The sequence below is a fragment of the Mytilus edulis genome, chromosome 14 (assembly GCF_963676685.1).
Source record: "Mytilus edulis chromosome 14, xbMytEdul2.2, whole genome shotgun sequence".
Classification (NCBI taxonomy): Eukaryota; Metazoa; Mollusca; class Bivalvia; order Mytilida; family Mytilidae; genus Mytilus; species Mytilus edulis.
The window spans coordinates 2,783,135-2,855,223 of record NC_092357.1 but is presented as its reverse complement, the minus strand read 5'-3'; the positions used below and the strand labels follow the sequence as shown (position 1 = coordinate 2,855,223).

Genomic DNA, 72,089 nt, shown 5'->3' with positions numbered 1-72,089 from the left:
TTGACGACAGAAATATAAAAAACGATTTATTTTCCTCCAGCTTGTTTATTTACTTTTTTTTCGAGTTTCTCGGACTTATCCCGATCAGACAATACTCGGAATTCACCTTAACCTCATTAAGATTTGGACAGATAATCAGCTGATTGCATGTTATACCTATCGACAACAAAGGACTAATTAATAAAGGTGTTGATTGAATTGTTTGACAAAATGATATGGTTAAATAGCTAAATGTCACATACATAATTTACCACTTTACGACGCACGTATTTGAAGCAAACTTTTGACGTCTCCTCTCCTTTCAAAGATATTTCAGAAAAGAAAGCTGTTGTTCTGACGAAAATTGTTTAAAAGCAAGAAAAATATCTGATTTAAAACATAAATTATCCTTTGACTTTAATATAGGTTATTGTTATGTCGTCTAATCTTTTACCAAACGTGACTTATTCCTGATTGTGACTGTTTTTGCTGAGTGTGAATTCGCATTACTATTAGACGTGTTACGGTCTATCCCAAATTCATGTATTTAGTTTAAATGTTTAATGTTATATTTGTAATTATTATCGGATTTTGTCTAATGTGTTGACGTCTTTTCTATTATATTTATGTGTTGTAGAAAGAAAAATTAACCACCGCCGTCTTTTATTAGATTTAATTTTGGTCAACGTTATCTGTACGATAATTAACGTTTGAAGTTGGATTCATACTAAACTGGACATATTTATATTATAGTTAATTGCTATTAAAAAGTATTGCAATATGCATTGTGTTTAAATGCAATATCAGTATTTATTTCTATTATAATCTTTAATCAATCCTAATTCTATCTTACTTTTGAGATATAGTTTTTCATATGTGACGTAATTTTTCTGCTGTTTCAGAAATTTCATATATTCAAATGTGACGTAATTTTTAATGCCTTTTCACCATCGTATTTGACGTCATTTTCATAATTTACTGCGTTGAGGCCTGGACTGAGTCGGGTTTGTCTATTCTGTGCTGGTCTTTTTGCATTATGTATTCGTGTTTGTTTTATGTAATGAGTTAATACTTCAGTTTCATTATGTATATCTGTTATATTCAGTTGATAAAATTTACTGTTTGCAATAGCATTAATTATTCTAAATAATAAGGATGTTCTTAACCCAAGCATAAAAACTAGGGATGTCAAAAGATCTGAACTTTAATACTCGGATACTCGGTCATGATACTCGAGTACTTGCGAGTACTCGGATGAATCTTAAACGTCTATCGAAAAGTTTAGATTATAGGTAGGATGCAGGGTGTTTGTTATAACCTTACATAAACATATTAACGAAAGACAAACGTACTACAAAAATAGCTTGATTCTCTGGTGTTTTTTTTTGTCAATTAAACAATGAAGTACCGAACGCCGTTTCTACAAATTAAAATAGAAATTATTATTTGTATACGTGTTCATGGACCATTTCCTAATAAATCATAAATATTTGCATATTTAGTCCGACAAAGTAGATAATATATGTATCGTCTGTTCATGAGGAGTCGGTATTTTTCATAATACGACTTGATTAATTTACTTGTGTTTTTTTTTTCAGTCTTACTTTTTCTGTGTTTTGTTTTTTTGCACTATCGTTTGTCTGATTTTATTTAGCCATGACGTTGCCTGTTTGCCTACGACTTTTGAGTTGGAATATCGCTTTCGTATTTTTGCCTATCTTTAAATTGTAAATTAAACAATTATAATTAAGTTTCAAATACAGAGTAATAAAATTAAAATGTACATAGACGTTTGATTAACAAACAAAGGTAAGTTTTGACGGCTTGTGATCAGTTAATTATTAATCCATGAAAGTGTTGATCCGTGTGCAAACACCGTTAAAAATGTCTCTAATCAGTTGCGTAGGGTTCACCGCAGGTCACTTTGATTTTGTTCTTGTTTAGGAATATGATCTGGTTAATAATATCAGACGTAAGACTGCTGGACTTTTTATTTTTTGTTACAAGTTGTGCACATGAAAACATTCCTTTAGGAGGAAAGAACGTTGCTGGTACTACTATAACACATAATATAATCAGGACAAACATAGTTATGTTGTTAATTGATTCTATTTAGTATTACAAAGGAGATATTTCATATTTTAAAGTGAGCGGAAATGTGGAGATGTATAACAGGCAATCGAGTATCCGAGTACTAAAATTTTACTCGAGTACTCGACATTCTGAGCGAGTACCCGAGTACTCGAGTACTCGTTGCCATCCCTAATAAAAATATATTCGTATTTGACAGAACCTTTTTCAATTTTTGATCTTCAGTGCTGTACAACTTTGTACTTTTTTTCAATTTCGATCTTTTATATCTGGGCGTCACTGGTGAGTCTTGTGTGGACGAGGCGCATTTTTGGCGTATTGAATTTTAAACTAAATGCTTTTTCTTATTCATTAATCATGTGTTTTTTTGTCTAATACGTTCTCCTATTTATTTGTATTGTAGTCCTGTAATATTATGTTGTCATTTCAATGTTATATTTAACATTGCCATTAAAGTGCGAGGTTTGGGTGCCACAAAACCAGGTTCAACCCACCATTTTTTCCTTTAAAAATGTCCTGTACCAAGTCAGGAATATGGCCATTGTTATATTATAGTTTGTTTCTGTGTGTGTTACAATTTAACGTTAATTAAATGTAAATTGACATTGCGATAAAACGTGTCACGGTACTTGTCTATCCAAATTCTTGTACTTGGTTTTGATGTTATATTTGTTATTCTCGTGAGATTTTGTCTGATGCTTGGTCCGTTTCTGTGTGTGTTACATTGTAGTGTTATGTCGTTGTTCTCCTCTTATATTTATGCGTTTCCCTCAGTTTTAGTTTGATACCCCGATTTTGTTTTTTGTCCATGGATTTATGAGTTTGAACAGCGGTATACTACTGTTGCCTTTATTTATTGATTATGGAGACTACTTTAAAGTCGTTTTAGTGACACACGTGTTTCAAGCATAGTTTTACGTCTCAACTTTTTCATTTTCGATGGTCAGGAAAAGAAAACTGTCGTAATGGAGAAATCTATCCAAAAGGTTAAGAACAACCCCTCGAATGAGAGTAACCCTTCAATGTAATGACTACACATGAATTGAGGGATCAATTTCATGTGATGCAAGCTTTTGTTTTGTTGTAAAAACCACTTCTTAGTACAAAACTTGAAAAGGGCACATCAGTATTTTTCTTTTAAAGAAACTTTCCCTACTACGAACTATACTGGTATTATATGATCAAAATATGTCCATTAAATGTGTTATATTCCAGGACTTACATCTTCTTTATAATCAAAAGTATATTGGCCCCCTCATTTAGAAAAGTTGTTTAAAATACAATGAATATTTTTTCCCTTTTACTAAGTTAAAAAAAAATTCTGTTGTTTTAAAGTAAATGTTTAGTGTTTTCATTAAAATGTAGACTCTAAAATAAGTTTGAGACAATAATCATAGACACAATGGGGCAAAATCATCTTATTCAAGCTAAAAGGGGGGGGGGTCGAAAAAAAGATAAATTTTAAACGAAAAATATATGTATGTTACTTGGCGAAAAAAAAATAATAAAGTGGCGAAATATATATTGTTTTGTCGAAAGAGGTGGCGACACCTGTCTTGCTCAATTTGGAGTCCATGCGATTTCCTGATGTTTTTTGTTTTATCTTCATATGTCTTTGATATTGGTTTATGTTACCAGACAAAGAGTTAAAAAATCCCGTTGCCGTTATTTACATATATTACATTTGTAATGTGATACGCAAGACGTGCGTTTCGTCAACATGAGACTTATCGGTGACGCTCAGATCAAAATAGTTATAAAGGCAAACTAGAACAAAGTTGAAGAACATCGATGACCCAAAATAACGCTAGGACAATCGATGCCTGGGATAACAAATCCTTAGTTTTCGAAAACTCATAGCTTTATCAACTGGACATTAAAAAAAAATGACCATACCATTGATACTCATGTTAACACCGAACTGACTATTGGGCTGGTGATACCCTCGCAGAGTAAACATCCACTTGCAGTGGCATCGAAACCAGTGGGATAAATGATTATCAAAGGTACCACGATTATAATCGTATACGCCAGACGCGCGTCTACATTAGACTCATCAGTGAACCTCAGATCATAATCGTTATAAGGATACACACGTACATAGATGAAGAGCATTGAGGACCAAAATTAAAAAAAAATGTGCCAAAAATGGCTCAGGTAATCTATGCCTGGGATAAGAAATTCCTTAGTTTTCGAAAACCTCATAGTTGTATAAACAGAAAACTAAAAACAAAATGACCATACAATTGATATTCATGTCAATACCGAAGTGTTGACTTCTTGGCTGGTGATACCACCGAGAATGAAACATCCACCATCGGTAGCACCGACCCAGTGGTGTAAATAATTTTCGAAGGTACCAGGATTATAATTTGATACGCCAGTCATTTAACATGAATAAGATAGATATGAATGTAACCAATAGAAGATGCCGACTAAACAGCAATAACAGAACTACACACCAACGGTACAGCACTAATTATATTGATGGCATCAAACATTGCTTGATTTAATGTCAAATATCAGTAATGTTATTTTTTGATGTTCCGTTAGTCAACAGATATACCAATTGAAATAAAAACAGCAGATACAACACAAGGTCGAAAAATACCCAATTCCTAAAAGTATATCATAAGACCATAGAGCAGACAGAAGCCGAAAACCACCAATGGGTCTTCAATGCAGCGAGAAACTCCCGCACCCGGAGGAGTACTTCAGCATGCATAAGTGTACAAATTTAATGTTTTTTTACTTTTAAAAGAAACATTGTTTAGTTTTTCATACTTATATTTATCTTTTTTTTTGACAACTTTTAAATCTAGGATGGAAAATACTAACTAAAATTTGAATTATAGCGGTTATGGTAACGACTTCAAAGTTTTTTTTTAAACTATAAAGAACAGTATGATACTGTAAAAAAAAAATCACAAAAATGCTGAACTCAGAGGAAAATCAAATCAGAATGTCCCAAATCATGGCAACATTCAAATGACACATTAAAAACGAATAGACAACAACAGTCATATTACTGACTTGGTACAGGCATTTGCAAAGGTAGAAACAGGTGGATTAAACATGGTTTTACAGGAAAGGAATGATATTCGCGACGATTTATAATTTTGCGTTTTCTTTTCTTCTAACGAAAGTTGCGAAAATCAATCGCTCGCGAATATAAGTTGGTTTACAGTATTTGCATCTAGTCATATTATTATATGTTTCTGTAGAAGTGATGATCACTAAAAAATTCTAGCAAATCTTGCAACTTGCAAAATAGGAGCAAAATATACCATAGAGACAGTCAAACTCGTAGATCGAAAATAAACTGACAACGCTATGACAGCATGTAACCGCTATACGATGCGAGAAGAGAAACATTCGCATCCAAAAACTTATTCGTTTTGGCAACGTCTTGTTTTCGATAGTCCAGTAGTCATAACTTCGGTGTTGACATGTATATCAATTATATGGTAATTTTCTTAAGTTTACTTTTTGCAAAAATTATTCGACAAACTAAGGTTTTCTTATTGCAGGCATACATAACGTTATCCGTATTTGGCACGTCTTTAGTCTGACGTATTAAATTATAAGGCTGGTACCTATGATAACTATTTACATTACTTATTCGATACCACTGCTGGTGTACGTATCGTTCCAGAGAGTATGTCCAGCCCACTAGTCACCACTTGGATGTTTGCCCTAGTTATTTTTAATTTTTCAATTGTTATCAACACAGCTTCTTATTAATTAGCCTATTAAGTATAGCTCTTTAAAATGGTGTTTTACTTACTGTATTCAACATTGATAATAAACACTGCATTGTCATCTGTACGTACGCCGTCGACATGGTCAAGGAATGTTTTCTTAATGTTGAGAATGGCAATTATATGCTGGTTATCATTTCTTTTTTACCTCACTAAAGATTTTTCATGAAAAACAAACAATTTATTATGATTTTCTTAATAAAGTGTTGTTGCTCACAAGGAAGATATTAAGCCAAATGGTGAACTTGAAATCATACCTTCGTAAATTGAACGGACGCCATCACAAGTTTGTAAACTGTTATGATGATATCGGATATGTTCCTTACGTCGTTACTACAATCTCCTTCCCTTTCATGATTGTGACCTACCAAATTAGACTATTTACCGGATTTGCTATTACATTAGCAACTCGGGTGCAACATGCAGAGTAGGATATTCTTACTCTTCCGGAGCATTTGATCTCACTCCTAGTTTTTGTTCGCATTCGTGTTGCTTAATCTTAAGTTTCTATGCTGTGTCATGTGCATTATTGTTTTTCTTCGTTTTTTTCATGTTTAGTCATGGCGTTGTTAGTTTTTTTTTCGATTTATGAGTTTGACTGTCCCTTTGGTATCTTTCGTCCCTCTTTCAAGGATATGTTGTTATTCCGTTTTGCAAGGAAGCTGCTTTCATCAGACAACTATCATTTGGTTAGTGAAGATCAGTTATACACCACAGTGCAGAATTTTAGCATGATTAGGTAAACTATCTATTATCTTAGATAAAGACAAAACAGGTATACATATTTTATTCATAATGCATTTAATCAACTTATGAAAAATCAATAAAAATTCTGGTGTATTGATTTATCTATTGATGATGTATCGGTTGTGTAATTTAACAACATAATGAAATAATTTCTTCCAAACAACTACAAATTCAAGTTTTTTAATTTATCAAATGATATTATTTCAACGACATCATTGCAAAGTTGTGCCCATAAAATCGAAATAAAAACCCGACTCTCCCTTTGATGTTGTGTAGTTTTGTTTGTCCATATATATATATATTATATATACAACTCGTCTAAACATCAACCCAACAATGTTAGACCATAGAAAAAAACAACAGCAGAAGGTCACCAACAGGTCTTCAATGTAGCGAGAAATTCCCGCACCCGGAAGCATCCTTCAACTGGCCCCTAAACAAATATATACTAGTTCAGTGATAATGAACGCCATACTAATATCCAAATTGTACACAAGAAACTAAAATTAAAATAATACAAGACTAACAAAGGCCAGAGGCTCCTGACTTAGGACAGACGCAAAAATGCGGCGGGGTTAAACATGTTTGTGAGATCTCAACCCTCCCCCTATACCTCTAGCTAATGTAGAAAAGTGAAAAACGCATAACAATATATATATTATGACTTAAAATTCAAGAGTCTATCTAAAAATGAGGGTACTTTTTATATGGCCTTCCAAATACCGTTTCGATCCCTAACATCACTGAAGAGACATTTATTTTCGAAATCCGGATCTGGTGTACTAAAATAATATTGACACCGTATGTTTGTGGCGTAACATCGTGGCCACAAGTTAAACCAAATTTCTGTTTAGTATTAAATTTATATTAAGATCCATTTTGTAACATCTTGAGATCAATTTAATTTGGCAATCGCCAATGGCAGTCAGCAGGGTTAAAGAACATCAGTTGTTCGACCTGTAGTCAAATGCGTTTTGTTAAATTATACTTTTCGACTCTTTTGGTCTTTTGGAAAATGTTGTTTATGCTGTTTTAAGACCCTTCTACATCGAAATTTGTTTTACATGCACACGTATACAAATTGCGGTTTTTATCCGACACAATCATAGATTTTAACGTAGTTTTCAATTTAGACTCGTTTATATTTTTTCGTTTGGGCTTGTATTATATTTACCTTCCGGTTTATATGATCCAGTCATCCTATTATGACTTAAAATTCAAGAGTCTATTTAAAAATGAGGGTACTTTTTGTATGGCCTTCCAAACACCGTTTCAATCCCTAACATCACTGAAGAGACATGTATTGTTGAAATCCGGATCTGGTGTACTAAAAACATATTGACACCGTATGTTTGTGTCATAACATCGTGGCCACAAGTTAAAAAAAATTCTGTTTAGTATTAAATTTATATTAAGATCCATTTTGTTACATCTTGGATGTTCGCCACTTGAGTGTGTGTATAAACTGTTCTGAATTTATTTTTAGTTTTTTTTTACATACAGATTTAATTCTCACGATTAGTTGTGCAACTGACACAAAAAGAAAAATTGTTTCGTTTATATATTCAATCAAATGTATAATCATAATATTTCACATATTCAAGGATTTTTATCCCTTCTTCCGTTTTATTTTCGTAAAATTATTGATGGTTGTTTATTTGTTTCGATATACAACGGATGATTTAGTAAACAGGGAAATACATATAGCTTACTGAATCATGAATCAATACATTTATGAAAAAAATACAGTGTACTGTCTTTACCGGGAAAAGTATGTCTAGCAAGTATAGTTGACCATATTTGGTATAATTTAATCCATGGGTAATCTTTTCTAGGATTTTCAGTGATTATTAGAATTAAATGTAATAAAACTATGGGATAAACTTTTGGTGAAAATATGTAAATTATGTATATACCGGTGTATGTCATGCATCACATAGTAATGTCATTGTATCTTACTATTAAGATAATAATGTAAAAGTGATAAACAGGAAAGATGTATCAACATATACAGGATTTCATGGATATTACGATACTCTAAATTAAGTGTGTGTTCTGCACTAGTTATTGTAATACATTAGCGTAGTATATACTTTACACTACTGGACGAAATAACAACTGTCCATACCAGTAACAGTCGTTCTAAGACTGTAATTGTTTGTTAAAGTTGTAACAGTTGAAAAATTTTACTGTTTCAGTTATTTTATGACTGTCCCAACTTTTAAAGTGTTTGTCTCCAACATAAATCGACTGCAACAACGCTAGAAATAGCTGTCACAAACATTAAAGGACTGATACAACTAATTTCAAGTTGTAACAGTTGGTTTACAACTGTCCCAACTCGAAAAACGTTGTAACAGTCATAAATACACTGTTAAAACGCCGAAAATGTTGTTACGGTTATAATACGACTGTTGCAACCTTTTGAAAGTTGTTACAGTTATTTAATAACTGTTCCAACACGCAAAACGTTGAAACAGTCGTAAATAAACTGTTTAAACGTCGAAAAGGTTGTTACAGTTAAAATATGATTGCTACAGCCATTATACAGCAACAGTTTAATAATCCATAAGTGTCGCAACTTTCAAATATTGGTAGTCATTTTATAGACTTAAAAGTTACGGATACCAAATTTCTATCTGACAGTCCGGGATAGGTTAAATTATTTTAAATACAATTACATGTGTGCAATTTTTTAAAAGGTTGTTATAAAAGAAAGACACAACTGCCATACCCATTTAAAACATTAGTATAAATAGAAACTGATTGTAAAAACAAAAACATATTGAAATATCTGCCGCTGAAAATTTTGGGATTCCCCGCTTATCTGGAAAATAATGTAAATTAATAACTCAATTGACACTCCCTTGTCTCGCATCTCTTCGAAAAAAATCAGACCACCGTAAGAGATACCTGCAATTTCACATGGGACTGGTTTATGCCCATTTAATGCTTAAACACAGTTACATGCACCTGTTAGATAAATTGAACAAGGTGTCTCAATTTATTTGTAAAAAAATGTATCTTATAATATCATATAAGACACTTTTCGAAATTATCATAATGGCAACGTTTTAATTTTTATAACCTTGTTGTGAAATCATTCATGCATGTAAGGTTTTACCTCCAATACCCGTAGATTTACGAATCACATAACTTCATAATAACGGTCAATATACTATAAACCCAGCGGGAATATACACACTTGTCAAACTTATCCCCGTAGAAAACTGCCGAGGGCTTAGTTCATACGACATGGACACTTTTAGAATTAATTTGTTTGTTTTTAAGTTCTTGTGACTATTTGAAAAGTATACAAGTTACTGTACTCGGTTCTAACAATTTTGATTTATAAATACAAATAAAATCTCAGTTATGCTGAACTTTCAACGCATCTTTTGTAGCTATGGAAAACACTGAAATATTCGTTAATGTCTTGTATCTAAATTCAATTTATATTATTTACCGGGTATTTTAATAGTCTAGTCAGATTTACTCAACTTTGAACTGTTATTGTACCGAGTGGTGTCTTATTCATGCGCGTAGCTACGTTTACGTCAAAACGCCCGGGCGTACACTTGAATTTTAATCTCAATAAAATACAAATAACTTATAAATAGTACATCAGCCCTGTAAATTTTTTTTCAATTTCGAATTAAAGTGACGAATTTTACTTTTCAAACAAAAGGTATCATATTATATAGATTTGTTTCTCAAAGTCTGAATCTACTAGTTGTGAATCTTCAGAGAATTCTACCAACTTTTCTGCTATTTAAATGAATTCATTATATTCTGTGATTCGATATGTGGTTTCCATTTTTGTCGAGCCTGTGACATTTCTATATGTCCCAATAGCAAGACATATGCGATTCGAAATTTCGTCGGTGGTGTCACTCTTGACCCCCTCTTTAGGATAAGTGTGGGGTTAAAAGGTGTTTATTTTAAATATAAATACCTCAAGCAAACCTTTGTATGGAAGTTGGACAGAAACTGTGCATGACAAAAAGAGTATCAAGAGCATAATGATGAAATTATCTGTTTAATTTTGCCATATTTAGAATTAAAAAGAAACTTGTTGCGCAAGTAGATACAGTCTGGGATAAAAGTTTGTTATAGATCAATTACTTTGTCAAACCTTTTTTGGATTTTATGATGGAAGAAGCTTTTTTCTGATTAATGTCTGAATCAAAATTTTGAAAGCTTTTTTTTTCTTCCATTGTGGCAGTATTAATTTGACAGAAGGACTTATCTTTATTCAATTTAACGATATGGGACTTTTTCAAAAGATTTTATAAACCTTAATAGATTTTCGTTAAAATTGGGTCGAGTCGGATATTCCAAAAAAAGTAAAAATATCTAAAAAAAAAATATTTTTTTTTAACTCCTGTAAAAGATAGATAAATGCATTCACTTTACGCGGAAGGCAATTCCAGCCGAGAACCAGGATTCAACAGAAACCTTCCGAACATTAATCATTTCATGTTCATTAACGACAATTACCCCATATGGCTCCTTTTGAACATATTTTAAAGAAACTGTTTTAGACTTTTCTCTATATCTATACCATTAGATTCCATATCAACATGATGAATAAACCAAGGAATTGTATATTTAATTGTATGTTTTTTATTACTAACTTTGCATGTGGTTGTATTGTTATATTTTTTTTTTCTTGGATTAATTTATTTTTTGTTTCATGATTTATCACTTAGCTACTTTACCACGTTCGTACTACACAATGTAAGTACCGTTACTCTACAATAGAATGTGTATTTCGAATTATCTTCAAAAATAACAATAATATGATTTATTTTACGCCAAGCAAATTGAAACAGAATGCCCCTTAGAATGATGTTTTAGTCATTATTTTTTATGCCTAAGAAGAAAAAAATATCATTGTCAAGTTAGATAACTAGTGTCAGATTAAATGACCACGTTCGATAACTTCTACCAGATAAGTAATGAGCCAGTTAGAGCGATGGGGTGTAATTAACACCCGGTCAAAGCAAGAGATGCATCATAATATTTTCTTTGAAGTCGGCCGCGTTTCCATTCCTTTTAAATATACAATTCCTTGAATAAACTAAACATTAAAAATAAACCATTTAAATTCTTTAAGTATGTTGCTATTGATGAGAATTTTCAACAACGGGAACGGTATCTCATTCTTGATAACCTGTTAGCTTACGGGAGCTTCGTCACGTTGAACCAACTACCAACAGGTGCTATGACTTAGGCCCTCAGACCCCTCGCCGAGGTTCGGGCGTACACGTAACAACCACCTAGCTACGCCACTGTTATTTGAGGTTCAAATGTCTTTATTACATGTAATAACTCTCCACATGGACGCAAAAATATTAACCATCGAGTTCATATTTCGCCGGGTTTTATCACATATACAAACCTACATGTATAAGTGAGGTAAATCAGAGACATATATACATATGTGTATATATGTCTCTGGGTAAATGTACCATGTGAACAGACATGACAGAGACATATTTTTTTTCTGAGACAAGTTCGTCGATGGACGATGAATAAATTAGATGACAGGGAATTACGTCACCGTAATAACTATTTTACATTGTAGTGATACAAATCAGTATATATATACTCTGGTTTGTTGTTATATACATATTTGTATATTTGTTTATACAGTTACATGCATGCTAAATGTATATGATTTTCATCCATTTGAATATATCATTCTATATACATGATATATATACATATGATATGTTCATGTCGATATATTCTGCTATCATACTATTCTAATATAAATGAAGGACTGCTGAACCGACGCCTCTAAAGTTTCGTGAAGGTAGAGAATCCTTAAATGGATAAGGATGTATGCAGGGTTGTCAAAAGAAATTCTAGTATAAAGTGCAGTGCAAGTGCATGGTAGACACTCTTCTGTAATAACTGATTTGTCTAATAGATTGGATTCGAGTAGGCATTCGTAAAGCCCTTCAAAACATTCTTCAGATATTCTTCTGCATGTGTTAACATATTTTAACACTGATCTATTAAATATTAATTATTATGTTGGTAGTCATATATACATCTATTGTATTTCGGTTCCATATGATTTATTTTTTTTTGGATACACTGTATCATGTGTATATCAGTTTTTTTTTAATATTTTTTTTTATGCTAGAATTGTACATGAAAGTTGCACCACCCTGACAAAGGTTTATTTTTCAATGTATGTAGTGTTTTGTTGCTTGCTGTTTATCATATTTGTTTGTATGTAGCTTTTGTATATAAATCAAACTATCATCACTGTAGGGCTTCTCGTCTGTTTTTTTTTTTACATTGACGGTGTTGTGTGCAAGGCAGAACCCTTTATATAGGGTGCTCATTATGAAGTATTAGTTTTGATCATTATTGAAGGGTGTGGAGTATTATATAGCTATTATATAGCTAACAAGCACATCACTTGGTCTACATGGTCTATGGTTGATGGTTGTCTCATCAAAATTCATACCACATCTCCTTATTCAAATTAATGAAAACCATGAAAATGTGCTCATTGTTAGATAAAGCCGGCCAATCAAACATGTACACCTAACATTCATGTCATATGCCAAAAAAAATAGTGATCCTATACATGTACAATGTACATGATGTAGCTTATCACTTTTTTATAGTTCGTTCTTATGTTATACTGTTATACCACTGTCCCAGGTTAGGGGAAGGGTTGGGATCCCGCTAACATGTTTGACCCCGCCACATTATTCATGTATGTGCCTGTCCCAAGTCAGGAACCTGTATATTCAGTGGTTGTCGTTTGTTTATGTGTTACATATTTGTTTTTCGTTCATTTTTTTCCCCCATAAATAAGGCCGTTAGTTTTCTCGTTTGAATTGTTTTACATTGTCTTATCAGGGCCTTGTATAGCTGACTATGCGGTATGGGCTTTGCTCATTGTTGAAGGCCGTACGGTGACCTATAGTTGTTAATGTCTATGTCATTTTGGTCTTTTGTGGATAGTTGTCTCATTGGTACAATGTAATCATACCACGTCTTCTTTTTTATATCACATCTGAGAAACATTGAAAAATAGACAAAACCACAAAAATTCAACATTGACCAATGAACCCATGACATTTAGCTCAATGTCTGATGAACCCTGCCAGTCAGACATACATGACATAGACTCAATTGTTCCATTCTGTCTATACATGTACATTAAATATACATGAAGTTGATCTACTGGAGTACTGTATAATATTAAGGCCAAAATAAATTTATTGCATGTTTCTGGTTTCTCGACCATACATGTACCTCCGTTTCTAGCCTACCCAAAACAATGTATTCATCATACATGAATATGTCATATTCATCATTTGATGTCTTTCCACATCAGATAACTTGTGTGAATGATAATTACAAATAATACTCATCAGTAAAACATATCAGAAACCAAACTTTGAAACGACTAAGACTGCACAGTGTATTATCTGTCAAATATGGGAAATGTTATCACAGTACACATGTACATTTATAACAGAAAAAAGTTTAGAACTTTAAAAACAACATTTTTTAATAGAATAAAATGTTCTTAATTTTTTGGAGAGTAAAATAGGAGACACACAATTATTTATTTTGGCCTTAACTGAAATTATCCTTAATCACTTATCCATGAAATGTCAGGGTCAGGTCAGCTCAACCTGATAGACCAGTAGACCTTGCAAGATACTCATATTTCTCGTATGAATTGTTTTACATTGTCATTTCGGGGCCTTTTATAGCCGACTATGCAGTATGGGCTTTGTTCATTGTTGAAGGCTGTACACAGTACAGTGACCTACATGTATAGTTTTTAATTTGTGTGTTATTTTGGTCTCTTGTGGAGAGTCGTCTCATCATGCTCATTGGCAATCATACCAGTGTAACCGCATCTTCTTTTTTTATATCATACATGTATATACAAAAAATTTATCCAATTACAAAATGTACATGTACTTGTATAAGAGAACATCTCACTGTTATAAAAACAGTATTTTTTTACAAGTAGTCACTAAACAATGAAATGAGGTCAGGTGCAATGGACATATAATGACAGGCTGAAACTTCATAACATATTAGCTATCTGAATACCGACAAGATAAGAAGCATCCAGCTCTTTTAGCTGTTAAAATGTAAAGCTTTATAAAAAAGTTTACGTCATCAGCCCAAGATTGTAATACCTATGTCCTGCATACAATCAACTTTAAATGACTTTTGTGGAAGGCAAGACAATAAAATGATACTTTGAAGTACATGTATTGTTTAATATTTTTGACTAGTATAAAATGCCAGTTTCAGAATGAACATTAATTTAGATGATAGATTATATTTATATACTGTATGTACATTCAGATCGCGACTCTTATATAAGTACAGCAAGCAGTCATTTGACATCAACCAACGTCCATGCAAGGGCTGTAAATGCAGTCAAGGTCATTAAAAACTTCCGTCATCATGACACTTACCAATAGTGACCGACCACGACAGACCCTCATGGGTAATCAAGGTTGTGTAACACCCCCTGGTGGTACATATAGCTAACAATAGGATTGCAAGCATTAACTTCTATAAATTTCACACAAACCAGATATTCTCAATATCCAAATTCATATAAATTTATTATCCAAGGTATTCATGAATTCAGATATGATGCACTATTGATATTCACTAAAACTGATTTTTTTATTAATCCAATTTGCTATTTTTGAATAACTATTCAAGGTATTTCATAGAATTCAAATATGATGCACTATGATATTAATATTCCCAGAAAACTTTGAATTCTCTCAATTCTAAATTATTATTTCAATTTCAAATAAATTAATTATCGAAGGTATTCACTGTCATCAAATAATGTAGTCTTTCTTTCAAATTGTAAGTTTGCTATTTGTACAATGCACACTTTTCTTCTTGTCCAATTTGATATGAAATCCCAACAACATCATGGCATATTGCTGTAAGCCCTATTTGTTATTTCCAACAACAATATTAATAAGTCCATTAATCCACTGTTTCACAATTTACAGTTACAGGTATGCGAGATACTTTAGTGTCACCTATACATGCTATATGTATTTCCTTTTTTTGCCGGCTTCATAATTTGGCTGGGAATCATGCTCAAACCAATGTGAATTCTACAAACGAAAAAACATAAATTAAGAATAAAGTATTGAAACTTATCTAATATTGTATAATTACATGTATCATGATTATTATTACTTAATAATTCTTTAAATTTATATAGAAGATAATACTCATGAATAAATACTAGAGATCATAATTGTCTTGACAACAAAGTTCTATGATGTGCACAAATGAATTTATGAGACTTATACAATTGAATTTATATGTCTTGTATGAGAAGAAGAATAAAACCCTTTTTTGGGGGTTCTATTTCAAAAAAATATGTTCTCTCTTTCTACATTAATGTTTTCTTAAGTGTGTCACTTCATTGAAGGGTTACTGTTTAATTGAGGCTAACACTAATAGTCTATACAAGATTGTTTTAATCAATTATTTAAAGCCAGACAAAGTTATTTCACTGTAAAACATAACAGGTGATTTCTTTGGATCATTTTAATAGGAAATAAATACTACAAAGATGACCAAAAAAAAAATGCACTGTTGACTGTTATTTTGTGTCATGAATGAATAAACCTTTTTTTTTATGATGTAAATCATGAAATGTAGAATCTTTGTTCAAAGGTTAACCCTTTCTTTAATTTAAACATTTTTAGCAATCTAAAAAAGCTAGTATTTCCTTCTTATGATTAATAGCAGTAAACTTTGAGTTTGATTTGACATCTTAAATGTTACCCAGTATACTTTTTACTAATTACAGCTTGTATTAAATAATGCTTTGTAGTTTATTTAACCAGACAACATATTTTCTTTACTTTATATCAGTTATTTACCCATTTTTATGTTGATATATCAATACTTGGCTGCATGACTTAGACATGTTAGATAAACTTTTAAAACTTTTAATATAATATCCAAAATAAAAGATTATATCCTGTTGTTTCATATTTTTCATAATTTTAAATTACTTTCAATTATAAATTTATCCACAATTTGAAAAGGACATTTAAAATTTATTAATATCATTATATAAAATTATCTTCAATACCTATGACATTTTAATTTTCATCCCTCAAGGCAATACACTCATGAAACTGTTGTGTCTTAATTTGTTTATTACATATAACATGTATATAAGAAGTCCTGATAATTAACTTTTCAGTGTTAACATCCTGATTATTACCTTTTCTAATATCACATTTACATGGTCATGAATTCAGGCTCAGTAAATATATTTTTAAAATTATTTATTTTGAAGATAAATTAAACATGTAAAACATGTTTAGTATGTTTTAAACCAAATTGATCTGAGCATGGAAGTAATATTCAAATATAACTTCCATGTGAGACATACAGTACGGGTAGGGACTTATTTTTATGGATGCCTTAATCCGTCTAGATGTCAGACTGGTCGGACAGTTGTCCCAGTGTAATAAACACCTGCTGTGCAATATCCAAGTGGAAGGTCGTAAATCAATCTGTACCAGCTTGATTAGAATTAAATTTTACCTGTACAGATATATTAGTATTTATGGAGGATAGATAAATGTAAAATATTGTTTTGTATTCAAAGAGAAAGAATTAAAATTAAAATTAAATATAAGAAATTAAATTAAAATTAAATATAAGAATAAAAATTAAAATTAAATATAATTTTATTTTTTTTATAATTTGAAAATAAAATAAAGACGATTTTTAACAATATATTGTGTTGCCAATTATTTCAATAGTTTTGTGCCAATAAACTATTTTGTATTTGTATTTGTAAACCGTACATATTTCATCTAATTCAAAATAATAAGCCTAATAACAACCAAGACTGTTTTCAATAGAAGTTTAAATCAAATTGTTGAGACTTCAATCCCGTAAATTATACGAGTTTTCGTTGATGGTTATATTATTTCCCGCTTTTAACGTCCTGTTCCTTTATATGTTATTATAAGAAACTCATTTTAAGTATAAGGCCAACATATCGTATTTATGAAATATGTATAGGCATTGTGAATTAAGTTGTTTTCCTTTTGATACAACTTTCCCCGTCGGAGCCTCTACATCTATTCACACCTGTCAATCATTTCTCGCAAGTGAAACATTTTGGTCAGACAGATCACTCGTGCTTTCTATTTTGACATATTTCCCGTTAATCTCTTTAAAAGTCAAGCAAATGGTTTCCTTTAATACAATATTTATAACGCCGAGATCATATTTCGATTCCTATTTTTTTTTATTTTATTTAAAATTGACAATTGTTGACACTCGAGATAAGATGCCTTTCTATTTTCATGTCTGAAATTTTTTATGAAGATCGCCGGTGTTATAAATATATTTTACAAATTGTATCAAATCGATACACGAAAATCAAAGTTTAACCTTATATAGTTTATTGACTAAATGCACATTTATATCCCAGAGTCATCCCAATGGGGTTGAAGGCTAGTCGTACTAGTCGTGATCAGCTGTCTTTACTTTTTCGTCGTACTTCTAGTCATTCTAAAGCTCGCGCAGTCAGTATGATTTTTTAAATCGATGTTGTATTATTTCCGAAGTTTAAAGGAGGTCTCAAAATAGATTATTTAAATGGGAATCCGGGAAATGACTGATAAAAATAAAACAAAAAATAGTTAAAGAAGACTAAATCGTGTTTTGATTATACATGTATGTAAATCGATTAAATTTCTATTCTGGTAAATCGATCAAGAGCCTCAAAACTAAAGCACAATACTGTCAATCATTCCACATCAAATTTAATCATGAATGAATTTTCCCACGGTCGGTCAGTAAGATCACCTGTGTTTACTGTTACGACATTTCCCGCCATATAAAAATCTCGTGCAGTGGACAAAATCGATCTTTAATATCTTTTATTAGCATTCAATATTATTGTGAGTGGAGTCAAGTTAAAGTTCAACCACGTGCACACGCTGTTGATCACTGATATGTGTATCATGGAATTGTCTTTTCACGGCATTTTTTTTTTTAGATTGCTATAAAAAATATAACAAATAAATTTCCTTTTTTACATGGATTGTGCGTAAATTAATATTATGCAATTAAGTTGGGGATTTCGGGGTTAACCCTTTCGGGATCTGGGAATTCTTTTTTTCGCGATGTCGGGATTTAAATTTATTTAAGTTCGGGACCTTGGAACTTCGTGTTTTTAAGCCCGGGATTTCGAGATCCGGACCCCTTTTACCCCCTACCCTCAAATGCAGATCAATTACATTAATTTAGCATAATGAATAAACACGGAAATCTTAAAATAAACTTATGCCCGGGAAGAATCAATATTTTCTTCTAGTGTTATTATAATTTGCGTTCTATTTTAGTTATACATCTCCAACTTTCGGACAATATTTGTTTACAGTAAAAAGCAAAAACTACAAAGAATCATCAAGCTACTAATAATATTCAAGTATTGCTCACTGTAATTATTTTTATCTCGGAACTGACACAACACAAAATGAATATTAAATACAAATTATAGAAATATTTTGCATGTGACCGCGTCAAACTAAAACGTATGCAGCAGCACTTGAGACAGCATTCTGCTAATCAATGGATTTACGTGGAAAATAAATCAGTAAAATAAAAATATCCGTAAACTTCAAGAAATAGAATACATGTAAAAATATATATATTTTAAAAAATTTATGCAAACAAATAAAAGATACAAAAAAAAAAAAAAAAAAACGAAAAGGAAAAAATAATTTTTAGGAACAAAGAAAATAAATAACAGTTGAAATATCAAAACCATAATTAACAAAAATAGGCTATTTTTATTAAACAAAGTTTTCTCCAGTACTTCACCTGTAAAAATATTTTATGTCAAATACGATGTAGAACTAATATAATCAATAGAGTGACTGAGAGGTAAAAATTACAGGTAATCTGATTCTGAAATCAGTGAACCGTAATTCTAGCAACACGGATTAAGATGAAAGGACCATTCACACCTGGATCTGTTGATTAATGACCATACTACCTACCATAAAAATGTCGGATTATTCATATCCGACTAGACGGATTAAGACATCCATAAAAATAAGTCCCTACCCGTACTGTACCATGTAGTTAATTAAGTTAATTTTTGTAATTCAATATCTATAAAATTCATAAAATGCTTAAGTTTAGGCCATGTTTACATAACAAAATATGCTTACAGATAGATTTTTTGTATCCTCCCACATACATGACGTACTGAATGTTTCAACATATGAAATTAAATATAAATAAAATATTTTAGTAATTTGGAAAAGGCAAAATACATGTATCTGAAATCAGATGTGATTATACATGATGAAAGGAGATGTGGAATATACATGTATATGTTAGCGGCAATAAGTGAAATTAGGCATTAAGCTTAAATCCTAGGCAATAAGCTAACGCCTGGGCATTAAGTTATTGCCTGAAATTTCCAGGCATTAAGCTTATTACCTGAAATTTGGTGATGATTATTCATCCTATTGCCGAACATGATTTTAGGCAATAAGTGAAATTTTAGAATTTAGGTGTTTTTAGCATGTTTAGTGATTTTTCTTGAAATAAAGTATTTTCTTAATTATATTCCTAATATTATATGCCTTTATCTGACAAATCTTCAAATTTTAGTACTTTTCTTATTTAAAACAGAATTAACTCATACTTTTTTGTGGAAGTATAAAAAAATGAAAAAATAAAAAAGTGATTGTATCCCATAAAAAAGGGGAGATTCTATATAATCCTTATAATAATTATTTGAAATGTTTACACTTCACTGGTCAAGCTGGTTTGAACTGGTCAAAAGTAGACAAAATTAAGATATGATTTTTTGCTCATACCATTTTATTGGATAGGTAAATTTTCTTTGTTGAAATATTTCTTAAATGCCCTCAGGCCATCTTGTCTTTTTTCACTTCTTTATCTGGATTATTCGCATTAAGTGACACCATGTCTATTGAGGAAAAATTCCTTGAATCTTTGAGGTCTAAATTCGAATCGGGGAAAACAAGGAGCATATACCCTAGAGTAAAGTACCATGATCTTTTGGCAAAGATTAAACTTTTGGATTCATCAGAAAAGAAATTGACAAAAGATTACTACAATTTAAGAAGGTATGACATTTTTAACATTGGTGGTTTTGAGAGGTTGATAACTAAAGTCAGCGAGAATGACGAGGGAAATTTCAAAATGTATGTCTTCCTAGAGGAACTCTATGGTATTTTGGAAAAGGCACATAAAGAAACAGGTCATGGCGGCAGAGATCGCATGATAAAACAACCAAATAATGGATATGCTAACATTTCACGTGATGCAATTGAATTATTTCTGTCAATTTGTGAAAATTGCAATATGAAAAAAAAACATATAGGGAAAGGAGTAGTAGTGAAACCCATTTTATCTAAAGACTTTAACAGTAGAGGACAAGTTGATTTGATGGATTTTCAATCAAACCCAGATGGAAACTATAAATGTATTATGGTATTTCAAGACCACCTTACAAAATTTTGTATCATTAAAGCCCTTACCTCAAAATGTGCATCAGAGGTGGCTTTTAATCTAATTGATATTTTTACAATTTTTGGTGCGCCCCATATACTGCAAAGTGACAATGGTCGGGAATTCACAGCTTTGGTCATATCCGAGTAAAAATTAATGTGGCCAGAACTTGTTATCGTTCATGGGAAACCGAGACATCCTCAATCACAGGGTAGCATTGAGCGATCAAATGGAGATATCCATGACATGCTAACTACATGGTTGAGGGACAATGAATCAACAAAGTGGTCAATTGGTATCAAGTTCGTCCAGATTCAAAAGAATTCAGCTCTAAACAAAGGCATTGGACGGTCCCCCTATGAAGCCTTATTTGGTAAATGTGCAACAATTGGATTAACATCAGAAACCAAAATTCCGACAGAAATATTGATGACCTTAGAAAAGGAAGAGGACTTACTTAAGCTCCAGACAGAGTCTTTAAATGATCAACCAGTAACTGAAAATAAAACAGAAAACATTGTCGATGCCTTCGATATACCAGAATCTATTGCAGAACCAAATGTGGAACCTTCTACTCCAATCACTGATGAAACGCAAAAGGTAAGTTGAAAATAGTCTCAGAAATATTAAAAGAAAACACGACTCTTTAATCCGGGCAGGAGCTTGAACTTAAGTACTTCCATGTAATATAAAACAGATAAACCACAGGAATGATATTCGGAGCTTAAGAAAAAAAGAGTCTGCTTCCTATGAGTTTGTGTTGAAGGCCGTATGGTTACCTATAGGTCTTATCTTATATACTATACTGTCTCTAGCGGACAGTTGTCCTATTGACAAGCATACCACATCTTCGTATTTTTAAATTGAGTGTTTGATCATTTTGAACAAAAACACTTTATTACCACAAAACTGTAATTAAATTTTAAAAACTGATGTATGACCACACCAAATGATTTATTTTACCTTATTATTTATGGAAACTATTTTTCAGGATGTCTTACAGTGCTATGTATGTGAAAAGGATACATCTGGAGCTCATATGTGTATTAAATGTGACAAACACATTCATGTTATATGTGGTACTACTGTAAGTGAAGAGGGATACGGTTCAAAGGTGGTTTGTCCAAATTGTAAAATTGATACCAACAGAGTTCGACATCGTTCTGGAGCCATGGACAGTCAAATGAAGCAGGCAAACACTATGATAGCCAGGAGCAAAAAGGAACTAGGGACGGCAGAAGTTGGGCAAACAGTTGCCGTACCAATACCTATGTTTGATAGAGGGAAGGGTGACAGTAGAAATTTACTCGGCCGAGTCATTGAGGTAAGATATTTAATCAAAAGTTTGACTGCATCATTTAATATGTCATGTTTATTAAATACTAAACAGAAAGAAAACCAGTAAAAGTAAATATCAATGTAGGAAAGGGTTTATGGGACCAGGCCCCTCCCCCACTTTATGAAAAATCCAGAATCTGCACCTGACGAAAATCAGATGCGGATTAATGCCACAAAGACAGTTGAAAATCACCATATGCAACACGAATTCATTTCATAATTTGCAAAATGCAAACACCTAATTAATTCTACTCTCAGAAATAATTCTTTATCGATATTTTAATGAAAATAATCAAACTGCCTGCAAAAGAATTTTATCTGTTTATTTTTTCAGGTCAATGATAAGGGCAAGGCTACAAGATTTGGACAACTTCTAGGAACATTTGGAACAAATGAGATGGGAATATGTAAACAAAATTTAATTCTGGAAGAGGAAATTAATTGTGAAACAACTTTAAGTGTACGTGAGGCAGCAACCCATCAGTCATTATCCGGAGGTCAAGGATTTTTCAAATGTTATTGTAAAACTAAATGTTTAAGTAACCGGTGCAAATGCAAGAAAAACGGGAGAAAGTGCAATAGTCGGTGCCACAGTTCAACAACTTGTGATAACAAATGATTTTAACACACATTTGTATCAAGTTTTCATGTTTTATAAGTAATATTTGATGAGTTTTAATATAAAAACATATTTTATCTGTGATTTTATTTCCAGTAGATGACATTTTAAACTTCAGTTCTCGTAATTTTGTTTAGTAACAAATGTATAATTTTTATTTAATTGAATAAATGTCTTTTATTTACTCGCATTTATACTTTAGGCATTAAGCTTAATGCCTGGACACATTTTTCAGGATTTAAGCTTAAATCCTAGGATTTAAGACTAATGCCTAACATCATTTAGGCATTAGACTTAATGCCTAGGCGTTAGCTTATTGCCTAGGATTTAAGCTTAATGCCTAATTTCACTTATTGCCGCTAACATATATATCAATGATATAGCAACCAAACAATGAAGTAGTCAAAGCACAATTTAACACATGTAGAAAAATATGACTGTTGAATGGAAAGTCCTTTAACAGTGGAATAAATTAAAAGACACTTGAAATATGTTTAAAAGGAGATGATTGGTATATATATATATATATATGCAAAAGAGACAGCAGCCCCAAGACCAAAACAAGTTAAAAGGCATAATTGAATTTTGACTAACCATGCTAACCGGGCAAATGTTATATAAAAAGTTAAACTGACAGAGTTCACATGAAAATAAAAAGTTAAGGCCACACTGATTTGATTAATAGTTCTTTTGATTGATAATATAAGACATGCTTTAGAATTATAAAATATATCCATGTTTTGTTAATCATGACTCAGAAATTATTTTAAAAATATACTCAAACATGCTAGTTTCACATTTTACACATAAATATTTACTTTGTCATAATATTCAACTTGAATTTTCTCAATTTAAAAAAAATCCAGTTAGAAATATTTCAAGCAAATTTAGGATGAGTCATGCAGTTTTCAATACATAAGCATACAAGTCAGGACAGGAGCCTGTAATTCAGTGGTTGTCGTTCGTTAATGTGTTACATATTTGTTTTTCCTTCATTTTTTTTATGTAAATAAGGCTGTTAGTTTTCTCGTTTGAATTGTTTTTCATTGTCTTCTCGGGGCCTTTTATAGCTGACTATGCGGTATGGACTTTGCTCATTGTTGAAGGCCATATGGTGACCTATAGTTGTTAATGGCTGTGTCATCTTGGTCTCTTGTGGACAGTTGTCTCATTGGCAATCCTGCCACATCTTCTTTTTTATATACAATATAAATATAGGTTTTGTAGTATAAGGCCATCCGGCAAAATTAAAACCATTGTGAATGCCCCACATCATCATGTAGGGTTTAACACAGTAAGACGATGAACACGGGTGGATCCAGCCATTTAAAAAAGGGGGTCCCAACCCAGGATAAAGGGGGGGTCAAACTAAATGTACCCTTTCAAATGCAATTGATCTTCTAGTCTAAATAATTATGACGTCTTGTGTCGAAGTAAGGCGTCAAAGAAAAAAAATATAATAGCCATTCAAGACGTCATAATTATTTGGACTATTGATCTTCCAAAAAAAGGGGGGTTACAATCCCGGGAACAATTTTTACAAGCCCAAATTCTTACTTCGCTTTTGAACATGCTACTATATATATACATAGAAAGATGTGTAATATGCACGAGTGAGGTGATATAGAGAAACCGATATAGAACGTCGATTCATACCTGAAACATGAGGATAGGCACGAAATGTGCACATTTTCGCTTCAAAATCGTGGATCCATGATTATTCTGATAGACATGCTTTAAAATATTGTTCATTTATACTCACCGATTGAAATTTCCAAGTCATCCGTTATATTGTATGTAGTTTCCCTTCTACATATCAACCATGGCATGTCTACGATTTTTTGTAAAGTTTGCAGACCCGCTATTTCTGCCGACAAGGGTACAATAACGTCAAATCGTTTACGGGTGAAGAATATGATTTCCGTTTCTAACAAAACTTGACAGATTTGATTTATTATCGTCGGGAAATGTCCCTAATGGATAGCAATTAAAATTAATCAGCTTTATTATTCTGTATGATATATGTAACTTAGTCATATTCTTTTAAATTTACTTCAGGTACCCCGACGTAGCAATTTGAAATTAAGACAATTAAATCAATCTTCTGCAATAATATTTTAATTCTATTTTTAAACGAAGGCTTTATAAAAGACTCTTGAATAGACTGAATAAAAAATAAAGATAAACCGTCAAACGCACAAGTCCGCCACAAATGAACAGACATAATTATAATGCCATACACGGAATACGACAAAAGACATAGAACGATCGCAAAACAAATTTTAAAAAAAACCAACAACAACATAAGATGAGGGATCATATAAATTATGGGTAATTTCACAACTGTATCACCAATACGTGACACTTAAATAAAATACATTTATCCATTTATCCTGTATCAAACTTTGAGAAGGTGCACCTTAGACGTGTACACATTGTTTTAACATTAGCAACCGTCACACTAAAATATTTGTATTACATATTTGCCGACTGTAACAACCCATGAAATGTTTGTTTTAAACATTTTACGACTGTGGCAACCTTTTAAAAGTTGTAATGAACATTTAATGACTGTAACAACCTTTAAAAAGTTGTAACAAACATTTTACGACTGTTACAACTCTAAAAACATTGTAACAAACATTTTTTGACTGCTTAAACTTCTGAAAAGTTGACACAAACAAATTTCAACTGTCCCAACTATAAAAAGGTTGGGACAAACATTACACAACTGCCACAACTTTTAGAAAGACTGTTATAAATAGTATTTGGCTGTGACAACGCCGTAAACCACTGCAACAGTCCTAAAATTACTGTTGATAGCATTTAATGTTTTTCACAACCCATAAAAGTGTTGGGACAGACATAATTTAACTGTAACAACGAAATAAGGTTGATTTGACAGTCTTCTTCAGTCTTCCACAGACTAAAATAGTCGTACAATGACTGTTACTGGTATGGACAGTTGTTTTTTTCGTCCAGTAGTGTTACCTTACAAAACATTGCACAACTGTCATAGGAATGCGTTTCTTATGTGATCATGGTTCCTACTCCATTTTCAACTTCTTCAAACCTAAAAACTGAAGGGAAATGCCACTTGTAAAATGTATTAACATCCAGCTTTTTGTTCTAGTCCGTCATTGAAAGCTAACCTCACTTAGTTTCTATAACTCTGATAAATCTTTGCTTTGCTATTTACATGGACGTTTTATATTGCCGACATTCATAACTTATGGAATCCATAGTATTTCATAAAGAATATTCCAAAAAAGCATGCGGTGCGCAGATGATGCAGATATGAGGCTTATATATACAATTGTATATGCATTGTTTGCAAATAAATTTTGTTTTCCGAATATTTCATACTAAAAATCGTTAATCTGCTTGAACCCCAGTCCAATTCCCACTTTACGCACATTGCATCTTTGGTATATTTCTTTTCCCCCTTCCACACTACCTTTGTTTTTTTTAAATTGTTCTTATCCAGACCATTCAGCTTATGATTCTGAAATACAAAGAAATGATTTCAAAGATCTGGTGAACCATCTAGAATAAGTGTGGTGTCATCAGCAAAGTGTGATAAAAAAGATTCTTATCCCATTACTTTCAACACATAACAAAACAACCTCCTTGATTGATAAAAAAAACTGGTGGATAATAATTCTATGTTACCGCTGATTTAGTATATGACTTGTGTAGAAAGTTTTGAGTGTTTTATGGAATATCTCAAGTTGAAATAATCAAACACTTGTATTAAATTCTGCTTAAAATTGACGAAACAAATTGTATCCTGTTTGCAATGCAACAGTGTTTAAAAAACTGATAAGAAACATTCATGTTTCTTTGAAGGGGGGACTTGAATTTATTTTCCTTCAATGTCACACTTGGAAAATAGTAAAGAGAAATTCTAATTTTTCAATCCAGGTTCCCCAATGAAATAAATGATCAGTTTCTTATATGATAAGTGAATAAATCATTATTCATTAAACATTTATCTATTTGTAGGGAAATGACACTTGTAAAATGCAATAACATCAAACTGTTTGTTCTAGTCCGTTGTTGAAAGCTAACTTTCTACAGTTCTGAAAATGTTTAAGTTTTTGGTAGGGTTCGTGTTGCTTAGTCTTTAGTTTTTTATGTAATGTTTTCTGTACTGTTGTTGGTCTGTTTGTCTTTTTATTTCTGGTAATGACGTTGTCAGTTTATTTTCGATCTATGAGCGTAACTTTCAACTGTTTTCTGTTTTTTTTATAGTTTGGTATGATATATTCACTGCATGATAAATTGTTCTTCTGAGTAACAAGTTGTCTCTGTTTTAGAATTTCAGTAAACATTCCAGCTTTTTCAACCAATTTAGGACTTTTTTTGTTGATATATTTTGTTTCTCTCTAAGTTCCCTTCCTTCATTTAACCATTGTGTCTTTAAACTTGATATGTTACACCACTGTCCATGGTAAAGACAGGTTTAATCTCAACCAAACTTGAAGGCCGTACTTTGACCTATAAATCTTAAATTTAACTTTGATGGAAAGTTGTCTCGTTGACTCTCACACCACATCTTCGTATACCCCGCAACATTGCCATGTCCCTGTCTCTGGCCATAAGCCCGTAGTTCATTATCATTTCATTCAATTGCATTAATTCATACTTATAAAGTCAGAGTCTTTTATAGCCAAATATACGGTAATGGATTTTTTGTCATTGACGAAGTCCGTACAAACAGGGATGTTTTTATATTATGTATGTATGAAACGTATTGTAGGATGCACATTGTTTAGTAATGCATCAACAATGACACTTTTTACTACTTTTACTACTTTACGTTTATCTTAACCACTCTTTAATCCCTGACCTTCTGCAAAAGGAAGAGGTTTTTTTTATAGTCATTACTTACATTTTCAGTATACAGGTGACTGATGTCCAGTTCTAATCTCAAGCTTAAGTCAGCAGAGAGTGTCCTTTGTTTCAGTGTAGAGTCAGTGTTCTTCAGTATTCCGAGTTGGATAAAATAATCAAAGGTTTTGTAAATATTAGATAAAAAAAGAATTCATTATTTGAAATGGATTGTTTTCCGTTATTACAAAAAGTGATGTTTTAATATTGAATTGGTCATCACCTGAGTTGAAATGTAAGAAGTTGTCATATCATACATAATCAATATTTTTTCTCGGAATTAATTATCATTGGTTGATGTTTCATGTATGATCATCACGCACAAATACCGACTGAGTTAAACAATTGATAAAATGATTATTTGTTTGTATTTGTACGACCAAATGATAGTTTATAAATCACAATACTGCATGGCCTTTGTGATATTTTATTTATGTTTTGATATGGAAAATTGCAATACTATTTTCTGTAAATAAAATATGCATAAATAAAGGCAACAGTAGTATACCGATGTTCAAACTCATAAATCCATGGACAAAAAACAAAATCGGGGTAACAATCTAAAACTGAGGGAAACGCATTAAATATAAGAGGAGAACAACCACACAACACTACAATGTAACACACACAGAAATACATAATACATAGAAGCCTGACACAATCTCGAGAACTGCATTGTTTGAAGTTGATCTTTTAACATTGGTATTTTCTGGGTGTTTTTCGCCAGGAAATATCAATCATGTTAATGAGTTTAAATGTCGACCTACTACATTGTCCTCTAAATAGTAATACATCCGACCATGAGGGTAGGTTATGATATGCATAATAGGTTTTAATATTCTTGTCTTCTTATACATTTGAAAAAGCCAAGGGGCGAAAGATACCAGATTCATCGATCGAAAATAAAATGTCAATACAATGGCTTAATAGAAAAAAAGACAAACATACAAATTATAGTAAACAAGAAAAGAAAACTAAAGACGAGCCCTACTAAAAATGGGAATGCTCCCAGGTGCTACAGAAGGGTAAGCAGATCGGGAATATCGTATAAATTGCGAGATACAACTCCGTATGTATGCCGTGCTGGATTGTTGCTACATAGAAATGAAAAGTTAAAATTTATTTGAAAGCTAAAATCATCCCTTTTGTCGTACAGTTTTGTTTAAAACCGAAGCTCAGTGTCAATTTCTAGATGTAAGTCAAGAAGTGAGGCAGACTTAACATTATCTGTTGTAACCTTTATCTATTAGTAAAATGTTCTGCCTCACGGACAGCAAGTTATATAAAACGTTCTGAAAATGTGCAACATGGGATTTGTTTAAGGGCACGTAACATTCACTTTTAATTAATTCAAACGATACAATACATGTGAGAAGAAAACAATAAAAGTGTCCAGTGAAAGATTTGGTATGCGTTCCATTGCATTTGCATTAGTAGACTAAACACATAAATTGGACAAAAGGAAAAACAATAGCAATAAAAGACCTTAAATTTTTTTTAAACTTATGAAGAAATTCATTGTATCCCAACATCATATTCTTGGTTTCACATATGACGTCATTTTGGTGCTGTTTCAGAAATTCAAATGTCTGCGTAACGTAATATGTGCCCTTTCACCACTTCGTATGTGACGTCCTTGTTATGAATTTTTGCGTTCAGGCCCGGACTGAGTCGGGTGTGTCTATTTTCTGTGTTGGTCTTCAATGTATTATGTATTCGGATTTTGTTTTCTGTAATTAGTTAAAACGTCAGTTTTATCATGTAAATCTTTTATATTCATTTGATAAATTGTTCTATATAATAAGGATGTTCTTATCACATGCAGAAAACCCTAGCCGTATTTGACACAACCTTTTTCAACTTTTGATCCTCAGAGCTGTACAACTTTGAACCCATTTTTTTGACTTTCGAACTTTTATTTCTGGGCGTCACTGGTAAGTCTTGTTTGGACGAGGCGCGTTTTTGACGTAATGAATTTTAAACCTGATGCCTTTTGTGATCTATTATTCATGTGTTTCTTTGCCTAAAACGTTCTCCTATTTATTTGTATTGTAGTCTTGTATTAGTATGTTGTCATTTTATTGTTGTGGTTGACGGTGCCATCGAGATGCGAGGTTTGGCATGCCACAAAACCAAATTCAACCCACCATTTTTTTCTTTAAAAATGTCCTGTACCAAGTCTGGAAAATGGCCATTGTTATATCATAGTTCGTTTCTGTGTGTGTAAAATGTTTACGTTGTGTTTCCGTTGTGTCGTTTGTTTTCTCCTTTATTTGAGTGTGAATTCACATTACTATAAGACGTGTCACGGTACTTTTCTATCCCAAATTCATGTATTTGGTTTTGATGTTTTATTGGTTATTCTCATCGGATTTTGTCTAATGCTTAGTCCGTTTCTGTGTGTGTTACATTTCGATGTTGTGTCGTTGTTCTCCTCTAATATATAATGCGTCTCCCTCAGTTTTAGTTTTGTTATCCCCGATTTTGTTCTTTGTCCATAGATTTATGAGTTTTGAACAGAGGTATACTACTGTTGCCTTAATTTAACAAAGTCAGTTTCGTTAAAATCTTGAGTTATTTCCAAGCAAGTGATGGAAGTGGAATCCATTTTTGAGTTTTTATAGAATATCATTATCCAACATAACTCTTTGAAAAATGTGTGTATTTACAGTAATTAGTTCTTTAGTAATACAATTTACAAACTTCATTACCAACCAAGACAGTCTATAATAGGTGTACATTCTTAATATAAAATAAGAAAATGCTGTATGATTGCCAATGACATTGTTCCCTTAGAGAACCAAATAAACTGTGACATTATAACATCTAAATAATTTGCAATGAAGTTTAAATAATTGATATATATTTCGGAACATATCATTCAAACATTAATGATTACATATATAAACAAGTATTTTATTTGTATCTGCTTAGGTTAGTGTTATTCAAGGGAATATCAATTCTATTTGACTCGTTTAGTTTCATAAAATTTTGCCCTGTTGAAAACAATATGATTTTGTTTTAAAACATGAATAACTTGGTTTGATATATATAGCAGTTTGACTAACACTAATTAAGATCGATATTTATTTTCTACAAGTAATAACTTACAGTGCACTCGATATTGTTAAACATTAACCTGTCTTCACTTGTTTTCACCTAATAAGAAATAAAAACCAAAAAGTAAAGGGTGTTCCAGAGGAGGACATCATTTAAAAACAATTACTTGCCATTATTTGATACTATAACCATTTCATTGTCCGAACTGATATATCCGATACATATTTATCATCATTCAAAAAATTTGTTATGTGTGAAATAGGGGAACGTAAAATGGTAATTGTAAGTGAACCTCGAGTTTTTTTTTTTTTTTCAGAAATCTTACAATCAGCATGGAAACAAACAGTAGACAGCTTGAGAAGGTAAAATTTGAATATACATATGTGTTGTTTAACGATTTTCTTTATTATGTATGTTAGCGGGAACAATCTATTTAAAGATAAGAACACAAAATGTTTCAAGTAATGCTCCTTATTGTAAAATATAAAAACAATATTTGAAGACTCGGAAGACAAGGTTGTGATATATTTCTAGGAATCGCACTATTTATGACTTTTTGACAACTAACAGAGGCAAAATAGTGCTGTATAAAGATAGGGTTATGCATTGGGCTATCTAACCAATGTAAACTTTAACATATTTGCTTATCAACTTCTTATCAATTCTGCATGAGGCATTGAAGACTGCGGCCTCTTAGTTGTGTATACATTGATCAACATGTGAATGATGACATGGATGAATGTTGTCCGTTCGATAATTTGTATAAAAGAGGAACGAAATATACCAGATGACAGTCAAACTCATAAATCGACAATGAACTGACAATGCCATGGCTAAAAATAAAAAAGGACAAACAGACAAACAATAGTACGCATAACACAACATAGAAAGCTAAAGAATAAGCAACACGAACAAGTTTCATTCAGTTGAACGAGATAATAGATTGTGAAAGAATATCTAACAATGGTCAAGCTTTTGGTTCGTGAAAGATCTCGTATCGGATTATAAATGTTATTGAAAGAAATTCTACTGCAAGAGATTGACGAATCATACCGAAGGGACAGTAAAACTCAAAAATTTAAAATAAACTGACAACGCCATGGCTAAAAATGAAAAAAGGCAAACAGACAAACAATAGTACACATGACACAACATAGAAAACTAAAGAATAACAACACGAACCCCACCAAAAACTAGGGGTGATCTCAGGTGCACCGGAATGGTCAGCAGATCCTGTTCCACATGTGGCACCACCCGTCGTGTTGCTTATGAGATAAGAAAGCCGGTAAATAGTCTAATTCGGTAGATAACATTTATGAAAGGGAAGGGGACTGTCGTTACGACGTGAGGAACATATCCGATATTATTTGTGAAACGGATATTCCATAATGGTCAACCAACTCGTGATGGTGTCCGTAAAATTTACGAAGAGATGATTTCAACTTCATCATTTGGAACTCTTGACTTAATAGCTTCCTTGTGGGCAACAACCATCTATAAAAAATTTCATGATAGGAAATGCAAGCACTGGAATATTGTATCAATTGGGAGATGTATACACCGTATGCAGGTGCTGATGGAATGTGGCTACTAAGAAATCGAAAGTAAAAAATTGAAAAGCTGAACTCATCTCTTTAGTTGCAAAGGTTTGTTTTCAATCGACCCTCATTGTCAATTTATAGATGCAAGTCAAAGATATGAGGCCGATTTAACTGTATCCTTTATCCCTAGTTCAATGGGAAAGTTGAATTCGACATAGTCAACAAATTTTGAATTATTTAGTGAAAGAACATCATCTATATAGCAGAAAGAAAGTGGATATTGCTAACTTCTTTTCTTTCTTCCTAAGAAGTTCCTGTATACAGTCAACCTCATTATAATAAAGAAACAAGTCGGCAAGGAGAGGGGAACAATTTGTTCCCATTGTAATGTCGATAGTCTGTTGAAAAACACGTCCTCCGAACGTAACAAATATGTTGTCAATCAAGAAATCAAGCATCTTGATACTGTTAGGTTCAGATAATATTTTGTTTGAATCAGAGTGATCCTTTACAAAGCAGGATTTATCCCTTCCTGAAGCATATTATTTAAGATTTTTAAATCAATTTAACTTTTTTGTTCTTATCGTGAAAAAAATGCTGATCTACGAAGTATATGTTTGTATTTTTTTTTTTTTTAATTTTGAAAAATGTTTTAAACAGTGTATGCATTTAATGATCATAAGGAAAAAGTGTATCCTATGTCTCTTTAAGCAGGAATCTAATATGTTTTGATGCTATTTTTATCTGATGTATAATATATTATGTATACAGTTAGATTGTGACACTGTAATAAACTAATTACTAATTACGTTTTTTCATGGTTTTCTACGGTTTAAAATGGAATTTAGAATTAAATTATAAGAAATGACTATAATAATTTTTTTTTGTCTATTCGAAATTACCTCAACAAATGTGGTGCACACTATTAGATAACCCGCTACTCGCATTTTTCAGTGTTCACCATATTTTTTATGTTTTTTCTTCATAGACAGAAAAATATTACAGTCATTCCTTAAATATTTTGGATACAATACAAACAAAAGAGATTAGACAGAAAATCCAAGATGGTCGTTAAGATGTTCATTTTCGTGGCAACTCCCCTCATATGATTAGATACACCTAAAGGGATGTTCTTACAAAGTCTCAAGCTTGTATATCCTGAGCATGATTTTTGTAGTAGGCTGCCAAACTAAAACTGCTTTTTAAGGATGTATACCTCTGAGGAGCCAACAATTTCTAGAATTCTAAACCTTATTGTTTGGTTTATAAGACTGTAAACAAAAATTGTGAAGAAAAATGCAAATGCTGGTGCACTTTTCGTTTTTGCTATAGGTCATTAAAAAGTACCAAATTTTGATGATTTTTCCATTTTTTATCAATTTTTACCCAATTTTGGGCTATTATCGTGAAAAAAAATCTTGATTAGTATTTAAACGTAAAATTTCATTACTCTAAAACTACTTATTGGAAATACACAATTCGTTCACAGAATTAAGTTTGATTACGATTATTATCAAATTCAAATCTATTTTCCACTTGTATAACATGTTTTTGAATTAATTTCAGAACCAAAATTCAATGAGACTGAACGAGACTGAAACGTCAGAAGAATACATCCCTACGTTTAGTGCTGATGTAAAATATAAACAATCAAATTCAAAAACATTATTTGAATTTTTAAATTCTAATTATTTGGTGAACCTTTCAAAATTTTAAACTTTAAAAAAGAAAAAAGAAATAAAACTCAGATCAAAATTCCAAAAATCCACAATTTTTTATTTTTGTTTTAGTTTTGAATTGATTAGTGTTGCAGATACCTTGGTTTTTTTTTATATCAGTAGTATACTCATTGTAGAGTGTCAGCATCCTCTTACAGGATGTGTTCTGATTGGATCCTTCGTGTACAAGTTAGGAGAATCCGGCTATTTTTTGAAGCCCCGATGTTCGTTTCTGTGTGTATTACATTATAACGTTGTGTCGTTTGTTTTCTCTTATTTTTGAGTGTAAATTCACATTGCGATAAGACGTGTCACGGTACTTGTCTATCCCAAATTCATGTATTTGGTTTTGATGTTAAATATATATGTTATATTTGTTATTCTCGTGGGATTTTGTCTATGTATGTTACATTTTAGTGTTATGTCGTTGTTCTCCTCTTATATTTAATGCGTTTCCCTCGGTTTTAGTTTGTTACCCCGATTTTGTTTTTTTGTCCATGGATTTATGAGTTTTGAACAGCAGTATTCTACTGTTGCCCTTATTTAAGTGTTGTGTTTTAATTTCTTGATTTTGTTTTTTTATTGAATTAATTATTTCACATGCGAACAGTTGTTTTATGTTATACAGGCTCTAATTACTGCTGCTAGTTGGGGTGACACGCAGACAATAAAGAGATGTTTAGAGGGAAGAGCAAATGTCAACTATCAAGACAATGTGAGTTACAGTAATAGTATATACATACACAATTCATTTGTTTGTTTGATTTTTGTAATTGATATTTTATGCAGTACTTGAAACATCTTTCATGTACAAATAAACAAACTTTCTTAGACGTTATCGCTGACTATTCTCTATTCCTCAACCAGATATCCATGAATACTTATGACGTTCCCCTTCACATTACCACCAATCAGTATTATCTGCACTGCATAATTCTCAGACGTAATGCGACTTGTAAGGACAGACATGTCAGTTGCTAGATTTCTTGCATTTATCTATATCATTATATATATTGGACTTGTATCATATTTTCGCTCTGGTTTATATGATCAGTTCATCCTATATTGACTCTTAAAATTCAAGAGTCTAACTAAAAATTAGGGTACATTTTATATGACCTTCCAAATACCGTTTCGATCCCTAACATCACTGAAGAGACATGTATTGTCGAAATCCGGATCTGGTGTACAAAAAAAATATTAACACCTTATGTTTGTGGCATAGCATCGTGGCAACAAGCTAATTGTTTTCTGTTTAGTATTAAATTTATATTAAGATCCATTTTGTTACATCTTGTGACCAATTTTATTTTGCAATCGCCAATGGCAGTCAGCAGGGTTAAAGAGCATCAGTTGTTCGACCTGTTAGTCAAGTGCGTTTTGTTTAAATATACTTCTTCACTTTTTTGGTATTTTGGAAAATGTTTTTTTTTGTGCTGTATTTAAACCCTTCTACAACGAAATTTGTTTTACATGCACACGTATAAAAATTGCGGTTTTTAGTCAACGCAATCATAGGTTTGAACGTAGTTTTTAATTTTGACTCGTTTATTTATTTTTTTTTCGTTTGGGCTTGTATCATATTTTCCCTCCGGTGTATATGATCTGTTCATCCTACATTGACTCTTACAATTCAAGAGTCTATCAAAAAATGAGGGTACATTTTATATGGCCTTCCTCATACCGTTTCGATCCCTAATATCACCGAAGAGACCTTTATTGTCGAAATCCGGATCTGGTGTACAAAAAAATATTAACACCTTATGTTTGTGGCATAACATCGTGGCCACAAGTTAATTGTTTTCTGTTTAGTATTAAATTTATATTAAGATCCATTTTGTTACATCTTGTGATCAATTCTATTTTGCAATCAACAGTGGCAGTCAGCAGGGTTAAAGAACATCAGTTGTTCGATCTGTTAGTCAAATGCGTTTTGTTTAAATAAACTTCTTCACTTTTTTTGTCTTTTGGAAAATGTTGTTTGTGCTGTATTTAGACCCTTCTACAACGAAATTTGTTAAATATGCACACGTATAAAAATTGTGGTTTTTATCCAAAAACAATCATAGGTTTGAACGTAGTTTTTAATTTAGACTCGAATATATATATATATATCAGTGTTTTAGAGTACGTAGCTGATGCATCTGTTTTCTTTTTTCGGAGTCCCAATTTTGGTTTACCTCAATTATTTGAAAGGTGATATTATCAAAAGTATGTCCTGTTCTTAAGAGGTGTCTCGTAATTGGACAGTTTCCTCCTTTTGTATAGAACGACCGGTGATTGTTAAGTCTGATGTTGAATTTAGTTTCTGTTTCAATAAAATACTGCAGCTTGCAAGTTCCACAAGTAAGAATATAAATACTATTTTCCTATATATATAATATATCAAGTAACGCATGCCTTTCAAAGTCTTTTATGTCACACAGTGTGTATGTGTGTAGCCTTATTATTCTGAAATGAAATAATTGGTTGAAGCATACTATTTCCAACTTATTGTCGTTTAAATATATATCACATGGACTTGAAAGTAGAAAATGCTACGAAAATGTTTGGGTACAGCCTTCGTATTGTTTCAATGTGTATGATGATGATTTTTATGATATGGATTTTAATGTTTTGGACTTATTAACGTCAAATTATACTCAAATGTAATGTAATATTGATAATTTCTTATTCAAATTTGATTGACTTGAAATAGTGCGACGCTGTGTTGTTTTATTCTATTTTTAACATTAGTTGCTTTCGTTATCATTTAATGCTATTTTAAAACGTATGCTTTTTTTTTTATTTAGAATGGCGGAACTGCACTTCACAATGCTGCACGGATCAGAAACACAGAAATCATCGAATTGCTAATTGATGCTGGTATTGATAAAAATGCACAGAACAAGGTAATGTTGTTTTTTGCGTGTTCCTGATAGAGGAACATTTTGTAGAATGCAAGACAAGAAAAACAAAGTGTCTGCTTAATTCACTAATGTTATGACATAAAGTATCAATACAAAAGTGGGGCAACACATACTAAAGGGTCATTCAAACTCATAGATCGAAAATCTACTGACAACGCCATGGCTGGAAAGAAAAAGACAAACAGACAATTAATAGAACACATCACAAAACATAGAAAAATAAAGACTAAGTAGCACGAACCCCACAACAACTGTAAGTGATCTCAGGGTTAAGGGTAAGCATATCCTATTTCATATGTGGCACCTGTGGTGTTGCTCATGTTATTACAAATCCGGTAAATAGTATAATATTATAATCTGATATCGGGTACCAGTTTGACTTTACGTTTAGTGCGAGTTTATGCTGTTTTAACAGCGGTATACTATTGTTGCCTTTATTTACTCCCTTTATTGTAAAAGATTGATTCCTGATTAATTTCATATTATGTTAATATTGTTATTTTGTTGTCTATCCAGTATGGCAACACTGCTCTGCACATTGCTGTAATGCACGGAAATACAGAAATCGTCACGTTTCTGATTGATGGTGGTATTGATCTCAATATAAAGAATGAGGTTAGTAGATTATACGTTAAACTTACAATTATATTGTATGATTGGCAATAACAAAAACCTAATTAACTGCATCATATGTGTATGTCAAACTCAACAAATTAATATTTATGTTGTGTGGTTGGATACTCTTAAACAAAGTATCTTTATTGTTCAAAACAAACACTGTAAAATGCAAAAAAACGAAGAAAAAAAACATTGTTGATTGAAAACTGTTCCTAAGGTTGAGGTGACAATATATCTAGAGAACAATAGGTTATATTGAAACAATTCTAGTAACGAAGCTTACAATCAATGACATTTCAAATGTGATGAACTACTATCATACGACATAAAATATAAACATTCTTCAACTGACATGTACTCAAAATTACATAAACAGCACTGTTTGGAAAATAACACAAGATATGATATTTTGTTTACATATAAGAACTGAAAATATTTCACGTTTCAATAAAAATTGGTATTCGGGTTGATATTTCTATAAGTTTTATAAATTTCATAAAGGTTTGAATATTTACGTCTGATAAAAACGTAAACAAAGACGAAACCCAAAAGATAACGACGCTAACAAAATGTAGGTTTGCATTCTTTATATTCCGCAACTATCTTTGCATGTTTATCACAAAAAAAAAAACATTGTTTATAACAAAAGATAATATATGTACTGCAAAATTGCAAAATACCAAATGATAATATTGTTAAGTATGGAACAAACGAATATTTTGACAAATATACAGTCAGATGATATTAGTTACATGGTGTGTTAGTGACCTAATACGAGATATATGGAGTCAAAAAAATCCATTTGGGGTAAAACCCCATATATCTCGTATTAGGTCATTAGCACACAGTGTCACGAATTTATCTTACCGACTATCTACACATGTGGTATTTTGACCAGCGGCCTTTCAAAGTGATCAAGTCTTCAATATTTAATATTAAGATCGTATACTTCTATTTGTGTACACCGAAAACAAACGCAAACAATAACAAATGTTTAGCCTTAATTTTGTTGTATGAATTTATTTCAATCGTGTATCACACGTATTTATTTCTGCGTCTGTTGAATCCTTTCTGATTTCTTTTTTTTTTAAAGATAAGTAACTCCGTTATGCCAACAGTAACAACTTGTTAGCTTTTAAAAATGTTTTATGAATGTATTGCTTATTGAGATCAATGTTCATCACAAGGCAAGTTGTACATTAGCAATATAACAGGCGAACTACTGATATAAAGCCAGAATGTGACAATCATTGTAGAGTGCAGGAGTTCAATATTTTTGTGAGTTTACTTTTTACTAGATAGGCATTATAATTCCTGGCTATTGAAAAATCCTTAACTTTTTATTCATACAATCAGAGTTAGTAATCCACATTACTAATAATCACCAGGTTTGCTTAAAATCTGAATCCTTTTCATATCAGCATCATACGGATGCATACACGACAATTAACTGAAAACATGATGTGTTATGACTAATTATGTAATATCTATTTCCAAAGGGAGTCTGGTCTTTTTGTTATAAATGTGTGTCTGCTTTGTATCGTTCTAATAAGTTAGTCCGTTTACAACGGATGTGAAACACTTCAATCGTATGTTGTGCTGCAACACAACCAGGGTTTCCCCTGGGTCAATTATTTTATTTTTTCGACACCTCTTTCGCCAACACAATATATGTTTCGCCACTTTATTACATTTTTTTCGCCAAGTAAAACAAATCTATTTTTCTTTTAAAATTTTCCTTCCACCTCCCCTAAATAAGATGAGTTTGCCCAATTGCTGTCTATGATTATTCTCTCAAACTTGTCCCAGAGCCTACATTGTAATGACAAATACTAAACATTAAATTTTAGAAAAAAGACCTTTATAGGGCTTGATAATATTTTAAACAACTTTAAAAGAAGGCGGGCCACTTACTTTTATAATAAAGAAGATATGTCCTGAAATATAAAAAAATCCTGGATACCTGAAAGATGTACAGTTCTTTGGGAAAGTTTCTTTAAAAATATAAACATGTGTCCTTTTATACTACGAAGAGGTTTTTACAACAAAACATTTTTTTTCTCACTTGAAATTGATCCCTGATATAAGGTGTAGTCATTACATTGAAGGGTTACTATCATTCGAGAGGTAGTTCCCAACCTTTTTTAAAGATGTCTTTATAACGACAGTTTTCTTTTCTAGACCAACGTAAAAATGTAAAACTATGCTTGAAACACGTGTGTCACTGAATAGATTTTTAAGTTCCCACTCAAATTAATTATCGATTTCAAAGTTAAATAATTAAGTTTTAAATCGGAGAACTTTCTTGCTTTTGTACATTTTTTGTCATAACAACAGCTTTCTTTTCTGGACTATCATTAAGAGAAGGAGAGGAGTCGTCAAAATTTTGCTTCAAACACGTGCGTCACAAAGTGGTTAATAAATCCTTTATGTGACATGTGACGGGCGCCATTTAATCATATCATTTTGTCATATAATACAATCAACACCTTTATTAATTAGTCCTTTAATGTCGATAGCTATACAATACAATCAGCTGATTATTGATTTTCTGTCAAAATCTTAACGAGTTTAAGGTGAATTCCGAGTATTGTCTTATCAGGTAAAGTCCAAAAACCCGAAAAAAGTAAATAAACATGATGGTTGAAAATAAATCGTTTTATATATTTCTTTTGCCAATGACGAATTTTGGTCGCCACAATTCTTATTTTTTCGCAACTTACGAAATGACGACCGCCAGCGGAAACCCTGAACGCAACTATACAAGGTTAGAGGTAGAATTCAGCGTTAACGAACATATTCACCCCGCTTAATTATGTATGTCCTACAGCTGGGTTCTGTATATCATTGTTTGTCGTTCGTTCATGTCTGACATATTAGTTTTTCGTAACTATTTTTGTGATGAAATAGGTTGTTAGTTGTCCCGGTCATTTATAGCGGACAATACGTTATATGTTTTTCACATTGTTGAAAGCCTACAATGTATGGTTACTTATCTTCTGTGTCTTTTGTACTATAATTTGTCTGTTTGTCTTTTTAATTTTAGCCATGGCATTGTCATTGTACTTTCTGTCTATAAGTTTGACTCTCCTTTTGGTATATTGCTTCCTTCTTTTATCATTACGTACATCCACTTCATTTGAATTTTGACAAATGGTTGTCTTATTGGCAATCGTTGGATTTATATCATAGATAACACAGTAGAAAACTATTATTTTCTCTTTTTTAAGTTCAAGAGTGGTTAAAACTTGTCAATATTTCTAAAGGAACTACCCACTTCACAACTTTATTTCAATAAACACAATTAGAAGCATACATTTATAAAGGTGACCGTGATAAAGATAATAAATCTTATAAAAACTAATCATTTGTTCTAAAAATTAGTCTTTAAAATTAATATCACAAAGAAACGGGAAAAAAAACCAACATCCAGTGCGTTTGTACATGTGTTTGGCCATGCATGTAATATGTTAACTACTGTTTACTATAGTACAGAGTGCTTAGTAGTGCTTGTTAAAATGATATAAACATGCATTGAAGACATTTGAGGCACTTAACAGTCTGGTCGATTGGTTCTGATATTTTCAATAGAATGGCATAGTTCGAATTATTCAGTAATCGAACAGACGGGGGTAACTTGCTCATTATTATTAAACTTCATAAACAAATTAGTAAGGGGACACTCAGCTCTAGATCAGCACCCAGATGTATCTTTGATCAAAATACACAACACATTATAATGTATGTACCGTATAGTAAGTCTGGTATCCCTATGGTACATATATAAGCTATAATGGATACAATGTAAACTGTCTGTGCATAATCCAACAAGTTTCCGAAAAATATTCTGACTAAAAATATGTCCAGTTCTTAATGGATAATGCATGCTAGGTCCTGCATTGCACCAATGGGTATGATAAAGTGTCTTTCTATGTTGACATCACTTTTGGTCATGTATCCGGGTTTTTTCATTAATATAATAATGTATAGAAATTAATCAGTCTCTTTATAAGTCCATTGTGTTAATTGATCATCATTTTCGTCATCGTCTTCGTCTTTATTTTCCATGTTATGGTCGTCATCATGTTAGTATTTGACATTGAAAGGAGTTCATGTTATTAAAAATACTAACATTGTTTTTGTTTATGCTTGGTATATTAGGCCTCCGCCTCTAGATGTATCAGTTCTTCATGAACATGTTTCGGAACATTTTACTGTGAAAAAAGCAGGACAAAAACTTGCAGACGACAGTTTACATATATTGGCATTTATCAGAAATTTAATAGAAAATAAGCTGACAATAGAGTGTATTCCCTTGACGCCATATTGTACAGAACTGATCATTTATAAAATGAAAAAATATAAGAACAATTGATACGTGTGTCTAGATTACGAACCCCACATATGCTGTTATGTTACAGTAGATGAATATCCTTCGGTTTAATATGACTGTTACATATCATTAGATGTTATATGCACGTGACAGTAGGTTAGGAAATCGAGGTCATTGTGTATGAACAAATATGTCTACAACTATGCAGCAATATATATTTGAAGTGATATTCGGTATTTCTAAAATGATAAAATTTGAACGATTCCATTATGCCATCCATGGTACAGGTAAATCATGTAAAATATACCTGTTGTATTATTCACCTGGTGATAAGCTTAAGACATATCTCTATCAATTTAGACATTGTAACATTGTTGTATCGTCATTCAATTGCTTTATCCGTTCTTTATTTTATTGATTGAACTATCATTTACCTTTGGGAAACCATTATGTTACCATTCACAGACCAATATTTTTTTAAGAATAACCGTCCTCTTTCTTAAAAATATTGGACAGCTAAAGGTAGCATAACTGTTTCTTACAGGTAAATGATAGTTCAATCACTGAAATAAAAATAAAACACTATTAATTACCCCAATTGTTTTAAAAAACCTAAAATACAACCAAAGAACAAAAGACAAATATTTTTTTGTTATTAAAGTCACCTACCAATACAATAATTTGTCACTCATCAAAACAGTATCTTGAGTAACAAAATAAGCTTCAATGTACCAGACCAGACCTGTGAACAGGTCTGCTCGAGGTCTGCTTGACCAGATCAAACATGTGGACAGGTCTGCTTGACCGGACCAGACCATATCAGACCTGTGGACAAGTTTGCTATAATTTAACAGAGAAGTCCTGTCAATCTTAGGGACAGATCTGCTTTTTAATCGGTCTCCATGATATTCTTTACCACGTTGATACATACAATAAAAGCAGTCCTGTTTAAAAGTTAACTATGCATTATGTTAACTTTGTCTTTGAAAAGCAGACCAGACCAAAGTTAACTTGGGTTTAAGTTAACTTTATCTCAAGTGAACTTTGGATTAATTTAACTTTATCTTAAAGGAGCGGACCAGACCAAAGTTAACTTTGGATCATGTTAACTTTATCATGGACCAAACCAAAGTTAACTTTTATAAGAACAGGTCTGGTTTGATTTTTGATAGCAGACCTGGTTATTAGTTAACTTGTGTAATGGACTACTTTTGGCAAAGTTAACTTCGTACAAAGTTAACTTCAATTTTGGCCATGGACCTGTTCGGGCAATCATTAAAAAGTCCTACATGTATGATCAAGTCTGCTTTTCAAGTTAACACACATTCTGCCCTAGGACTGGTCACAGTAGTCATAAAACCGGTCAACGGTTAACTCTAACCAGTCATAAAGTCTGCTTATGAAGTTAACTAGCTGTACAGTTTAGTACTGCACCCATCTTTACCATGCTAAACTAATTTATAACCGGAGACCTCAACATTATCAATAACAATACCTTGCGGAATGTATTATCCAAAGGTCTGCAATATCTTAAGCCTAAATCCACCAATTGAAAAATACAACTTCAAAATACTTATGGATTCAGTCGAAGACTATGCAAGGCAATGAGCAGAACGCAAGAAAGAAGATTTATATACTATTTCAGAATGAATTAAGGCTGTAAGGTGGTTGATAAAAATCAGAACTACAAAAGTAAATGGGTATATCAATACCCAGCCTTTACCAATCTTCAAAAACCCAATTGATGCAAAACATTTGTCCTAACTCCATCAAAAAAATATGTTTTTGTCTCTGCAGATTAAGTCCCAAATAACCTCATTTTTGTGAGTAAATCTCATTACATAAAATGCTGGGTAAATGAATGAGGTATTGACAATGCATTTGAAAACTTAACATATACCCTCACGATACTTACTAAAAAGGAAATCCTGGATAATCATAGGTCTGTCCTATGTTTCTTTGGAATTTCAACCAAAAAATGAAGAACTTCCATCACTATATTGGATACCTTGACTACAGGTGTCAGACCACCAATTAAAAATCCGTATCTGTTCAACCAAATTTTGCAATTTTCACAGCTTTCTAAATATTTTACCTTAACTTCTTAGAAACCAGGTATATCCTGGGTTGAACATGTATCACCTCTATTGCCTTTGAGAAAACAACTACTCCAAAAATAACCCCTGGTTTTCTTAATATATTTAATTAGTATACTATGTAGCAAATTAATCCTGAATTTTTCATACAAACTCATTGACAAGTAAATTTTGGCTCAAAATGGTCTATACACATTTCTCGTTCACCAAAAGTTTCATTTCTGCAAATGTCTTGGTAAGTTTAAGTAAACAATGACATCAAAAGTATTACTTTGTGTCAAAGTAGGGCTACTTTTACATATATATACGTTCTAAATTTGAGTAAATAATTCGTTGACTGACACCTACACAAGTGTCCTTACGACCAACTGAATATTGATGGGTCTCCAATTGCTTCAAGAAACCCGTTTTTAAATTATTAACATCTCTTTATCAGCAACCAAAGCTGGGCTTGAAAGTTATTGTTAAACTGTATATGCTAAAGGTGGCGTGAATCAGATGTAGGTACTGAAAAAATCGAAAGATCTTTTAGAGTACATGCAATGTAAGACTTGCCCATCTTGCAATAGTATTAAAACTAGTGTTGTCAAATCGTACACTTTTGCCTAACCGGTTACTCGGATAATCGTTCGACCGATTAACCGGTTAACCGGTAGTTTAAGTTGGTGCTTGTAAGCCTTATCAATAGTACCCTACACATAGATATAACATGTGGTATGAGTGTCAATTTAACAATCTTTCATCCAAGTCATAAATTTAAGTTTTTAGAATTGAAGTTTGTCCTCTTTGTCATAAGGCTTGTCTTTGAGGATTCCTGGCGAAGTTTGACTTTTAATAATCAACTACACCGTATCAACTATAGCGTTTGTACCAACTTCAGATTGAAAAATAGAAAAACCTTCTTGATCTCGTAAAATTGAATATGTCTGAAACTGATTATTCTTTCCTTTTCACTTGTTGACTCCGAAAATGATGTGGAGTATTTCAATTTAAATGATTAAGTATAAAAAAGAAGATGATTGCCAATGAGACAATTCTCCACACGAGATCAAAATGACACAGAAATTCACAACTATAGGTCACCGTTTCTGAACTTTGTTTGCATGTTACTCGTACTATCAAGTATACATTGAGTACATTCACATTGGTTTGCATTTCACAAATTTTTAGTTAGTATTTCGTTTAAATTAAGACTAAGTCTTGCGCGACGGAGGTTGTACATTTAGGTGAAGGTTTACACAATATTAGATCAGAAACGAAATAATGAAGTAAATCGTAAAATTTAATCGCTTACTGATTTAAAGTTACTGTTAAAAAAACATGTATACTAATTATGTTTCTTTAAGATCCTGCCCCGAGCTGAGAGACAAGTTCTAATTAATTTTATGTGTATAGGATTAACAATAGCAATCAATTTACTGGACAATTGATCTGTCAAATTAATTACCAAGACGACAATTTTTAAATAAAACCTAACTATTTAATGATTTCAATACAAATCTATATTAAATCTGTCAAAATTGAAAAAAGTCTGGTTAACCGGTTAACGTTTTTGGTATTCGGTATTCGGTCGTTCGACCGATTAACCGGTTAACCGGTTAACCGTTGACAACACTAATTAAAACACTTTTCTACATCTTACACAAGTATTCCCCGTTCCAATCTAAATGAACAAATTGAAAGAGTTGGAATTGCATTAAACAAAATAGCGAACGTAGATGCAAGTATCTTATCTTGGGGAGGAATACATCCTACTTTGTAAAGAATCACTCTGATCAAACAAAAAATTATCTGAAACTGACTGATAATGAATACAACAGTTACAATTATATCAGCCTCATATCTTAGTTTACATCTGAAAATTGACAATAAGAATCGATTGCAAACAAAACTTTACGACAAAATAGATGATTTCAGCTTTCCAATTATGATCTTTCCATTTCGATGCAGAACATTCCAGCAGCGCCTGCATAATGAGTATATATCTCTTAATTACTATTTCCGGGCTTGTTATACCTATATGATATCCTTGAAAGATTATTGATAAGGTTGCTACTCACTAGGACACTTTTAAACCAAAAGATCTAAATGGAGAAGTTTTTAAAGACGCTATCGCCAGTTGATATCGGATAGGATCCTAATGTCATAACTCCAATCCACTTGCTTTTTGCCACGAATGTGACCTACCGAATAAGACCATTTACCGGGTTTGCAATAAAATGAGCAACACGACGGATGATATATGGGAGCATGATCTGCTAACCCTTTTGGAGCACCTGAGATCACCCCCAATGTTGGGTAAGGTTCGTGTTGCTTTGTCTTTAGTTTCTAAGTTGTGTCTTGTGTACTACTATTTCTCTGTTTGTCTTTTTATTCCAAAGCCATGGCGTTGTCAGTTTATTTTCGATCTATGTGTTTGACTGTCCCTCTGGTATCTTTCGCCCCTCTTTCACAAAGAGATAAATGACTTCTCAGATGTGCTACTACAACGTATTTGATTTTGTTCTTTATCTAATCCCTGTTGACCAATATATCCAATATCAAATCAAATGCAGTACATTTTTGTTTTTTTTTTTGCTGTCGCGAAAACAACTCGAACTATTGCAGCTGCAGGTAAAAAAAGATAGTTACCGGACTATTAAATAAACTCTATTTGTGTTAAAGTGTGATCACATGACTTCCTCTTACAGTTACCCTGTACGAAAGCTTAGAATGAAATATTCAAATTAAAGCAACATAGATAAGTGCGTATACAGAGACATGACTTGTCTTAACTTAATAGATATAAACAAACAGTTATCATCAATGTGTTAACATACCATAATAATTTAATATCACACATGGAGAATACTGTCGTTGCAAACAACATATGCAAATGATTTTAACTAAACTATAGTTATTCACTTTAATATTTGATGTTTTCTACCTTCAAGTATGGAACTACTGCGTTACATATAGCTGCCAAAAAAGATGACCAGGCGATAGCTACTCTTTTGTTAGACAACGATTCTGATCCAAACATAAGAAATAAGGACGTAAGTACAAGTATAAGTACAGTTGTGTTTTCTTAAACATAAGTTTCTGTTATCAATAATTAGATATACTAAGTAAAACAGGTAGTATAACATCTGCTTGGATTAATCGGTGTATTCATATATTGTGTTGTAGTGTGTGATCCATGTAAGCTGCAGATCTACCTAACAATAACAGAACGATTCTCATATATCGTTCTAACATTTAAGATTGTTACAAGTTGCACAATATATTGGTCGAAATAATAAATTCAACATGATACGAAGTTAAATCGGACCTCCTGCTGATAGAGTTTTGAAATGCGTTGACGGTGTATGAAACTTATCAGTCACCATTATGATAATGATTGTAATCAAATCATTTTTCTTAAAAAAGAAAAAAACTTGTAAAGCTGGAAGTAAGTGTTTGTATTAATAAAACTTTTAGGGTCTTCTCTATACCTTATGTTCCGAACATAGCAACACTTCTACCAATAGACAACTAAACCACAAGCGTATGTTTGTCGAATAGCTTGCTGCTTGTGTATATTCTGAGCTGCCGATCTTATTAAACAAATATGTACAAACAAGTCAGAATACTCATAAAAAATTGTGGCTATCATAATGACTTCTAATATCTTCTACCAATATCTAAATGTTTCGTGGCCGTCCAGGAAAAACTACTTTTAGAAACCTGTGTCTTTTTGCCAGATGCCAGGCGAAACCCCAAGTGTTGGACCGCACTTGATATAAGAATGTTCAAAAAACATTTAAGAAAACATTTTAAAGCAAAAAATCTGCTATCAGTCAAAAGATTGCGTCTAAATGAAAAATAATTTGAAGACAGAAATGAGTCTGAAATAATCAAATCCGATTACGTTTGTATAGCCATACCACCTATATATTTAACAAAGAGTTTTAACTTTAATGCTAATTTGAACATACTTATATATACAAAATATTTATAAAAACGTTTCTTAACGTACAGGTTAAAAAAATTGATGTTCACTCAACATGCTCAAGTAAGGCAGAGCTTGAAATGACGATATATACACCTATTATCATGATTATTTAATACAATATTTTTTTCCGCTCAAAAAATTCATAAGCCTTCGAACTATTACGTGGGAAGACAATTAATTCCCGTTACACTACCTGGACATGTACTGATGTACATGTATATCATTAAAAAAAATCCAAGATAATTTTCAACTTATAGTTAAAATACCGATTTTATTCAATAATATGTAAATATCAAAAGAAAGAGAGAAAACAAAACGAAAAAAGGAGAAAGATATGGGGAACATTGATTCAATTAACTGCAAATGTAAGCTCTGTACCGAGCTTCATGCATGTCTTCGTGTAATTTTGTGTTGAACTCAGGTTGGTGTTTTGATTCAAAATGTGGCTGTTTCCGGTTACTTGCAAATAATACACCGTGCCTAATGTGAATGACAAACAGGTTTTATTTTATCCGAATTGTAAACGAGTTCAGTGTCAGACCACGGTTTTATTATTGTCATAAAGTGAATCAGTGACATTTTAGATTTTATACCATTTTTAAAGAAGCAACAAAGTGAATAACTTTTAATTTCTTCCGTTTTATATAAGCCCATCGTCTTTTAAAGTATGTAATTGCGATTCATATTGTAAAATAACATTTTTAGTGATTTTAGCTAATTCCGACCATAATATAAACCCATTGTGAATAATCAAGAAATTGATGTGCTCCTTATCACAGGAGGAAGTTACAGAAAGAAGAAGACGTTCCCATTTTTTAATCATTTTGTTTGGTCGTATCTTATGTCAATCAGATTGAACGCATAAAACATTCGGCAATCCTCGGTAGAATCCGCTACTCTCCTTTAGGGTACGGAATCGGCCGAGTTAAGACGAATGCGCATCTAAGTGCAGGAACAATAGTTGCTGTATATACAGTCTTTACTTTGCCAGACTCAATACTTGATGTATATACAGTCTTTACGTTGTCACACTCAATAGTTGATGTAAATACAGTCTTTACCTTAAGCTTGTCACACACACTAGTTGATGTAAATACAGTCTTTACCTTAAGCTTGTTAGACACAATAGTGGATTTATATACAGTCTTTACCTAGTCAGACTCAATAGTTGATGTATATACAGTCTTTACTTTGTCAGACTCAATAGTTGATGTATATACAGTTTTTACGTACTTTGTCAGACTCATTAGTTGTTGTAAATACAGTCTTTACTTTGTCAGACGCAATAGTTGATATATACACAGTCTTTAGTTTGTCAGACTCAATAGTTGATGTATATACAGTCTTTACTTTGTCAGACTCAATAGTTGATTTAAATACAGTCTTTACTTTGTCAGACTCAATAGTTGATGTGTATACAGTCTTTACCTTGTCAGACTCAATAGGTGAGAAAGGAAATGGGGAATGTGCCAAAGAGACAACAACCCGACCATAGAAAAAAAAACAACAGCAGAAGGTCACCAACAGGTCTTCAATGTAGCGAGAAATTCCCGCACCCGGAGGCGTCCTCAACGGGCCCCTAAACAAATGTATACTAGTTCAGTGATAATGAACGCCATACTAATTTCCAAATTGTACACAAGAAACTAAAATTAATATAATACAAGACTAACAAAGGCCAGAGGCTCCTGACTTGGGACAGGCGCAAAAATATTGCGGGGTTAAACATGTTTGTGTGATCTCAACCCTCCCCCTATACCTCTATCCAATGTAGATATTAAGTAAACGCATAACATTACGCACATTAAAATTCAGTTCAAGATAAGTCCGAGTCTGATGTCAGAAGATGTAACCAAAGAAAATAAACAAAATGACAATAATACATAAATAACAACAGACTACTAGCAGTTAACTGACACGCCAGCTCCAGACCTCCATTAAACTGACTGAAAGATTATGATTTCATCATATGAACATCAGGCACAATCCTTCCCGTTAGGGGTTTAGTATCATACCATCATAACATATATGAGAAGAACATAACCCGTGTCAGGCCAACAACTGGTTTTTGAATAAATGTGTTTAGTTCCGATGCAAAGACCCTATAAGTGAATCAATATTAACGCCAACATATGCAATCTTTAATGACCTGACAACAGTATCGTAACTATATCCCTTCTTTATAAGTCTATTCAAAGGTTTTGTTAGTTTTTGAGTTGAATACTGATACCTTTGTGCTTTATAAAGAATATTTCCATAAAAAAATTGGATGTGAAATACCTGAACGTATAAGAAGTCTGCATGTTGAGCTAGATTTACGAATGATGTCCTTATACCGATGATAAAATTTAGTAAATGTTTTGACTAGTTTGTGATATCGAAAACCCTGGTGTAATAATTTTTCAGTGATACATAAATTTCTCTCGTTAAAATCTAAAACATTGTTACATACACGAGCGAATCGTACAAGTTGAGATAGTTAAACACCGTAAGATGGTGACAAGGGAACGTCACCATCTAAAAGTGGATAATTAACGATTGGAAATGAAAAATCATCTCTTTTATCATAAATTTTAGTATTCAGCTTTCCGTTAGTGATATAGATATCAAGATCGAGGAAAGGGCAGTGGTCATTGTTAGTATTAGCTTTTTTTTTTAAAGTAAGTTCAACAGGATAAATTTCTTTAGTATACATACTGACGTCGTCTTTATTCAGTGCCAAAATATCATCCAAATCTTTTCTAAAAGTATTATTAAATTTGTTTATCAGATGTTGTTTCGATGGGTCTTTAATCATTTTTGTCATCAATTGTAACTCATAGCAATACAAAAACAGGTCCGCAATAAGTGGTGCTTTACATTGTCAGAGTCAATAATTGATGTATATACAGTCTTTGCTTTGTCAGACTCAATAGTTGATGTATATACAGTCTTTACCTTGTCAGACTCAATGGTTGATGAATATACAGTCTTTACTTTGTCAGACTCATTAGTTGATATATATACAGTCTTTACTTTGTCAGACTCAATAGTTGATGTGCATACAGTCTTTACTTTGTCAGACTCAATAGTTGATGTATATACAGTCTTTACCTTGTCGGAATCAATAGTTGATGTATATACAGTCTTTACTTTGTCAGACTCAATAGTTGATGTATATACAGTCTTTACTTTGTCAGACTCAATACTTGATGTATATACAGTCTTTACCTTGTCGGAGTCAATAGTTGATGTATATACAGTCTTTACCTTGTCAGACTCAATAGTTGATGAATATACAGTCTTTACTTTGTCAGACTCAATGGTTGATGTATATACAGTCTTTACTTTGTCAGACTCAATGGTTGATGTATATACAGTCTTTACTTTGTCAGACTCAATGGTTGATGTATATACAGACTTTACTTTGTCAGACTCAATAGTTGATGTATATACAGTCTTTACTTTGTCAGACTAAATAGTTGATATATATACAGTCTTTACTTTGTCAGACTCAATAGTTGATGTGCATACAGTCTTTACTTTGTCAGACTCAATGATTGATGTATATACAGTCTTTACTTTGTCAGACTCAATGGTTGATGTATATAAAGTCTTTACTTTGTCAGACTCATTAGTTGATGTAAATACAGTCTTTACTTTGACAGAATCAATAGTTGATGCATGTACAGTCTTTACTTTGTCAGACTCATTAGTTGATATATATACAGTCTTTACTTTGTCAGACTCAAAAGTTGATGTGCATACAGTCTTTACTTTGTCAGACTCAATAGTTGATGTATATACAGTCTTTTTACCTTGTCAGACTCAATAGTTGATGTATATACAGTCTTTACTTTGTCAGACTCAATACTTGATTTGTATACAGTCTTTACTTTGTCAGACTCAATAGTTGATGTAAATACAGTCTTTACATTGTCAGATTCAATAATTGATGTATACACAGTCTTTACTTTGTCAGACTCAATAGTTGATGTAAATACAGTCTTTACTTTGTCAGACTCAATAATTGATATACATACAGTCTTTACCTTGTCGGAGTCAATAGTTGATGTATATACAGTCTTTACTTTTTCAGACTCAATGGTTGATGTATATACAGTCTTTACCTTGTCGGAGTCAATAGTTGATGTATATACAGTCTTTACTTTGTCAAACTCAATAGTTGATATATATACAGTCTCTACTTTGTCAGACTCAATAGTTGATGCATATACAGTCTTTACCTTGTCGGAGTCAATAGTTATTGTGTATACAGTCTTTACTTTGTCAGCCTCAATAGTTGATGCATATACAGTCTTTACCTTGTCAGACTCAATAGTTGATGTATATACAGTCTTTACTTTGTCAGACTCAATAGTTGATGTATATACAGTCTTTACTTTGTCAGATTCAATAGTTTATGTATATACAGTCTTTACTTTGTCAGACTCACTAGTTGATGTAAATACAGTCTTTACATTGTAAAACTCAATACTGGATATATATACAGTCTTTACTTTGTCAGACTCAATAGTTGATGTTAATACAGTCTTTACTTTGTCAGACTCAATAGTTGATGTATATACAATCTTTACCTTGTCAGACTCAATAGGTGAGAATGGAAATGGGGAATGTGCCAAAGAGACAACAACCCGACCATAGAAAAAAACAACAGCAGAAAGTCACCAACAGGTCTTCAATGTAGCGAGAAATTCCGGCACCCGGAGGCGTCCTTCAACGGGCCCCTAAACAAATATAATTTATACTAGTTCAGTGATAATGAACGCCATACTAATTTCCAAATTGTATACAAGAAACTAAAATTAAAATAATACAAAACTAACAAAGGCCAGAGGCTCCTGACTTGGGACAGGCGCAAAAATACAGCGGGGTTAAACATGTTTGTGAGATCTCAACCCTTCCCCTATACCTCTAGCCAATGTAGAAAAGTAAACGCAGAACATTACGCACATTAAAATTCAGTTCATCATAAGTCCTAGTCTGATGTCAGAAGATGTAACCAAAGAAAATAAACAAAATGACAATAATACATAAATAACAACAGACTTCTAGCAGTTAACTGACATGCCAGCTCCAGACCCCAATTAAACTGACTGAAAGATTATGATTTCATCATATGAACATCAGGCACAATCCTTCCCGTTAGGGGTTTAGTATCATACCATCATAACATATATGAGAAGAACATAACCCGTGTCATGCCAACAACTGGTTTTTGAATAAATGTGTTTAGTTCCGATGCAAAGACCCTATAAGTCTATCAATATTAACGCCAACATATGCAATTTTTAATGACCTGACAACAGTATCGTAACTATATCCCTTCTTAATAAGTCTATTCAAAGGTTTTGTTAGTTTTTGAGGTGGATACTGACACCTTTGTGCTTTATAAAGAATATTTTCATAAAAAATTGCATGTGAAATACCTGAACGTATACGATGTCTGCATTTTGAGCTATATTTACGAATGATGTCCTTATACCGATGATAACATTTAGTAAATGTTTTGACTAGTTTGTGATATCGAAAACCCTGGTGTAATAATTTTTCAGTAATACATAAATTTCTCTCGTTAAAATCTGAAACATTGTTACATACACGAGCGAATCGTACAAGTTGAGATATATAAACACCATAAGATGGTGACAAGGGAACGTCACCATCTAAAAATGGATAATTAACGATAGGAAATGAAAAATCAACTCTTTTATCATAAATTTTAGTATTCAGCTTTCCGATAGTGATATAGATATCAAGATCGAGGAAAGGGCAGTGGTCATTGTTAGTATTAGCTTTATTTAAAGTAAGTTCAACAGGATAAATTTCTTTAATATACATACTGAAGTCGTCATTATTGAGAGCCAAAATATCATCCAGATATTATCTCAAAGTATTATTAAATTTGTTTATCAGATGTTGTTTCAATGGGTCTTTACTTATTTTTGTTATAAATTGTAACTCACAGCAATACAAAAACAGGTCTGCAAGAAGTGGTGCTTTACTTTGTCAATGTCAATAATTGATGTATATACAGTCTTTGCTTTGTCAGACTCAATAGTTGATGTATATACAGTCTTTACTTTGTCAGACTCAATAGCTGATATATACCGTCTTTACCTTGTCAGACGCAATAGCTGATGTATATACAGTCTTTATCTTGACAGACTCAATAGTTGATGTATATACAGTCTTTACCTTGTCAGACTCAATGGTTGATGTATATACAGTCTTTGTCTTGTCAGACTTAATAGTTGATGTATATTAAGTCTTTACTTTGTCAGACTCAATAGTTGATTTATATACAGTCTTTACTTTGTCAGACTCATTAGTTGATGTAAATACAGTCTTTACTTTGTCAGGCTCAATAGTTGATGTATGTACAGTCTTTACTTTGTCAGACTCATTAGTTGATATAGATAAAGTCTTTACTTTGTCAGACTCAATAGTTGATATATATACAGTCTTTACTTTGTAAGACTCAAAAGTTGATATATATACAGTCGTCTTTACTTTGTCAGACTCAATAGTTGATGTATATAAAGTCTTTACTTTGTCCGACTCAATAGTTGATGTGTATACAGTCTTTACTTTGTCCGACTCAATAGTTGATGTAAATACAGTCTTTACATTGTCAGATTCAATAGTTGATGTATATAAGTCTTTACTTTGTCAGACTCAATAGTTGATGTAAATACAGTCGTTACTTTGTCAGACTCAATAGCTGATATATATACAGTCTTTACTTTGTCAGACTCAATAGTTGATGTATATACAGTCTTTACTTTGTCGGAGTCAATAGTTGATGTATATACAATTTTTACTTTGTCAGAGTCAATGGTTGATGTATATACAGTCTTTACCTTGTCGGAGTCAATAATTGATTTATATACAGTCTTTACTTTGTCAGACTCAATAGTTAATATATATACAGTCTTTACTTTGTCAGACTAAATAGTTGATGTATATACAGTCTTTACCTTGTCGGAGTCAATAGTTGATGTATATAGAGTCTTTACTTTGTCAGACTCAATAGTTGATGTATATACAGTATTTACCTTGTCAGACCTAATAGTTGATGTATATACAGTCTTTACTTTGTCAGACTCAATAGTTGATGTGTATACAGTCTTTACTTTGTCAGACTCAATAGTTGATGTAAATACAGTCTTTACATTGTCAGATTCAATAGTTGATGTATATACAGTCTTTACTTTGTCAGACTCAACAGTTGATGTAAGTACAGTCTTTACTTTGTCAGACTCAATAGTTGATATAAATAAAGTCTTTACTTTGTCAGACTCAATAGTTGATATATATACAGTCTTTATTTTGTCAGACTCAATAGTTGATATATATACAGTCTTTACTTTGTCAGACTCAATAGTTGATGTATATAAAGTCTTTACTTTGTCAGACTCAATAGTTGATGTGTATACAGTCTTTACTTTGTCCGACTCAATAGTTGATGTAAATACAGTCTTTACATTGTCAGATTCAATAGTTGATAAATATACAGTCTTTACTTTGTCAGACTCAATAGTTGATGTAAATACAGTCTTTACTTTGTCAAACTCAATAGTTGTTATACATACAGTCTTTACTTTGTCAGACTCAATAGGTGATGTATATACAGTCTTTACCTTGTCGGAGTCAATAGTTGATGTATATACAGTCTTTACATTGTCAGACTCAATAGGTGATGTATATACAGTCTTTACCTTGTCGGAGTCAATAGTTGATGTATATACAGTCTTTACCTTGTCGGAGTCAATAGTTGATGTATATACAATCTTTACATTGTCAGAGTCAATGGTTGATGTATATACAGTCTTTTATATACATTCTTTACTTTGTCAGACTCAATAGTTGATGTATATACAGTCTTTACCTTGTCAGACTTAATAGTTGATGTATATACAGTCTTTACTTTGACAGACTCAATAGTTGATGTGTATACAGTCTTTACTTTGGCAGACTCAATAGTTGATGTAAATACAGTCTTTACACTGTCAGATTCAATAGTTGATGTATATATAGTCTTTACTTTGTCAGACTCAACAGTTGATGTAAATACAGTCTTTACTTTGTCAGACTCAATAGTTGATATATATACAGTCTTTACTTTGTCAGACTCAATAGTTGATGCATATACAGTCTTTGCCTTGTCGGAGGCAATAATTACTGTATATACAGTCTTTACTTTGTCAGACTCAATGGTTGATGTATATACAGTCTTTACCTTGTCGGAGTCAATAGTTCATGTATATACAGTCGTTACTTTGTCAGACTCAATAGTTGATATATATACAGTCTTTACTTTGTCAGACTCAATAGTTGATGTATATACAGTCTTTACTTTGTCGGAGTCAATAGTTGATGTATATACAATTTTTACTTTGTCAGAGTCAATGGTTGATGTATATACAGTCTTTACCTTGTCGGAGTCAATAATTGATTTATATACAGTCTTTACTTTGTCAGACTCAATAGTTGATATATATACAGTCTTTACTTTGTCAGACTCAATAGTTGATGTATATACAGTCTTTACTTTGTCAGACTCAATACTTGATGTATATACAGTCTTTACCTTGTCGGAGTCAATAGTTGATGTATATACAGTCTTTACCTTGTCAGACTCAATAGTTGATGAATATACAGTCTTTACTTTGTCAGACTCAATGGTTGATGTATATACAGTCTTTACTTTGTCAGACTCAATGGTTGATGTATATACAGTCTTTACTTTGTCAGACTCAATGGTTGATGTATATACAGACTTTACTTTGTCAGACTCAATAGTTGATGTATATACAGTCTTTACTTTGTCAGACTCAATAGTTGATATATATACAGTCTTTACTTTGTCAGACTCAATAGTTGATGTGCATACAGTCTTTACTTTGTCAGACTCAATGATTGATGTATATACAGTCTTTACTTTGTCAGACTCAATGGTTGATGTATATAAAGTCTTTACTTTGTCAGACTCATTAGTTGATGTAAATACAGTCTTTACTTTGACAGAATCAATAGTTGATGCATGTACAGTCTTTACTTTGTCAGACTCATTAGTTGATATATATACAGTCTTTACTTTGTCAGACTCAAAAGTTGATGTGCATACAGTCTTTACTTTGTCAGACTCAATAGTTGATGTATATACAGTCTTTTTGCCTTGTCAGACTCAATAGTTGATGTATATACAGTCTTTACTTTGTCAGACTCAATACTTGATTTGTATACAGTCTTTACTTTGTCAGACTCAATAGTTGATGTAAATACAGTCTTTACATTGTCAGATTCAATAATTGATGTATACACAGTCTTTACTTTGTCAGACTCAATAGTTGATGTAAATACAGTCTTTACTTTGTCAGACTCAATAATTGATATACATACAGTCTTTACCTTGTCGGAGTCAATAGTTGATGTATATACAGTCTTTACTTTTTCAGACTCAATGGTTGATGTATATACAGTCTTTACCTTGTCGGAGTCAATAGTTGATGTATATACAGTCTTTACTTTGTCAAACTCAATAGTTGATATATATACAGTCTCTACTTTGTCAGACTCAATAGTTGATGCATATACAGTCTTTACCTTGTCGGAGTCAATAGTTATTGTGTATACAGTCTTTACTTTGTCAGCCTCAATAGTTGATGCATATACAGTCTTTACCTTGTCAGACTCAATAGTTGATGTATATACAGTCTTTACTTTGTCAGACTCAATAGTTGATGTATATACAGTCTTTACTTTGTCAGATTCAATAGTTTATGTATATACAGTCTTTACTTTGTCAGACTCACTAGTTGATGTAAATACAGTCTTTACATTGTAAAACTCAATACTGGATATATATACAGTCTTTACTTTGTCAGACTCAATAGTTGATGTTAATACAGTCTTTACTTTGTCAAACTCAATAGTTGTTATACATACAGTCTTTACTTTGTCAGACTCAATAGTTGATGTATATACAGTCTTTACATTGTCAGACTCAATAGGTGATGTATATACAGTCTTTACCTTGTCGGAGTCAATAGTTGATGTATATACAGTCTTTACCTTGTCGGAGTCAATAGTTGATGTATATACAATCTTTACATTGTCAGAGTCAATGGTTGATGTATATACAGTCTTTTATATACAGTCTTTACTTTGTCAGACTCAATAGTTGATGTATATACAGTCTTTACCTTGTCAGACTTAATAGTTGATGTATATACAGTCTTTACTTTGACAGACTCAATAGTTGATGTGTATACAGTCTTTACTTTGGCAGACTCAATAGTTGATGTAAATACAGTCTTTACACTGTCAGATTCAATAGTTGATGTATATATAGTCTTTACTTTGTCAGACTCAACAGTTGACGTAAATACAGTCTTTACTTTGTCAGACTCAATAGTTGATATATATACAGTCTTTACTTTGTCAGACTCAATAGTTGATGCATATACAGTCTTTGCCTTGTCGGAGGCAATAATTGATGTATATACAGTCTTTACTTTGTCAGACTCAATGGTTGATGTATATACAGTCTTTACCTTGTCGGAGTCAATAGTTCATGTATATACAGTCGTTACTTTGTCAGACTCAATAGTTGATATATATACAGTCTTTACTTTGTCAGACTCAATAGTTGATGTATATACAGTCTTTACTTTGTCGGAGTCAATAGTTGATGTATATACAATTTTTACTTTGTCAGAGTCAATGGTTGATGTATATACAGTCTTTACCTTGTCGGAGTCAATAATTGATTTATATACAGTCTTTACTTTGTCAGACTCAATAGTTGATATATATACAGTCTTTACTTTGTCAGACTAAATAGTTGATGTATATACAGTCTTTACCTTGTTGGAGTCAATAGTTGATGTATATACAGTCTTTACTTTGTCAGACTCAATAGTTGATGTATATACAGTCTTTACCATGTCAGACTCAATAGTTGATGTATATACAGTCTTTACCTTGTCGGAGTCAATAGTTTATGTATATAGAGTCTTTACTTTGTCAGACTCAATAGTTGATGTATATACAGTCTTTACCTTGTCAGACCTAATAGTTGATGTATATACAGTCTTTACTTTGTCAGACTCAATAGTTGATGTGTATACAGTCTTTACTTTGTCAGACTCAATAGTTGATGTAAATACAGTCTTTACATTGTCAGATTCAATAGTTGATGTATATACAGTCTTTACTTTGTCAGACTCAACAGTTGATGTAAGTACAGTCTTTACTTTGTCAGACTCAATAGTTGATATAAATAAAGTCTTTACTTTGTCAGACTCAATAGTTGATATATATACAGTCTTTATTTTGTCAGACTCAATAGTTGATATATATACAGTCTTTACTTTGTCAGACTCAATAGTTGATGTATATAAAGTCTTTACTTTGTCAGACTCAATAGTTGATGTGTATACAGTCTTTACTTTGTCCGACTCAATAGTTGATGTAAATACAGTCTTTACATTGTCAGATTCAATAGTTGATGTATATACAGTCTTTACTTTGTCAGACTCAATAGTTGATGTAAATACAGTCTTTACTTTGTCAAACTCAATAGTTGTTATACATACAGTCTTTACTTTGTCAGACTCAATAGTTGATGTATATACAGTCTTTACATTGTCAGACTCAATAGGTGATGTATATACAGTCTTTACCTTGTCGGAGTCAATAGTTGATGTATATACAGTCTTTACCTTGTCGGAGTCAATAGTTGATGTATATACAATCTTTACATTGTCAGAGTCAATGGTTGATGTATATACAGTCTTTTATATACAGTCTTTACTTTGTCAGACTCAATAGTTGATGTATATACAGTCTTTACCTTGTCAGACTTAATAGTTGATGTGTATACAGTCTTTACTTTGGCAGACTCAATAGTTGATGTAAATACAGTCTTTACACTGTCAGATTCAATAGTTGATGTATATATAGTCTTTACTTTGTCAGACTCAACAGTTGATGTAAATACAGTCTTTACTTTGTCAGACTCAATAGTTGATATATATACAGTCTTTACTTTGTCAGACTCAATAGTTGATGCATATACAGTCTTTGCCTTGTCGGAGGCAATAATTGATGTATATACAGTCTTTACTTTGTCAGACTCAATGGTTGATGTATATACAGTCTTTACCTTGTCGGAGTCAATAGTTCATGTATATACAGTCTTTACTTTGTCAGACTCAATAGTTGATAGATATACAGTCTTTACTTTGCCAAACTCAATAGTCGATGTATATACAGTCTTTACCTTGTCGGAGTCAATAGTTGATGTATATACAGTCTTTACCTTGTCGGAGTCAATAGTTCATGTATATACAGTCGTTACTTTGTCAGACTCAATAGTTGATATATATACAGTCTTTACTTTGTCAGACTCAATAGTTGATGTATATACAGTCTTTACTTTGTCGGAGTCAATAGTTGATGTATATACAATTTTTACTTTGTCAGAGTCAATGGTTGATGTATATACAGTCTTTACCTTGTCGTAGTCAATAATTGATTTATATACAGTCTTTACTTTGTCAGACTCAATAGTTGATATATATACAGTCTTTACTTTGTCAGACTAAATAGTTGATGTATATACAGTCTTTACCTTGTTGGAGTCAATAGTTGATGTATATACAGTCTTTACTTTGTCAGACTCAATAGTTGATGTATATACAGTCTTTACCATGTCAGACTCAATAGTTGATGTATATACAGTCTTTACCTTGTCGGAGTCAATAGTTTATGTATATAGAGTCTTTACTTTGTCAGACTCAATAGTTGATGTATATACAGTCTTTACCTTGTCAGACCTAATAGTTGATGTATATACAGTCTTTACTTTGTCAGACTCAATAGTTGATGTGTATACAGTCTTTACTTTGTCAGACTCAATAGTTGATGTAAATACAGTCTTTACATTGTCAGATTCAATAGTTGATGTATATACAGTCTTTACTTTGTCAGACTCAACAGTTGATGTAAGTACAGTCTTTACTTTGTCAGACTCAATAGTTGATATAAATAAAGTCTTTACTTTGTCAGACTCAATAGTTGATATATATACAGTCTTTATTTTGTCAGACTCAATAGTTGATATATATACAGTCTTTACTTTGTCAGACTCAATAGTTGATGTATATAAAGTCTTTACTTTGTCAGACTCAATAGTTGATGTGTATACAGTCTTTACTTTGTCCGACTCAATAGTTGATGTAAATACAGTCTTTACATTGTCAGATTCAATAGTTGATGTATATACAGTCTTTACTTTGTCAGACTCAATAGTTGATGTAAATACAGTCTTTACTTTGTCAAACTCAATAGTTGTTATACATACAGTCTTTACTTTGTCAGACTCAATAGTTGATGTATATACAGTCTTTACATTGTCAGACTCAATAGGTGATGTATATACAGTCTTTACCTTGTCGGAGTCAATAGTTGATGTATATACAGTCTTTACCTTGTCGGAGTCAATAGTTGATGTATATACAATCTTTACATTGTCAGAGTCAATGGTTGATGTATATACAGTCTTTTATATACAGTCTTTACTTTGTCAGACTAAATAGTTGATGTATATACAGTCTTTACCTTGTTGGAGTCAATAGTTGATGTATATACAGTCTTTACTTTGTCAGACTCAATAGTTGATGTATATACAGTCTTTACCATGTCAGACTCAATAGTTGATGTATATACAGTCTTTACCTTGTCGGAGTCAATAGTTTATGTATATAGAGTCTTTACTTTGTCAGACTCAATAGTTGATGTATATACAGTCTTTACCTTGTCAGACCTAATAGTTGATGTATATACAGTCTTTACTTTGTCAGACTCAATAGTTGATGTGTATACAGTCTTTACTTTGTCAGACTCAATAGTTGATGTAAATACAGTCTTTACATTGTCAGATTCAATAGTTGATGTATATACAGTCTTTACTTTGTCAGACTCAACAGTTGATGTAAGTACAGTCTTTACTTTGTCAGACTCAATAGTTGATATAAATAAAGTCTTTACTTTGTCAGACTCAATAGTTGATATATATACAGTCTTTATTTTGTCAGACTCAATAGTTGATATATATACAGTCTTTACTTTGTCAGACTCAATAGTTGATGTATATAAAGTCTTTACTTTGTCAGACTCAATAGTTGATGTATATACAGTCTTTACTTTGTCCGACTCAATAGTTGATGTAAATACAGTCTTTACATTGTCAGATTCAATAGTTGATGTATATACAGTCTTTACTTTGTCAGACTCAATAGTTGATGTAAATACAGTCTTTACTTTGTCAAACTCAATAGTTGTTATACATACAGTCTTTACTTTGTCAGACTCAATAGTTGATGTATATACAGTCTTTACATTGTCAGACTCAATAGGTGATGTATATACAGTCTTTACCTTGTCGGAGTCAATAGTTGATGTATATACAGTCTTTACCTTGTCGGAGTCAATAGTTGATGTATATACAATCTTTACATTGTCAGAGTCAATATTGATGTATATACAGTCTTTTATATACAGTCTTTACTTTGTCAGACTCAATAGTTGATGTATATACAGTCTTTACCTTGTCAGACTTAATAGTTGATGTGTATACAGTCTTTACTTTGGCAGACTCAATAGTTGATGTAAATACAGTCTTTACACTGTCAGATTCAATAGTTGATGTATATATAGTCTTTACTTTGTCAGACTCAACAGTTGATGTAAATACAGTCTTTACTTTGTCAGACTCAATAGTTGATGCATATACAGTCTTTGCCTTGTCGGAGGCAATAATTGATGTATATACAGTCTTTACTTTGTCAGACTCAATGGTTGATGTATATACAGTCTTTACCTTGTCGGAGTCAATAGTTCATGTATATACAGTCTTTACTTTGTCAGACTCAATAGTTGATAGATATACAGTCTTTACTTTGCCAAACTCAATAGTCGATGTATATACAGTCTTTACCTTGTCGGAGTCAATAGTTGATGTATATACAGTCTTTACTTTGTCAGACTCAATAGTTGATGTATATACAGTCTTTACCTTGTCAGACTCAATAGTTGATGTATATACAGTCTTTACTTTGTCAGATTTAATAGTTGATGTATATACAGTCTTTATTTTGTCAGACTCAATAGTTGATGTATATACAGTCTTTACTTTGTGAGACTCAATAGTTGATGTATATACAGTCTTTACTTTGTCATACTCAAGAGTTGATGTAATTACAGTCTTTACATTATAATACTCAATACTTGATGTAAATACAGTCTTTACTTTGTCAGACTCAATAGTTGATGTATATAAAGTCTTTACTTTGTCAGACTCAATAGTTGATGTGTATACAGTCTTTACCTTGTCGGCCTCAATGGTTGATGTATATACAGTCTTTACTTTGTCAGACTCAATAGTTGATGTAAATACAGTCTTTACTTTGTCAGACTCAATAGTTGATGTATATACAGTCTTTACATTATAATACTCAATACTTGATGTATATACAGTCTTTACTTTGTCCGACTCAATAGTTGACGTAAATACAGTCTTTACATTGTCAGATTCAATAGTTGATGTATATACAGTCTTTACTTTGTCAGACTCAATAGTTGATGTAAATACAGTCTTTAGTTTATCAGACTCATTAGTTGTTATATATACAGTCTTTACTTTGTCGGAGTCAATAGTTGATGCATATACAATCTTTACTTTGTCAGAGTCAATGGTTGATGTATATTTAGTCTTTACCTTGTCGGAGTCAATAGTTGATGTATATACAGTCTTTACTTTGTCAGACTCAATAGTTGATAAATATACAGTCTACACTTTGTCAGACTAAATAGTTGATGTATATACAGTCTTTACCTTGTTGGAGTCAATAGTTGATGAATATACAGTCTTTACTTTGTCAGACTCAATAGTTGATGTATATACAGTCTTTACCTTGTCAGACTCAATAGTTGATGTATATACAGTCTTTACCTTGTCGGAGTCAATAGTTAATGTTTATACAGTCTTTACTTTGTCAGATTCAATAGTTGATGTATATACTGTCTTTACTTTGTCAGACTCAATAGTTGATGTGTATACAGTCTTTACCTTGTCAGACTTAATAGTTGATGTATATACAGTCTTTACTTTGTCAGACTCAATAGTTGATGTGTATACAGTCTTGACTTTGGCAGACTCAATAGTTGATGTAAATACAGTCTTTACACTGTCAGATTCAATAGTTGATGTATATACAGTCTTTACTTTGTCAGACTAAACAGTTGATGTAAATACAGTCTTTACTTTGTCAGACTCAATAGTTGATATATATACAGTCTTTACTTTGTCAGACTCAATAGTTGATGCATATACAGTCTTTGCCTTGTCGGAGTCAATAGTTGATGTATATAAAGTCTTTACTTTGTCAGACTCAATGGTTGATGTATATACAGTCTTTACCTTGTCGGAGACCATAGTTAATGTATATACAGTCTTTACTTTGTCAGACTAGTTGATGTATGTACAGTCTTTACCTTGTCAGACTCAATAGTTGATGTATATACAGTCTTTACTTTGTCAGATTCAATAGTTGATGTAAATACAGTCTTTACATTATAATACTCCATACTTGATGTATATACAGTCTTTACTTTGTCAGACTCAATAGTTGATGTATATACAGTCTTTACTTTGTCGGAGTCAATAGTTGATGTATATACAGTCTTTACTTTGTCAGACTAAATAGTTGATGTATAAACAGTCTTTACTTTGTCAGACTCAATAGTTGATGTATATAAAGTCTTTACTTTGCCAGACTCAATAGTTGATGTGTATACAGTCTTTACTTTGTCCGACTCAATTGTTGATGTAAATACAGTCTTTACATTGTCAGATTCAATAGTTGATGTATATACAGTCTTTACTTTGTCAGACTCAATAGTTGATGTAAATACAGTCTTTACTTTGTCAGACTCAATAGTTGATGTATATACAGTCTTTACTTTGTCAGACTCAATAGTTGATGTATATACAGTCTTTATCTTGTCAGACTTAATAGTTGATGAATATACAGTCTTTACTTTGTCAGACTCAATAGTTGATATATATACAGTCTTTACTTTGTCAGACTCAATAGTTGATGTAAATACAGTCTTTACATTGTCAGATTCAAGAGTTGATGTATATACAGTCTTTACTTTGTCAGACTCAAGAGTTGATGTAAATACAGTCTTTACTTTGTCAGACTCAATAGTTGATATATATATGCAGTCTTTACTTTGTCAGACTCAATAGTTGATGTATATACAGTCTTTACCTTGTCAGACTTAATAGTTGATGTATATACAGTCTTTACTTTGTCAGACTCAATAGTTGATGTGTATACAGTCTTTACTTTGTCAGACTCAATAGTTGATGTATATACAGTCTTTACCTTGTCGGAGTCAATAGTTGATGTTTATACAGTCTTTACTTTGTCAGATTCAATAGTTGATGTATATACTGTCTTTACTTTGTCAGACTCAATAGTTGATGTGTATACAGTCTTTACCTTGTCAGACTTAATAGTTGATGTATATACAGTCTTTACTTTGTCAGACTCAATAGTTGATGTGTATACAGTCTTGACTTTGGCAGACTCAATAGTTGATGTAAATACAGTCTTTACACTGTCAGATTCAATAGTTGATGTATATACAGTCTTTACTTTGTCAGACTAAACAGTTGATGTAAATACAGTCTTTACTTTGTCAGACTCAATAGTTGATATATATACAGTCTTTACTTTGTCAGACTCAATAGTTGATGCATATACAGTCTTTGCCTTGTCGGAGTCAATAGTTGATGTATATAAAGTCTTTACTTTGTCAGACTCAATGGTTGATGCATATACAGTCTTTACCTTGTCGGAGACCATAGTTAATGTATATACAGTCTTTACTTTGTCAGACTAGTTGATGTATATACAGTCTTTACCTTGTCAGACTCAATAGTTGATGTATATACAGTCTTTACTTTGTCAGATTCAATAGTTGATGTAAATACAGTCTTTACATTATAATACTCCATACTTGATGTATATACAGTCTTTACTTTGTCAGACTCAATAGTTGATGTATATACAGTCTTTACTTTGTCGGAGTCAATAGTTGATGTATATACAGTCTTTACTTTGTCAGACTAAATAGTTGATGTATAAACAGTCTTTACTTTGTCAGACTCAATAGTTGATGTATATAAAGTCTTTACTTTGCCAGACTCAATAGTTGATGTGTATACAGTCTTTACTTTGTCCGACTCAATTGTTGATGTAAATACAGTCTTTACATTGTCAGATTCAATAGTTGATGTATATACAGTCTTTACTTTGTCAGACTCAATAGTTGATGTAAATACAGTCTTTACTTTGTCAGACTCAATAGTTGATGTATATACAGTCTTTACTTTGTCAGACTCAATAGTTGATGTATATACAGTCTTTACCTTGTCAGACTTAATAGTTGATGAATATACAGTCTTTACTTTGTCAGACTCAATAGTTGATATATATACAGTCTTTACTTTGTCAGACTCAATAGTTGATGTAAATACAGTCTTTACATTGTCAGATTCAAGAGTTGATGTATATACAGTCTTTACTCTGTCAGACTCAAGAGTTGATGTAAATACAGTCTTTACTTTGTCAGACTCAATAGTTGATATATATACAGTCTTTACTTTGTCAGACTCAATAGTTGATGTATATACAGTCTTTACCTTGTCAGACTTAATAGTTGATGTATATACAGTCTTTACTTTGTCAGACTCAATAGTTGATGTGTATACAGTCTTTACTTTGTCAGACTCAATAGTTGATGTAAATACAGTCTTTACATTGTCAGATTCAATAGTTGATGTATATACAGTCTTTACTTTGTCAGACTCAAGAGTTGATGTAAATACAGTCTTTACTTTGTCAGACTCAAGAGTTGATATATATACAGTCTTTACTTTGTCAGACTCAATAGTTGATGCATATACAGTCTTTACCTTGTCGGAGTCAATAGTTGATGTATATACAGTCTTTACTTTGTCAGACTCAATAGTTGATGTATATATAGTCTTGATCTTGTCAGACTCAATAGTTGATATATATACAGTCTTTACTTTGTCAGACTCAATAGTTGATGTATATATAGTCTTTACCTTGTCAGACTCAATAGTTGATATATATATACAGTCTTTACTATGTCAGACTCAATAGTTGATGTATATACAGTCGTTTTACCTTGTCAGACTCAATAGTTGATGTATATACAGTCTTTACTTTGTCAGACTCAATAGTTGATGTGTATACAGTCTTTACTTTGTCAGACTCAATAGTTGATGTAAATACAGTCTTTACATTGTCAGATTCAATAGTTGATGTATATACAGTCTTCACTTTGTCAGACTATATAGTTGATGTAAATACAGTCTTTACTTTGTCAGACTCAATAGTTGATATATATACAGTCTTTACTTTGTCAGACTCAATAGTTGATGTATATACAGTCTTTACCTTGTCGGAGTCAATAGTTGATGTATATACAATCTTTACTTTGTCAGAGTCAATGGTTGATGTATATACAGTCTTTACCTTGTCGGAGTCAATAGTTGATGTATATACAGTCTTTTCTTTGTCAGACTCAATAGTTGATATATATACAGTCTTTACTTTGTCAGACTAAATAGTTGATGTATATACAGTCTTTATCTTGTCGGAGTCAATAGTTGATGTATATACAGTCTTTACTTTGTCAGACTCAATAGTTGATGTATATACAGTCTTTACCTTGTCAGACTCAATAGTTGATGTATATACAGTCTTTACCTTGTCGGAATCAATTGTTGATGTATATACAGTCTTTACTTTGTCAGACTCAATAGTTGATGTATATACAGTCTTTACCTTGTCGGAGTCAATAGTTGATGTATATACAGTCTTTACTTTGTCAGACTCAATAGTTGATGTGTATACAGTCTTTACTTTGTCAGACTCAATAGTTGATGTATATACAGTCATTACCTTGTCGGAGTCAATAGTTGATGTATATACAGTCTTTACTTTGTCAGACTCAATAGTTGATATATATACAGTCTTTACTTTGTCAGACTAAATAGTTGATGTATATACAGTCTTTACCTTGTTGGAGTCAATAGTTGATGTATATACAGTCTTTACTTTGTCAGACTCAATAGTTGATGTATATACAGTCTTTACCTTGTCAGACTCAATAGTTGATGTATATACAGTCTTTACCTTGTCGGAGTCAATAGTTGATGTATATACAGTCTTTACTTTGTCAGACTCAAGAGTTGATGTAAATACAGACTTTACTTTGTCAGACTCAAGAGTTGATATATATACAGCGATATTTATCTAAACGCACGCAAGAACACCTGTATCGTTTTAAAAGACCCAATAAATTCAAAAGTATCATTTATCAACATCTTAAGAAGCACAGTCATCCTATTAAATATTTAACAGTTCAACCTTTAGAAATAGTAAATAAGCAGCCTGGTGAATCTCATTCCAAGTTTGTACGATCACGAAAAATAAATGAATTAAATTGGATTAAAAAATTACAGACAGTCTACCCTCTCGGTCTTAATGATAATATCATGGGAATTGGCAATATATCAAGAACCGATTCTGTTAACATTTTGGATATAGTTTCTAAAACTGTTCGTAAAAATCGTTCTCATGGACGCAGAAAAAATCGCAATCAAAGAAAATTTCGGACCAACCATACAAATATTTCGGACCTAATTTCCATTTCAAAAAACAACGGCAGACATTATCTGTTAACCAAGCTTTGTTCTTTACCTATAAATAATTAAATAAAATTTTAGAGGATTGCAACACAATTTCATATTACAGTCCTAAGTATGAAATTGTCCAAATTATAATGGCATATTGTTTTTCTAAACTGTTTCCAAAAATTGATCGCCCTGAAGATCATAAAAAACATTTTATTAAAATAAAGTATGTCAATAAAGGTTTTGATTTTGTAAATATTGCCGGTATTTTTAACGACCATTCTGTTAAAGACCAAATTCCTGGATATTTTGATAATACTGAACTCCCTCTCATTTGTTATATTTACAAGAAATCTACCCGAAAATATGTGTTTAATCATAGCCAATTGTGTAAAGATGTAAATATCACTGAAAATACACCTATGTCGTGTAATTGCAGTAATTCAGAATACACCTATGGACCAATTTCCCATGTTATAACAGGAGACCTTAACATCGTTCGCGACCGAGAGTTAAAATCATTCCTCAGTAAAGGACCTAAATATCGTCCCCCGTCAACTGTTAACTGGAATGAGTGTCGTAATATTATCAACGACTCACTCCGCGCCTACTGTTTGAAATGGATAAAACGGGAAAAAGCTGACAAAAAATCTTTGGACTCTTTTTTTAATTCAGTAATGAAGATAGTTGATATTCGAATACAACATTTTAAAGAACATTTTACCCTCAACAAAAACTATAAAAACCCTATTTCGTGTATCAAAAATAAACTAACAGAACTAGCCAAGGAATTTGTTTTTGTCCCGGCTGATAAAGCTGCTAATAATATCATTATTGTTTGACGTAAATTTTATATAGAGGTTCTGCAAAAGGAAATCACGAATTCACCAACATTCCAACTGACTTCATTTTCAGAAAACGACATCTGTAACAAACATAAACTTTTAGCTACTTCTTTACAAGCAGAACCAAACACAATGAAAGTCCCAACTATGTACTGGCTTCCGAAGCTGCACAAAAAACCTTACAAATATAGATTTATTTCATCTTCCAGCCATTGTTCAACTACTAAATTGTCTGTTTTACTTACTAGTACACTTGGTACAATAAAAAACCTGATAATAAATTTTTCAAATAAGGCCTTTGAAAATAGTGGAATTAATTACTTTTGGAGTGTCAAAAACTCGTTGGAAGTACTTGATAAATTGCATGCATATATTGGTGATTTTGAATCTGTTCAAAGTTTTGATTTTTCTACCCTATATACCACTTTGCCTCATATTCTTATAAAGAAAAAATTCACATCCCTAATTAACTGGGCATTTAAAAAGTCGGAATGCGAGTACATATGTTCAAACTCTTTTAGATCATTTTTTAGTAGCAATAAACAAAAGAACTATGTCAATTGGACATGCTTTGATACTATTTATGCACTTGAATTTTTACTTGATAACATTTTTGTTCGCTTTGGAGATTCCGTATATAGTCAAGTTATTGGAATTCCAATGGGGACTAACTGTGCACCACTTATTGCGGACCTGTTTTTGTATTGTTATTAGTTACAATTTATGACTAAAATTAGCAAAGACCCATCAAAACAACATTTGATACAAAAATTTAACAATACTTTTAGATATTTGGATGATATATTGGCTCTAAATAATGACGACTTCAGTATGTATACTAAAGAAATTTATCCTGTAGAACTTACTTTAAATAAAGCTAATGATAACAATGACCACTGCCCTTTCCTCGATCTTGATATCTATATCATAAACGGGAAGCTTAATACAAAAATTTATGATAAAAGAGATGATTTTTCATTTCCTATTGTTAATTATCCATTTTTAGATGGTGACGTTCCCTTGTCACCATCTTATGGTGTTTATATATCTCAACTTGTACGATTCGCTCGTGTATGTAACAATGTATTAGATTTTAGCGAGAGAAATTCATGTATTACTGAAAAATTATTACACCAGGGTTTTCGATATCACAAACTGGTCAAAACATTTACTAAATTTTATCACCGGTATAAGGAAATAATTCGTAAATATAACTCAACATGCAGACATCTTATACGTTCAGGTATTTCACATCCAAAATTTTATGGAAATATTCTTTATAAAGCACAAAAATGTCAGTATTCTCCTCAGAAACTAACAAAACCTTTAAATAGAATTATTAAAAGGGGATATAGTTACGATACGGTTGTCAGGTCATTAAAGATTGCATATTTTGGCTTTAACATTGATTCACTGATAGGGTCTTTGCATCGGAACTAAACACATTTATTTCTAAAAAAACAGTTGTTGGCATGACACGGGTTATGTTCTTCTCATATATTTTATGATAGTATGATACTAAACCCCTAACGGGAGGGATTGTACCTGATATTCATATGATGAAGACATAATCTTTCAATCAGTTTAATTGAGGTCTGGAGCTGGCATGTCAGTTAACTGCTAGTAGTCTGTTGTTATTTATGTATTATTGTCATTTTATTTATTTTCTTTTGTTACATCTTTTGACATCAGACTCGGACTTCCCTTGAACTGAATTTTAATGTGCATATTGTTATTCTTTTACTTTTCTACATTGGCTAGAGGTATAGGGGGAGGGTTGAGATCTCATAAACATGTTTAACCCCGCCGCAATTTTGCGCCTGTCCCAAGTCAGGAGCCTCTGGCCTTTGTTAGTCTTGTATGATTTTAAGTTTTAGTTTCTTGTGTATAATTCGGAGTTTAGTATGACGTCCATTATCACTGTACTATTATGCATATTTTAGGGGCCAGCTGAAGGACACCTACGGGTGCGGGAATTCTCGCTACATTGAAGACCCATTGGTTGCCTTCGGCTGTTGTTTGCTCTATGGTCGGGTGGTTGTCGCTTTGACATATTCACCATTTCCTTTCTCAATTTTAGTCTTTACTTTGTCAGACTCAATAATTGATGCATATACAGTCTTTACCTTGTCGGAGTCAATAGTTGATGTATATACAGTCTTTACTTTGTCACACTCAATAGTTGATGTAT

At 32.0% G+C, this 72,089-nt stretch overlaps 3 protein-coding genes across 3 annotated transcripts; 2 read left to right on the top strand and 1 right to left on the bottom strand.

Annotated features, from left to right (window-relative positions):
* Positions 1-20,420: 20,420 nt before the first annotated feature.
* Positions 20,421-23,474, top strand: LOC139503229 (SCAN domain-containing protein 3-like). Its single transcript, XM_071292988.1, has 3 exons — positions 20,421-21,746; positions 22,138-22,470; positions 22,819-23,474. The coding sequence occupies exons 1-3, from the start codon at positions 21,303-21,305 to the stop codon at positions 23,101-23,103; spliced, it is 1,062 nt and encodes a 353-aa protein (XP_071149089.1). The 5' UTR covers positions 20,421-21,302; the 3' UTR covers positions 23,104-23,474.
* A 5,518-nt stretch (positions 23,475-28,992) lies between these two features.
* Positions 28,993-47,342, top strand: LOC139503380 (ankyrin repeat-containing protein DDB_G0279043-like). The gene is made up of 7 exons (XM_071293151.1): positions 28,993-29,021; positions 31,373-31,418; positions 34,164-34,232; positions 34,944-35,030; positions 37,108-37,206; positions 37,741-37,839; positions 47,205-47,342. The coding sequence occupies exons 1-7, from the start codon at positions 28,993-28,995 to the stop codon at positions 47,340-47,342; spliced, it is 567 nt and encodes a 188-aa protein (XP_071149252.1).
* A 10,037-nt stretch (positions 47,343-57,379) lies between these two features.
* On the bottom strand, positions 57,380-66,341 carry LOC139503378 (uncharacterized). The gene is made up of 6 exons (XM_071293148.1): positions 66,214-66,341; positions 65,824-65,941; positions 64,773-65,011; positions 64,383-64,500; positions 63,447-64,031; positions 57,380-58,003 (listed from the first exon to the last, which is right to left on the bottom strand). The coding sequence occupies exons 1-6, from the start codon at positions 66,339-66,341 to the stop codon at positions 57,380-57,382; spliced, it is 1,812 nt and encodes a 603-aa protein (XP_071149249.1).
* Between the last annotated feature and the right edge of the window lie 5,748 nt (positions 66,342-72,089).

Bases quoted from the DNA above. Each gene is read 5' to 3' on its own strand.
- LOC139503380 (XM_071293151.1), top strand. From the start codon at position 28,993: ATGGGAATGCTCCCAGGTGCTACAGAAGG. The intron at 35,031-37,107 runs GTGAGTTACAGT...TTTTTTATTTAG, and splicing joins ATGTCAACTATCAAGACAAT to AATGGCGGAACTGCACTTCA. The intron at 37,207-37,740 runs GTAATGTTGTTT...TTGTCTATCCAG, and splicing joins ATAAAAATGCACAGAACAAG to TATGGCAACACTGCTCTGCA.
- LOC139503378 (XM_071293148.1), bottom strand. From the start codon at position 66,341: ATGGAGTATTATAATGTAAAGACTGTATTTACATCAACTATTGAATCT. The intron at 64,032-64,382 runs GTAAAGACTGTA...GACTCCGACAAG, and splicing joins CAACTATTAAGTCTGACAAG to GTAAAGACTAAATATACATC. The intron at 58,004-63,446 runs GTAAAGACTGTA...GACAAAGTAAAG, and splicing joins CAACTATTGAGTCTCACAAA to ACTGTATATACATCAACTAT.
- LOC139503229 (XM_071292988.1), top strand. From the start codon at position 21,303: ATGTGGCCAGAACTTGTTATCGTTCATGGGAAACCGAGACATCCTCAA. The intron at 21,747-22,137 runs GTAAGTTGAAAA...ACTATTTTTCAG, and splicing joins TCACTGATGAAACGCAAAAG to GATGTCTTACAGTGCTATGT. The intron at 22,471-22,818 runs GTAAGATATTTA...TTATTTTTTCAG, and splicing joins TACTCGGCCGAGTCATTGAG to GTCAATGATAAGGGCAAGGC.